Source organism: Benincasa hispida, chromosome 1, assembly GCF_027475165.1.
Source record: "Benincasa hispida cultivar pf3 chromosome 1, pf3_genome.v1.1, whole genome shotgun sequence".
NCBI lineage: Eukaryota > Viridiplantae > Streptophyta > Magnoliopsida > Cucurbitales > Cucurbitaceae > Benincasa > Benincasa hispida.
In genome coordinates, this window is record NC_143478.1 from 33,910,829 (window position 1) to 33,982,917 (window position 72,089).

Here is a 72,089-nt window from a genome sequence, read left to right on the forward strand (position 1 = left end):
AGCTATCTATCTACTTACCCATGCCTTGGGGAAGGAAAAAATTCCATCTTGTGTAGCTGAGTTCCTAGCTCCCAAATCAGACGAATCCCCAAAATGGTAGGTTTGAATTGGCGACCTGGCCACTACACCCATACAAATCAAAAGGTTGTCCTTGATGGCAGGAGTTCCCAACTCACTTAGGATTGAGGTCATGTTACCTTTGGTCATCCTAGTGAAGTGAAGTCTTTGTCATGAACGGTGTTATATAACGAGACATTAACACTTCGTGGTCAGGTCTTAATGCATAAGCAGGTAAAGAGTACATGTGTTGAGCTACCAAGGAAGTAATAACCCCTAAAGAGGCTAAAGCAAGGCCTAATTGAAAATGAAGCGAATTATTGATTGTGTCATAAAGACCTTTATGTCCACGCCCCAATCGTACCTCCGACGGAATATGTGCTTCTAAAAGATATTTTATACTGTGTCCAATCCCGAAGTTAGTTCTATACATATGACCAGCAACAAGAAAAATAAATGCAATAGCTAAATGTTGATGGAGAAGCCATTGAGCAAGGCAAGGAGTCGAGACAGTCTTAGCTACAATCCCTGCCCTTACCTGAGTATCTTCCTTATCGTTTGAAAACAGAATAGTCTTTTATCGAATCGTCTCTTTTCAAGGGAATAAGAGTGAAGAAGAATGCGCGTCATCCTCTTCTGAGGAGAGATCCTTTATGAATACATTTCTTTCGAGATACGAAAAATAGCTATCTTTTACAAGCATGATCACTCCATTTAAAGTATTGTATAGGACGCCCCCGCTCGCATGTCCCCAACACGAATGATCAAGATCAGACCGTCTGTGACAAGTCACAACACTTATGACCATTCCACAAAGCGAGCCGCGTCTGTAGTGTTACTAGGATAAGGTTTTCCTCCTATATTCATATACTACAGACCATTTTGGTTATCACTCAAGACATGATCCACTTTTATGTCACCACATACATGCTTGAGTCACATATAGATAATTAGGGATTTTATGTTTATTGATTTGTGGTAAAAAAAAATAAAACAAGCAACTGAGCAAAATACAAGATGTGAAGTAAATATCATATATTATACAACACAAGCGTTCATACAAACTACAGGACACGAGACTTTAGAGCATCAACCCCAACATGAATTCTATTTTGTGGATTGAGTTCCCATCTCTCAGATCAGAAAAGTCTCAAAAAACGTAGGCATGTTGAGACAGTCTTAGCTACAATCTTAGCTAAATGTTGATAGAGAAGCCATTAAGCAAGGCAAGGAGTCGAGACAGTCTTAGCTACAATCCCTGCCCTTACCTGAGTATCTTTCTTATCGTCTAAAAACAGAATAGTCTTTAATCGAATCGTCTCTTTTCAAGGGAATAAGAGTGAAGAAGAATGCACGCCATCCTCTTCTGAGGAGAGATCCTTTATGAATACATTTCTTTCGAGATACGAAAAATAGCTATCTTTTACAAGCATGATCACTCCATTTAAAGTATTGTATAGGACGCCCCCCCTCGCATGTCCCCAACACGAATGATCAAGATCAGATCATCTGTGACAAGTCACAACACTTTTGACCATTCCACAAAGCGAGCCGCGTCTGTAGCGTTACCAGGATAAGGTTCCCCTCTTATATTCATATAGTACAGACCATTTTGATTATCACTCAAGACATGATCCACTTTTATGTCACCACATACATGCTTGAGTCACATATAGATAACCAGGGATTTTATGTTTATTGATTTATGGTAAAAAAAATAAAACAAGCAACTGAGCAAAATACAAGATATGAAGTAAATATCATATATTATACAACACAAGCGTTCATACAAACTACAGGACACGAGACTTTAGAGCATCAACCCCAACATGAATTCTATTTTGTGGATTGAGTTCCCATCTCTCAGATCAGAAAAGTCTCCAAAAACGTAGGCATATTGAGTTGGCAATCTGGCCACTCTCACCCATACTAATCAAAGTATCACCCTCAAATGTAGGAGTTCCCAAAACACTTAGGACTGAGGTCGTGTCACCTATGGTCGTTTAGTGAGATGTAAATCTCTAGTATCAACGGCGTTATATACAGAGTTTAGTCATCTCGTGGTCCAGGTCTTATAAAAATGCTTTGTATAGGATACCCCGCTCGCACGTCTCTACATAAATGGTTAGGATCTACCATTTGTAGTAGTTTACAACATTTGCAAACATCTACAAAGCGGGTCGTATCCATAGTGTCACCAGGATCAGGTATCTCACCTAAATCCTTATACTACAGACCTATTTAGGTTATCACTTAAGGCATGATCTACTTGTATATCACATATACATGCTTAAGTTCACATAAGATAACCAAGGAACTTTGTTTATTGGATATGAGTAAATGCCAAAATTATATAACATTTATTTTATTCATTAAACCATGTGTATCTTTACAAAACAATGAGACTCCGGAAGAATTAGGACACCAATCCTAACAGCAATGACATTAAAGGAAAAGAAAGGACAGATTTTGGGGGGGGGGGGGGGGGTGGGTTCCGTTATATATACATATTTGAAAGATTCCTATCAATAGAAAAATCTAAAAAATATTTACACTTTATAGCAAAAAAAAATTTCAAGAGTGCTTGTACTTTTGGAACTTTTTACTATAAAATTTAAATATTTTTAAATATTTTTTTATATTTAAAAAGACCTTTATATATTTTTTCTTTTTCTTTTTCTTTTTTAACTAAATTAATTTCAACAATTTTTTTCTCTTTTTCTTTTCCCTTTTAACTAATTTATTTTTTTTTAAATTCTTTTTTTTTTTCTTTTTCTTTGTTGTCACATTTCTTTTCTTTTCTTTTTTAAAATTTCTTTTATGTTTTTTAAGATGGAGGAGCTTCGACGAAACCTTTGAACTTGAAGATGGAGGGGGATTGACGGAGCCGCTGTACTTGAAGATGAAGGAGCATCAACGAAACCTCTGAACTTGAAGATGGATGAGCATCGACGGAGCCTTTTAACTTGAAGATGGAGTAACATCGATGAAGCCTCTTAGCTTAAAGATGGAGGAGCATCGATGAAGCCTCTAAACTTAAAGATGGAGGAACATCGGTGAAGTCTCTGATCTTGAAGATGGTGGAGCATCGATGGAGCCTTTGAACTTGAAGATGGAGGAGCATTGACGGAGCCTCTTAACTTGAAGATGGAAGAGCATCGAAGAAGCCTCTGAACTTGAAGATGGAGAAGCATTGAAGAAGCCTCCAAACTTGAATTTAAAGAAACATCGGGAAAACTTGATATTGAAGAACATCTATAGCTAAAGATGAAGAGTAGAACTATAGACGAGTGATGCTTCGAACTTGAAGTAAGCAACGCCAACACTGCTTCTTTATTTAAGTGATTGAAAAGATGATTGAATTTTCTAGTGATAACTTTATTGTACACATCCAACCTATGTACCATCGTGTAGACAACATGTGTCTTCAACTTGTGCTGCTCCTAGTAGGGATGAACATCTTCAATTTATTATGTTGCCTTCAATAGAGATGAACATCTTCAATTTATTGTGTTGCCCCAATAGAGATGAACATCAACTTGTTTTTTGGTAGCACCACACATAAGGTGATTGTGCTACTTCTTTTTTATGAACTGAACTTAAATTTCTTGCCTACGTACCCTTGAAGAAAGGGATCAAATCATGACGTAGTTCATGAGGAATATTCTTTTTTTTTTTTTCTTTTTGTCTGGACTGAACTTAAAGTTTCCTTCAAGCTGTCTACATACCCTTTAGAATGACAGAGATCAAGTCATAACGTAGTTCAAAAGAATATTTTTTTTTTTTTTTTATCGTTCAACATTTAAGCCCATGCGGGCAAAAAGTAATGTGTAGTTTAGGCTCTTGCGATAAGGAGCTTTTTCTCTTTGATCATAAGATGCAGACGGTGTTGGAACACTTGAAATCGTCGCTACTGCAGCATGATTTGTTTGAGCTATTTCATCAAGCTCTAGCTCAATCTTCTTTTCATGAGCCAACTTCATAATCAGCTCTTTTAGCACGAAGCACTTTTCCACTAGGTGGTTAATGACCCGATGATACTTGCAATAGTTAGGATCGTCTACTTTTCCTAACTGCACAAGCAGCTTGCATTCTGGCAGTTGAATGAATTATTTCTCTAATAATTGCTCCAACATGTCTGCAATATCAGAGTCAGGGAATGGATAAAAATTTTTTTTTTCCCTTTCTTTAAGAGTTGGGTGAAGCTTCTCCCCCTCATTGTATATTCTTTCAAATTTTATTTGTTTTTCTTTAGAGGAAAATTTGGTTGGGATTGCATGAATGACTATAGATTATCTGGTGGCACTATTCACGATCTTTTCAGTATCCTTGGTTTCATTCTTGTCTTTTTTCCCTTCAGGGACTAGGAAATCTTTAGTTTCCCTATTGACGATGCTCAACTCCATGTCATGAGCGTGTGTCATTAAATCTTCAAATGTGTGAGGTTTTATCCTTTGTAGGATGTAGATATGCATGCCTTGGGGGCATATCTCCATTGCGGACAATTCAGTGAGTTTATGTTTGTAATTCTAACTTAGAGCTCTCCATCAGTTGATGTGGTCGATAACTAGCCTTTCCTTCCGCTGCTTGGTGTTTGACAGCTCCATCATACTGATGATACACCTAGTGTTATAAAAGTGATTAAGGAACTCTCTTTCCAACTGTTCCCAATTGTCAATCACTTTTGATTCTAGATCAATATATCAATCGAAAGCATTTCCTTTCAAGATACGAACAGACTTCTTGACTAGCAGGTCTTCTCTGGTTCCTGCATTTTCACAAGTTTCAATGAAGTGAGCAATATATGGTTTTGGATTCCCTTTTCCATCTAACTGATGGAACTTTGGAGGTTGGTACCTAGTTGGAAATTTCAGATTGTCGATCCTCTTGGTGTACGACTTATAATATATAAAATAAGTTTGCGACGATCTTCCTTACTAAGGCATTATGGAGTTTGTGATCATATCCTACAATTGTTGAACTGACAAGGAGGCGACAAAGGTAGATTGTTGCGGCTAACTTTCCTACAAGACAACCTTTCATTTGCCATTGGTTATGACAGCTGAAGTTTGACTCGTCTCAATAGTTTTTCGAGCCTGTATTTGATCTCTTAAGGCAATGATTTCATGGTCTCACTCTCAACAACTTTCATTAAAGGATTTATCTTTCTCTCAATCTCTACCATGGCCAACCCAGCCGTTATGTCAGCCATCATGACAAACACTACATCAAAATGTGATTCTTTCTCTAATCGATAAAAAACAGGAGTAGAATTGTCGAACAAGGGATTTTCTTTAATGACGATCCCGCCTTTAGGAATTTTCATCAGTTGTTCCTAGATTTTCTCCACGATGACAAATTCTTGTTCTTGCTTATGTAGGATCCCTTTCCTTTTGAGTGACTTCGGGTGACAGGTATCGTTTAGGAGCCGCTTGTAGTAGTTGCCTTGGATGTAACTTTCTTTGGTGCCATTTGTTGATTTGGATAATGAGAGAAAAATGAGAGGTAGAGATGTCCCATTGGGCGTGCCAATATATTTGCACGAGGTTCCCAGAGAAACTTTTTTAGTAGAATTTGAACTTTTATATTTGTATTAATTTTAGTATAGCATGTAAAATCTCTAATACATAATCCTTTGATACTTTCAAAATAAACTTTAATCTTTAATCTTTAGGCTAGCTGATTTTCTTGGATGCTCGGTCTTTAGACTTGTTGATCTTCTTGGATGATCGGCCTTTAGGTTTGTTGATCTTCTTGTTGATTGGTCTTTGGGCATTTGAGTTTTTTTTTTTTGCCATGGGCCTATGGAAGAACTCTAAAGTCTAGCTCCTTAGAATTCAAAGATATTTTGTTTGTGTAATTTAATCGAGGAAAAATAAAAGAAACATAATTGAAAACCCAGTTTGAACCAGAATCAAATTAAAATATTCTCTAAAAATAGAGGAGACATTTGTATGCAAGGTTGAAGTTAATCCACTATAAGATTAGGAAAAACATTAAAACATGAATCCATGAAACACATAAATAGCCACCTAATGTAAAAATCACTAATCAATATAGAAAAAGTACAAAAATATTATATATTCACACATAAATTAATTTTTTAATGTCAAAATTTATTGCTGCATCTATTATTAAAATGGAAAAAAAAACATTTTTGAGAAAGTGAAAAATCTATATATTTTCACTTTTTTTTTCCTGTATTAAATGAGCCTCTTTTGCCCCCCATTTTTAATAAAATGGAACTTTAAACTTTAATAAAAATTAAAATCAATATTACTATATTTTAATTACAATTTACCATTGTATTTTAATTGACTCTTTTGCCCCCATCCTTTAAAATGAGCATCTTCTTATAATGGGAAGATGCAATAATAATATTATTATTATTTTTTGGTTATTTTAGAGATTTTTTTAATAAAAATAATATATCTTTTTTTTTGTGTGAAATATAGAATAATATCTTGTATTTATTGGCTATTTGAAATTTATATATGTGATGATTTTAAGAATGGTATGGTTAATTTTAGAGCACTATAAAATTAAAAGAGAAAAAAAAAAAGGTAGGTGGTGCCCAAATAGCCAAATCAAAGGGTCCCAATGAAACAAAACAAATGACATTAAAATAATATTTCTAAAATCCAAAATGTGGTTTGGGGCTTTTAGAAAGAATGACCCAACAAAATATTTTGCCCTGCATAATTAATGGAGGAATCTTATGCCCATTCAATATTACCTTTATTTATTTATTTTTTTCCTCTCTTCTTTATAATGTTATTAGTGTTTATGGCCCTTTTGGGAGAATTTCTCAACATATGTACTTTAACCATGTATTGCCAAATTTAGCAACTCACCCTTCTTAGATCCCCTTCTAAAGGTCGAACATAAACAAAAGCTTTAAATTTTTTTAATGTAATATTAAGTTATATTTTAAAATGATGTAAAAATTTTCGTTATCTGACATTGTTTTCTCCGTTGTCCTATTTTATCATCATAAGTTATTGTTTTTAATTAGGTTTGTTTCTGTCTTTTTTTAGTACTAATTACGTTAAAAACTTATGTGGGTGGAAAATTTTCACTTTTTTTTACTATATGACACAATATATTTTATTATTTTATCTATTTTATTACTTAAATACGCTAACTCATTTCAGTTCCTACATATTCTTGTGAAGTCGGATACTACAGACACGATATCACTCCTTTCTAAACAGTCTACTAGAGATGTCTAATTTCCTCACGGGGATGGGCCCCACTCCAAACAGGGCGGGGATTTCCCGATTAGGCTGGGAATGAGGGAGGGAGCGGGGAACAAAAATCCCTGTGAGCTAATGGGGACGGGAACGGTGAATGCATTCCCCCCCGTTCTCCGTCCTGTCCCGATTAGCTTCTACATATTTATTTAGTATAATTATCTAATGATATGTTATTATTATTATTATTATTATTATATAAATATTACATTTAAATTTCAAATTTGATTATTTATTGGAAAATATAATGAATATGTTTAAATTTAGATTATATATGTGAATAATTTGATTTATATTTATTTCTTTCTACTAAAAAATTAATTAGTTTTTTTAGGTCAAAATTTGAGTAATTTATCTTTAACTTCAAATTGTCATATAAAACTAACAATAATAAACAATTTAGTGATAAAATTAATTATTTAATTAAAATTTGCTAATATTAGTGATTTAAGTTAATTGGTTTTTAACAAAAAAAAAATAATAGAGAAAAATTCTCCGTGGGGAACCCGATCCCCGTGAAGAATTTCACGGGGATTGGAAATGAAATAGGGAGCGGGGACGGGGATGGAGAATGGCATCCCCAGCCCCACCCCGCCCCCGTGGACATCTCTAAGGTCTAGAGACATCACCAAAGTTCGTAATGTGTTTGGCGAATGTAGAATCCATGACCTCTCATTTGGGTGGTGTTACCTTCTCCAAGTGTGCTAGATCTTGAAATTTTATTACAAACAACCTTGCTTGTTGTGCTTCTCATTTCTATGTTTATTGTTTACACTTTGCCTGCCGCTTCTATGTGGAGGAGAGTGGCTCTTGGACGGATGACTTTCTTGTTTAAGTATCCTCGATCATATGAAGACAACGATAAGTGTGGTTTGATCTAGTTGGTAATGTATTTTTCTTTTGAAAAAAAAAAATCTACCTAGTAAAATATATTTACTCAATTTACCCAAAATAATGAAAGACTAAATTACCACATGTATTAGTATAAATAATCAATACATTTGATGTTATAAATATGAATGGATTTTATATATATACTAACATCGATATATTGGGTTTGAAAGGTTAACAAATTGAAAAAGGGCAAAGATAGAAATCATAATTATCAAATAATTTTTTAATATAGGTTTCTTCCTATAAAATGCACTAAAATGAAAAATAAAATGTAGAATAATCAACCTGTATTAACAAAATCTTAGATTATTTTATATATAATAACATCAACAAGTGTTTTTTTTTTCCTTTTTCTCTTATATATAATTATAAATATCTTTATTATTATTATTTTTTAACTGCAGTAGTTACTCAGTCCTCATCAAAAAGATTGAAAATATTAGCTTTTTTGTTTGATTAGTATAAATTGCAAATTTCTTTAATTATTAAAGTGATGTGAAGGAAGTGGTCAATTAATCGTATCATATTGCTTTGTTTTTCTTAAAAAAAATTTACGGCTAATATAGGATATAGAAAGGGACAATATGATTTTATATATGCCACAATTTTTTTCCTAAATAATTTAATTGAATGATTAAACTGTCTAAATCTAATCTAAACTTTAAAAAGTATTAAAAGACAAAATTTTGATGTTAAAGTGCTTCCACTTATATTTTAAATCAAAGATGATATCAAACAATAATTCAGATTCTTTAAAAAAAGAAATTTGAAAAAAACAAAGTTGAACAAATTAATTTAAACGCATGAATTGTAAACAGAAGTGGATTTGCATCGAATACTTTTTTTAATTCATATATTTATTTTCAATGCATCAAAATGAGCTACTTTTTTAAGATTTAAATTTTAGACTATGTAAAAACAAAGAAGAAAAAATGATTATGATGATAAAGATGAAAATGGAGCCATATTAAAAAAAAAAAAAAAAAAATTAAATCATGGTTTGGTTTGAACCTTTTAAAATTAAGTAGGCCTTCTTGCTTCCAAAAGTGTAGCATATGATAAATAAATAAATAAATAAGAATAATAAAAAGAAAAGGAAAAAAGAATGAATAATCAAGAATAGGAGATTTTTTGTATGTTTGTTCTTTTTGAGGAATGCTAGGACAAAATGCAACATGCTAGTTGATAAGGAAGAAATATTCATCACATTAAATTTTTTATTGTCTACTTTTACAACTCCATAAGGATTCAAAATTTGTTTCCACATCATAAGATACGATTCGAGAAAGTTTAAATCTTTACCCTATATAAATGGTAATTAATCTTCTTATTGTTTAATATGATAAATTTGATAGTGTTGAATGAAAAATTTTGGACCAATCACAAGTTGCCACGTCATTTATTAAATTAATGACGAAATTTTAAATAATTAAATTTGAGTCCAATTAGAAATTGACATATGTCTCGAATTGAAGCTGAAGACAAATTTCGATGACGCCACGTGACTTTATCATCATTGTTGAATCAGATAAGATTAATTTGACCCAATTTGATATTATTATTTGGGTCAAAGTCCAACTAAGCCCAAAAATAGGTTGAATTCGACCCAAGTGTCAAATCAGGCCTAAATCCAATTAATTGGGTCCAAAGGCTATGCTCATGAACCAACCAAGTCCAAATTCATGGGCTAACCAGACTCAAGCCCATGAAGCACATCAGAGAGCCCTATAAATAGAGGCACTATTCTGGGCAGCATTTTCTGAGTCCAGAATTCATCAACAAACAGAGACTCAAATCAACACCAAGTTCAACCCACGAAACAAGTTTCTAAGCCTCGTGCGAACAGATAGAAAATATAAAAATTATTATTATTATTATTAGTCCAATAATTATGGAGATAAGAGATTGAGTCATTAACCTTTGATATTGTAGCTTTAAAAAAAACATACAAAATCTTTGGTATAGTAGTATTGACAAGTGTTTTACCTATTAAACTACGCTTTTATCAACCTAGATAAACTATTATTTCTAGCCCAAAAAAGAAATTTAAAATAAAAACCATTAGGAAGTTTTTTTTTTCCTTCTCTTTTTTGGTTTGACCACGACATTGCTTCTTTTTATTGTTTTTAAAATTGATGTGATATGAATACCATTTTTTTTCACTTGTAATTTTTTTTTTCAAAGTTAGTTTCAAAATCTAACTCTAAATTTAGGAATTAAAAAGAATTAATTTTCGATATTATTTATAATTGAGATCGAACCATACATCTCGTGATTTCTAATATACTTATATTTGAATGAGACTATATTCAATTTGACACTAATTTAGAGATTTAAGTTATAGGGTTTAAACATGTGAAGAAAAAGTTTTTTTTTTAAAAGAAGTCTTAATTCTACTTGCTAATGTTCTTGTTTTGTTTTATAACATTTTTCCTTTTATGATATAAGTGACCATAAAACATTGAAATATTATATTATATAAAAAGAATTTATAGCTGGATTGAATTTGATAGAAAATTTAAAAAAAAAAACGCATATAAAATGAAAAAAGGGGGGAAATTATGAAGAATAAAAATACCCCATAATGAAAATTACCCCACTTGAAAGTATTGGTGCAAAAATGTCTCACATTTTTAAGGAGCTAAGTGAAAATATTTTTGTCCATTTATATCTTAGTATATTTGATTATCTATAATCAAATCATCTTAATAGTATTATTATATTTTATTAAATAAAGAATTTTTCATTAAAGAAACGAAATTTCATTGCATATATATATATATAAAGAGATATTAGTTGGATTTGGATATGTGAAATTATTGTGTTCTATTTATAGCTTCGATATGTTTTGATATTTATGGTTGAATGATAAATTGATATCTATTTGGATCAAGAGAAAGATATATATATATATATATATATATATATATATATATATATATATAACTTTATATCTAGTTATCTTTAGCATTCAATGATATGTTTTTTAATTTAACAGGTTTTCTAATATTTTTTTAAATTTTAATTTGTCCTATATTTAATTTTAGCAAAATTTTAAAAAAACAATGTAACCATAAAATCTCTAATATTATTTCACGTTCTAAGCCAAGGATAAATAAAATCTTTAAAATTTTTCTATTTAAAGTGTATTTATTATCTATATTCTGGTTGATATATCGGCCATTTTGAATTTTCTAGCAATGGTCACACTCAAATGAAAATGTATGCCAGCGTGTCCTTTCTTCATACTATTTCATTTGATTTTCTATCGATTGCAACAAAAAACAAACCCATTGAGAGAAAAAAGGATGTTAATCTCGAAGGGACAGTTTGTTTTTTGGAAACGTAAATAATTAGAATCTTAGATGCCCAAAATTATATATATTAAAAATTATTGATGTCCAGTATCTTTAGATTACATATTTGTTTGGTAGTAATATATATATATATATATATTTGTAGATATCTGAAACTATTTTGATAACTACCTTTGTTTTGTAAGATTTCTATTTGACAATGTTTTAAATTTACATAAAGTTTCAAGAATGCTTTTACGACTATTTATTACTTTATAATTAATTTGATATAATTTGAACTTATATAACATATTTGTTTTATCAATTTTAATTTCTTTTAAAATTAATACAGTTTATATTATTTTTATATGTTATTTTTCTCAACAAAATAGTATATCGTAATTTAAGATTTTTTATAAAATAAATATTAATTTAAGGTTAAACTTGAATATATTGCTAAAAAATAATAAGAATTATGATATAACTAAAAATATATGATATAATGTTGATTTTAATTATATAATGCAAATGAAGATTAATATATGTGTAAAATACAATAAAAAGGAATGACAAAAAAAATTAAAACCAAATGCCCTCAACTCAGAAATCTAGAAAACTCATGTTTCAAGAGGGCATCCAAAACTCTCCAGAGGATGTCCAGGGACATCTCATAATATTGCAAAACAAACACGGTAATTCAAATGCCCACTCCATAAAAATTTAGGATATCCGTGAAACAAACTTGTTCCAAAATTTGTCTTATCGTGTTGTTTTCATCAGTAGGTGAAGATGGTAACTAGATGTGGATGTGGGTAAACCAAGCTAAATGATGTCAATGAAGGAGGATCAGATGAAAAGAGTTTGAGGGATTATTTTATGTTTTTTGGTTTCAAATAAATGCATATGGGAGATTTGTTTGGGGTTTTACAATGGATGGTTTTTCTCGAGATGAAATTTCAAAAAGATAGATTTTGCACTTGACGGATCTGTTGAAGATAGGTGTTACATCGACTATAAGTTTTACATGCAACATTATCATTATTAAAAATGTCGTTTTTAATTAAATTTGGGATTTGCTACACTTTTCCATATTTTAATTTTAAATGTTTAAGACATAAGCTAGGTTCCATGAGATCCCTGTGTATATTCTAACACTCCCTTTTTTTAATGTATTTATGTATATATACTCCATGAAATTCATTCATATACGAGTCCATGAGGTTGGCAATTGATGTCTGTTTTTTTTTTTTAGAGAAAAATTAGTGTCTAGACTGTTGGTATGACTATGTTACCTATATTTGTTTATATAATACACTTACCTACATTTATGTTATACACTTCTCCACATTTTACTTTTAGATGTTTAATGCAAGTTAGGTCCCATCAAATCCCTTTATATACCTAGGAAACACTCACATTATTGCATATCAGTATCATTTTACTTATGTCTAACCAAATACGACATGCTCTATGAATTTGAGATAGGTGGAAAATTAGTAATTACTACATTTTTATATATGTTTTTAGTTTTTTTTTTTTTTTATTGACATTGTTGAATGAGAAATTTGACGAATCACGAGTTGCCACATCATCATCAATAAAAATCCGAGCCTATTGGAAAAATTATAAGTTGGATTGGGTTGAGTAATTAAAGTCGCTTAAGCCCAACCCAATTCAAACCGTGAAATTTTGGGCTAAATTAAAGATTATGCTCAAGCCCAGTATTTCGACCCAACAACAAATAGACCCAAGTCCAACTTGAGCCCAAATCCAATTTGGCCCATAAAGTAATTAGGCCCCATCACATATAAGGTCCATGAAAAACTTATATAAATAGAGACTTTATCTCTTCATTTGGGAGGGGAGTTTGGAATAATTAAATGCCAAAGCTCTCTGAAGATTGAAGTTCTGAAGCTCAGTATCTGAAGAACACAACTCCTTCAAAGTTCTGAAGATTAGAAGACATACTAAAACTCTGAAGATCATAAAACATATCAAAGCTGTGAGTATCAGAAAACATATCAAAATCGTGAAGATCAGAAGACATATTAAAACTTTGAAAATCAGAAGACATATTAAAGCTCTGAAGATTTAAGCTCCCAAGATCCAAGTACTGAAGCTCTTAGTTCTTGAAAACCAACGCTCTCAACCTCTCAAGTGCTAAAGATTGAAACTTCTTAAAGTTTAAAATACTTAAACACTCAAATTCTAAAGAACTGAAGATCTAAACTATTTGAAGGTTTGAAGATTAGAAGACTTCAACAAACTGACTGTATCTTCACAACCTACAAGCTGAAGATTCAATCTCGATCAACAGGCCCAAAGACTACTCTAAGTAGGTCAGCAATTCTACATTCCAGAGAGTCTACAGAGAATTCACCAACAAGCAGAAGACTCCTAAAACTCCTTGAAGACATAAGATCTTTGAAGACACAATGACTCTTCCAAGACTTCTACTTCAAGAACGTTCGATGTTTTTCTTCTAAGACTTCTACTTCAAGAACGTTCGATGTTTTTCTTCTTCAAATCAAGCACATTCATTCAACCAAGAGAGAATCAAAGGATCACGTGTTAGAGATCGAATCACAACGTATCAAATCAACATCTTCAAGTTTGAGTCCACGAAACAAGTTTCTCTGGAAACCTTGTACGAACTCAAGCACATTCATTCAACCAAGTGAGAATCAGAGGATCAAGAGTTAAAGATCGAATCACAATGCATCAAATCAACGTCTACAACAACACAAATTCAAGTTCAAGTCCACGAAACAAGTTTCTCCGGAAACCTCGTGCAAACAAACATTATTATCATTTTACATGTATATATACGTGAGTTTGTGGATAGAATCTAAAATTTAACCATTTAGAAATTTTATTTTATATTTTATTTACATATGATAAATAAGATTATTTTATATTTGTTTAGATTTTGTTTATTACTTAGAGGGATTGGGTAGTTATAGAAACGGCAAAATATCAGAGGATAGTATTTTCCTTGCAAGAAATCTAACAAATTGTTCTGGAATATAGATCTAGGCATTTTTTGTAATGAAAATTTAGTCTAGATATTTTTAAAGCACAGCTATTTAAAAGAAGCCATTTTTGTTGGTAAAAAAAAATGTTTTAGCAAAAGAAAAGGAAAATTATATTAGAAACATTCGAGAATAGAGATGTCAAACATAATGGGCCTGGGCCAGGCCCACTCCCAAATACAGATGAGTTAAATATTTTTTCTTCACTTCCGTGTCCGGTGATGGGGGTGTAGCTCATATGGTAGAGCGCTCGCTTCGCATGCGAGAGGCACGGGGTTCGATTCCCCGCACCTCCAAAATCCCTTTTATATATATACATTTTTTAATTTTAGATTTCCCAGTTTCTTTTGCTGTAGAAGATAATGAACGCACCGTTTAAGCCTTTAAGGAAGACTTTTCTGCTGGACCGCCCGCAATGGTTTTCCACATTTTGGACCGGACCGAACTCTGATTCAGGCCCTTTTTTTTCCCTCTCTCTCTTAAAAACATTTTTTGCATCAATTTTCAAAACCCCAGAAACTTAAGGGTGTGTTATTTATTTGGTTGCGGTCTATTGAAAACTAATTTTGTTTATATTAATTTTTGCTGACACGGATATCTCGTCTAGGTCATTCTTACTCCTCCAACCCTTTCTTTTGTTACGAACGCATTGCTGGAAGAGAGAGATCATATTTATTTAGAGAGAAAATATCATAGTATAAATTTAGAGGCGCCAGATAACAGATCTGATGTATGTTAACATCTAAGTTAGTACACGAAGTGTTCAGTTCAACTACGCATAAGAGAATTGCGTACCTCTTAAAGTTGGCGGTATGGGGCTATTGGCTCGTTTTCGGATGTTCACTTGGATATATGCAATACCAACAATGTTAAGATTGGCATGACTCTTGAAGTTGCAGGGGGCTAGAGGTCGAACTCAGCTATGTTTCCTTTGATCAAACAAAACGAGCTCAGTTGGCCAACTTCTAGGACACGAGGGTTTAATTTTCTCCTTTGGGGATGTGCGGACTCCTAAACTAGCTCTTAAATGCCGTTGAGTTTGTTCCTTACCATGGCAACACTCAATAATCTTGTTGTTACATAAGGAGAAAAATTTGCGTAACCTAATCTCCAAAACAATAATTTTGAAAGTTATATATATATATATATATTCTATCTATAGATAAATATATAAATTTGAGGATAATTTATAATTTTAGCATTCTTTGAGTTTTGGAAATTTTTTAAAAAGCTGAAAAGTTGTTGATATTGCAAATGGTGGTTAGCCCTAGAGATTTTGAGTGTTGACAACATACAATATAGAAAGCCCATTTTGATTTGGTTGTACTCTTCAAGTTGGTGCTTGTGGATGAACAGCCTCTATCAGTCCCTTTAATCATCCCCATTTGTCACACCACTTCATTTTTCTTTCCAAAAATTAAATTTTAATTATCAATATAATTAGATAAGATACAGTATAATATTATATATATATATATATATATATATATATATATATATTGACCTTTAAAAAAAAAAACCATTTCAATTACCATTGAGGTAATCTCCCTTTGATATATATTTGTATTGATTTATATCATATTATTTGTATTAATTGATCATTCCTACATTACACCATTTAATTATTCAATGATTAAAATATATGACTTATTCTATAAACTTAAATAATGAAATAAAATATTTAAATTAAGGCCATTAATTCGTTGAAATAGAGTTCAATAATTATATCATCATTGTCATCATTTATTTCCATTTTTATATGATAATAAGATACCATTTTTTGACAATATGTGGGATGGAGGAATTGAACCTCCCATCTTGAAATTGATAGTACAAGAACTATATCAGTTGGACTATGTTCGTTTTCGTAAATGGACCACTTTTTAATTTCTCACTAAATTCACAAGGGAAAAATCATTGGAGAGGGAAAAAAAGAAAAGAAAAAACTACCCATTTTTTTTTATTTTAATAATTGGATAAATATAATATTTTCCATATATATATATATATGTGTGTCACAAGGAAAAAAACACGGATTTTGAAAAATAAAAATAAATCATTTTCAAACCAGCTTCAAAATAATAGCTCATTTATTACTAATGAGATTATTATGATAGAAAAAAAAGGTATTGAAGATTTTTATGATTGAAAATATATGGTTGGAACATGAATAAGCAAAAAGAGAACAATGTGTAACAAATTCATGTGGATGAAATTGCATTTGGTTGTTTGTCCCCCAAGACAAAGAAGCAAGCACATGCTCATTAATACCTAATTTAATTTGGAGCTCTATCTCCAATCCTAACATGGCCCTTACTATATATTTCTTTCTTTTTAAGTCAAAGTTATTTTTTCTTTTTGAGTATGTTTGACTTAGAGGCAATATAATGTATATCCTTATCTATGATTATTATCATTCAAAATCAAAATTTCAATTAAGTTATAGCTTTCACAACTTTGTTTTCAATAAAAGGTTATGATAACGTATAAGTGTGAAAATTAAACGTGTTACATTAGTGCTTTAAATAGTACCAAATTTTAATAGTAAGGGTTTGTATATTTTAAAAGGTTGGTTAGTAAAAATCAAAAGTCAAATAGTTATCAAATGGACGATGACCGAAACGAGTATGAGTGAAAAATAATTAATAAAATTCAAAGTCAAGTGCAAGTATACACTATTAACAAGTAGTAAAATGAAAGTATTCCAAGTATTGTTTTTTCACATGAGACTAGTTATACAATTCAATTATCTAAGAAAGAATTTTTCAATACAAACCAAGGGGTAACCGGTAAATAAGTGTTTTTGGGTGGTTGGCTGTAAATTATAAAGATAAACGATAATTTAAAAAAAACAAGGAATTCAAGTCAAGTTTCAACCCATGGATAAGCTACCCTAGGCTATGCGGCTGCATCAAGTCAACTATGAACGGAGAAATACTTCAATTCAACCTTGTTTCACAAGTACTCTTAGAATCCTAAAGTAATTAATCCTATATTTCTATTGCTAATTATATTTTAGATAGTTTCATGCAATCTTTTTGGTTCTACGGTATGTTTTATGTCTAAGATCACGTGGTATGCTATGTGTCACAATCGCACTTTTGGAAGCTTCATTTAGCAATTGTGCGACACTTGTTTCCACTCACAAACAAGTCAGCCAATTTGAATACAGAACGTCGATGGCACACCGGGTGCCTTTTACAACCTCTACCCCCATTTTAGAGAAAACGGTTATAGAAAACGGGTTTAGAGAAAATATTTTCGCAAACGTTTGAATGTGTGAATAGATAAGAGAAAGATTGTAGTAGGCTAGAAAGCAATAAGCAACAACAACGACTTTATAGTATACCCCTCTCCGGGTATGGGAAGTGATGGTTAGTCTTATCCTCATATAGTGCATTTTGAATAAAAAAAGTCAACTGACACCTTGCATATGCAAAAGAGCAAGCGATCACTTACAACAAAAAGTACAAGGAACTTAACTAATGAAATACATAACATGAAAGCATGAAAAAAAAGGGGTTGGAGTGGGCATGCAGTCATGGGTAATAGGCCCTGGACAAGCATGATCGTGACATTCTCCCCCACTTAATTGGTTGACGTCCCTGTCAACCGACTCTGCTCGAACTCAGTTATCACTGGAGTAGCATTCCAGGTCTTTTGCGCGTTCCCAACTGATTTCTTCGTCAGGAAGATCTTTCCATTTCACCAAGAACTCTGTTAGTTCTCGTCTTGGTCTTCCATTTCTTCACATCTTGTATTTTGCTCAGTTGCATGTTTTATTTGCTTTACCACAAACCAATAAACATAAAATCTCTGGTTATCTGTATGTAACTTAAGCATGTATGTGGTGACATACAAGTGAATCAAGTCTTGAGAGATAACTAAAATGGTCTGTAGTATATGGATATAGGAGAGAAACCTTATCCTTGTAATATTATGGATGCGGTCCGTTTTGTGGAATGGTCACAAGTGTTGTGACTTGTAACAGATGGTCTGATCTTGATCATTCATGTAGGGGACATGCGAGCGGGGGCATCCTATACAAAGAGTTTGTATAAGACCTGACTACGAAGTGCTAATGTTTTGTTATATAACACCGTTCATGACAGAGACTTCACTTCACTAGGATGATCATAGGTAACATGACCTCAATCCTGTGTGAGTTGGGAACTCCTGCCATTGAGGGCGGTCTTTTGATTTGTATGGGTACGAGTGGCCAGGTCGGCAATTCAAACCTAAAATTTTGGAGATTCATCTAATTTAGGAGCTGGGAACTCAACTACACAAGATGGAATTCACTCCTTCCCCGAAGTAGGGGTAAGTAGATAGATAGCTCCCTTAAGGGCTGATTCCAAGCCTTGAACGATGTGGCGCTATACACCTTCTCTTGGCCCGAGAGGTGTTCACACATAGTTAGACTATGTTGTATTGTTCATTAGAGGAATCAATGGTACTTAAGAAGTGAGATATAACTACATGGACAAAACGGTAAATAGGTCCAGCTGTACTTACGAGCATCTGTGAAGGGTCATGATTGGTTATATCCGATGCACACAGAAATATATCTGTGGTAAGAAGAGTTCAGTTGTTGGTCTTTGGTGGAATGTCTGACAATTAATGGATGGTGGATCTCATGGCTAAAGAGTTTAGTCAAATATTCACAGACCATTGGAGCTTCGAGCCACAGGTCCATTTTGTCCCCTGGGTAGCTTGGATAAAGTCGAGAATCAGTGTTTGGGTCAGTTTGAAATGTTCAAATTGACAAGTGGCAGTTTGATTATATGTGATATAATTGAACGGGTTAATTATATATGATATAATTGACTAAATGTATGAGATACATTATTTTGGAGGAATTTAGATATAAATATGATTTATATCACGTGGAGGAGAAATTACTGTAGTAGATATATGATATCAAACTATAGGGTAAAAATATAATATGATTATATTCATTAATTATTAAATTAGTTAATTATATGATAATTGGTCTAAAACTTCTCTCGATCATGCGTTAGTGGGAGCAGCCGTATTCAGTTATGGTAACCGATGAATAAAATGAAAATTTGTTTCATTTTGAAAAGGTTCGAAAAAATTGGCAATCAGTGTGAAAATGTAACGATCGAATAGTTTGAGAGCATATACGATAGTCGCTCATCGCCTAAACGATCGCACGCCTTGCGCCTAAACGATCTCACATTAGTTCCTAAACGATCGCTTAGCTTTCCTAAATGATTATACAGTGTGTCGTGTTATCTAAACGATCGTCTACTTTTTACTAAATGATCGCTTAGTAAAACCTATACGATCGCGTAGATTCTTCTAAACGATAAGCATTTAGCTATACGATAGCTCTTCTTCTCTCCCACTTGCTTATCATCTACACGATTTGTTCTTCCTCATACTCTACCAAATTCACCAAAGACCACTTTGGATTCTCACTCCGAGAATACCAAGGGTTCTATTTTGGTGGTGTCGTCCCCGCTACATTCACTTGTTTGTGACTGTTCGTGTTGTTGCCATTCGTGTAGACGATCATGCTACTACATCCAACGCGTTTTCTGAACGATAGAGTACGGATGGAGGTTTTATGCTGCATCTGAGTTCCTAAACTTGAAGAAGGTCTTTAACTGGTATGAGAACTATTTTCTTTATATTTTACAATTCAAGACATGCCTTTAATTAGTGTGAATTTACATAATTGTATGTTAGAATGTATGTGTTGTATTTCGGTCACGATGAAATCAGAATGATCCGAATGCGCTCATGGATGCTCTTCGTCAAGAGTTCCTTCAGTACAGTTGACCAGAATTCACACGACTTCCTTCTCAGTTGAATTTTTCATCGTGACGGGTGGACGCATCAACATGTTACGCTGCTCATCATCGGGGTCAGGGTGATAGGGCATCAGTATACTCACGTGGATGACATGATGGATCTTCATCCACGAGGGTAACGAAAACCTTATACGAGGTTTTCCTGACCTTTTCAATCACCTCTAATGGTCCTTCATATTTTCATACGAGGCGTTGATCTCTCTAGCCCCGAAAACAGAATTTTTTTTATCGCAACTTAATCAGAACTTTGTCTCCAACTTGGAACTCGAGAGGCCTATGCTTCTTATCAGCCCACTTCTTCATTCTCTTTGACGCTTTCTCTAGGTAGGTGTGTGCTATCTCGGAGGTTTGACTCCACTCTTTGGTGAAATTATACATCTGAGGGCTTTTACTCGCATAGGAATGATCCATCAGGTGTGGCAGGAGTGGCTGTCTTCCACATACTATCTCGAAGGGCGTCTTTCCGATTGAGGAGCTTTATTGACTGTGCGAGTAATAGGTAGGTACTCCTCAATGCGAGTAATAGGTAGGCTTTTACTCCCACGATCTAGAGGAATAGGTAGGCGCTCTAGTAACCCACTAATTTCACCCTTTCGACTTTATCTTGTTGACAGACAAGGCAAGTCTTGATAAATTGCATGATGTCATCTCGAAGGCTGGGCCAATAGTAACCTTGTTTAACAGCGCATAAGTTCTCTATCAACCATTATGTCTTACCCATGGCATGACGTGACACTCTTTCATTAGTGATCTTCGTAGCTCCTCAGATCGTGGAATGTAGAGGCGATTACTCTTGGTGTAGAGTAAGTCGTCTTCAACCCAAAACTGGCGTGTTTTCCCTTATTTGGCAAACTGCATAATGACTTGAGCCGATGTGTCATTTGCCAAGTATGCCTTGACAGTTTCACGCACTGTTCCACTTAATGTACTTGCTTTCAGATGTGCAAGCATGCACATGGCCACATGCTCGCTCTTTCGGCTAAGGGCGTCTGCCGTTTAGTTGCATTTTCCTGGTCTATACTCAAACTAGGAATCAAATTTTGCCAAACATTCTTGCCACCATGTCTGCTTTGATGACAATTTTTGCTAGTTAAAAAAGTGGCAAATGGAGCTATTGTCTGTCTTGACCACGAACTTGGCCCCTAAGAGATATTGTTTCCAGGCCCTCAGGCAATGAACTACTATCAACATTTCTTTTTCGGAGGCAGTATATCTCCGTTTTGCATCATTCAGTTTTCTACTTTCATACGTGATGGGTGTCCATCTTGAAGGAGAAGACCACCCAACGCGAAGTTAGAAGCATCTTCTCAACTTCAAAAGGTTTGGACACGTCAGCAATTTTGAGGATCGATCCTTCAATCATCACTTTCTTCAAGCCCTCGAAGGCGGCTTGAAATTCAGCCATCCAACTCCAATGATTATCCTTCTTCAACAGCTCAGTCAATGGTCCTGCTCTTTTGGAGAATCCTTCCATGAACCGCCTATAGTAATTGGCTAGTCCGAAGAAGGATCGTAATTCTATCATAGATGTCGACACATTCCAATCTTGGATAGCAAACACCTTACCCTCTTCCATACCTATTCGATCGCATTCAATCACGTGGCCAAGGAAATTTATGCGCTCTTGAGCAAAGAAACACTTCTCTCTCTTTACGTATAGTTGGTTCCTTCTCAACTTTTCAAAGACTAGTTGGAGATGGCATCGGTGGTCTTCCATTGAGGCACTTTAGACCATGATATCTTCTAGATATACTACGACCAATTTGTCGAGGTATTCATGAAACACTTGATTCATCAGAGTACAGAAAGTTGCCGGAGCATTGGTGAGACTAAAGGGCATCACGAGAAATTCAAAGGCCCTGTACCACATAACGCAGGCCGTCTTTGGTTCATCCCTTTTGGAAATTCGAACCTGATAGTACCTTGACTTTAGGTCTAATTTTATGAATATCTGGCACCGTGAAGCCGATCAAATAAGTTTGTGATGATAGGAAGGGGGTAATTGTTACGAATAGTGAACTTGTTCAAAGCTCGATAGTCGATGCATAGCCAAAGGCTTCTGTCTTTCTTCTTTGAAACAACACTGGGCCCCATAGGGGGATTTTGCTAGTCTAATAAACCCTGCATCCAACAACTCATCTAATTGCTTTCAGAGTTCAACCAACTCTGGTGGAGTCATACGATATGCATTCTGGGCAAGCGGCTTTGCCTCTGGTAGTAGTTCGATTTCATGGTTAATCTCCCTTCATGGAGGCAAGGATTTGGGCAAACTATTTGACATGACATCACGATACTTTTCTAGGACACACAGGATGTCTCGAGGGACTTTCTCTTCCACAGTCTCGACTGACTCAATCGAAATGACCATGAACGTGGGTTCATCGTGGGCAAGGCCTCTTTTCAGTTGGAGGGCTGAAATCATTCTTACCCCATTCGGTTGTTTGATGTTGGTTTGAACCACGACGGGCGTAGATCCAGTAGTTCAGACACTTGGCAAGAGTCATCAACATAACTTTGTTTTCGATTAAGAATTTCATCTCCAACACTACATCAAAATCGTCCATCTTAACAATTACGAAATCAGCAAGGCCTTTCCAATCCCCTAACTTCACTGGCATTCTCTTCACTATCTCCATAATAGGCAGGGACGCAGAGTTCACAACTTTCATTTTTCCAACATCTCTTTCCTAGGTTAAGTTCACACGATGGGCCTTTGTTTCAGTCATGAAGTTGTGAGTTGCCTCAGAGTCGACCATGGTGCTTCTAGCCAATCTCTGGTTGACCCAAGCATCAACATACATGAGTCCCCTTTCCAACGGTTCCTTCGTCTCTCCCATATTCTTTTGGAGCACAGACAAGAATTTCAAAATCCCATTATGGGATTGTCATTCTCTACGGCTAGCTCAATTTCGGGTTTGCCTTTTTTGGCTTTGTCTTTCGAGCTTCAGGTTAATATGGCTTGGAAGGAATTAAAGGCAGTTCGATCGGACATTCGCCCGCTCTATGTGGTCCTCTACATATGTAGCAGGACGATGGACAATTGTAGTTGTTATATCGTTGTGGCGGCCTTCGCCAATTGTTCCTTGACTTTTGTTGGAAGGGCTTACGGTCCCCACTGATGTTTTTATCTCCTCCCCCAGGTCTGGAAGGGCTTGAACGACAGTTTCCATTCCCTCCATTTGAAGAAGTTGGCTGCTTTCTCATGTCTTGAGAGTCTGTATTGAGATCATATAATCATTCTGCTATCGCCTAGGCAAAAGAGAGATCTTGCACTCTTTGTTCATACAACTTCGTCTTTGCCCACGGTTTCAACCCTTCGACAAAACAGAAAAATTTGTCTTTCTCGGATATGTCACGTATGTCTAACATAAGTCCCACAAATTGCTTCACATAATCTCAGATGTTACCCGTATGTTTTAATTCTCAGAGTTTTCGACAGGCTAAAATCTCGATGTTCTAAAGAATGAACTGTGAACAAAGTTCTTGTTTCAATTTTTTCCAGGTATCTATCATACAACGCCCTTCTTATATGTCCATAATTCATGATCTCTACCAAAATTTTGCATCTTCAGCCAGATGCATGGTTGCTAGCGTGACTTTCAATTCCTCTATCACGGTGTTCGTCGTCTTGAAGTATTGCTCAAGGTCGAAGATAAAATTCTCTAAGACCTTCATATCTCATACCCCACATAAGGATTTTGGTTTCGAGATCTTTATCTTGCTCACTTGGATTGCTCCCCCAGGTGGGGCTTGGTTTCCTACAGCTCGAATAGTGAGATTCACCCTCGCACTCACATCCGCAATCTTGGCTTTGATGACGTCAAGGGTCGATCGAATATCTTTTGACAGCTCAGTTACCATCTGAATTATTGCTTTCTGGGAGTTGTCTAACTCTTTAACGCGCTTCTCTATGTGAACAATAGATCCCGTTGAGCTATTCTTACACTCAAAATTGCTGGATCGTGCAGTTTTTGCCTCTAGGGTCTCTACCCTGATCATTAATTCTCTGACAGGTATCCCGTCTAGGCGGCCAACTACCGTATCAATTCCATCAGCTTTCTCGGCAACTTCTTGCAATCGAGTTTCTAAGAAACGAATACTATCAGGGACTTCCCTCAAGTAGAGCATTTGGTCCTCCATCTCTACCAGCCTGTCCACTTGGGACTTGTTTAAGTTCTTTGTTGCCGACATGATTACTGATTCTTCCCTTTGTGAGCCGACTTGGCTTTAATACTAACTGTCACAATTACACTTTTGGAAGCTTTACTTAGCGAGTGCGGCACTTGTTTCCACTCACAAACAAGTCAGCCAATTCGAATATGGAACCGATAGCACACCGGGTGTCTCGCAACCTCTACCCCCGTTTTAGAGAAAACAGTTTTAGAAAACGAGTTTAGAGAAAAGGTTTTCGCAAACATTTGAATGTATGAATAGAGAAGAGAAATATTGTAGTAGGCTAGAAAGCAATAAGCAACAACAACGACTTTATAGCATACCACTTCGAGTATGGGGAAGTGATGGTTAGTTTTATCCTCATATAGTATATTTTGAACAAAAAGTCAACTAGCACCCTTGCATATGCAAAAGGGCGAGCGGTCACTTACAAAAAAAAAAGTACAAGGAAAGCAAACTAACTTAACTAATGAAATACATAACATGAAAGCATGATAAAAAGGGGCTGGAGTGGGCATGCGACCATGGGCAATAGGTCCTGGATAAGCATGACCATGATACTATGTCTAAACTCTCAGTCCCATATTTTTTTTGTGATATTCGTTTATATTTCTTAACATTTTCGGCATTAGGACTCGACTAACATGACAATTTAAGTGGATTAACTCAAATTAATAAGATAACGTAAATTTCAACAAAAGAAATAGAAAGTGAGAGCAATGCAATTTGATGCGGTTGCATTGACTTAAGTTATGTTATCCTTTAAGGTATCCACAAAACCAAATCCCTTAAGAGAATCAGATCATAATAAAAGAAGAATAAGAATACTTCAATAAAGTAAAATGCCACAAGTTACAATGCAACAAAGTGATGGAACAACAATAAAATGATAAAAAAAAAAAGTTAAGTACTAAAAGGAGAAATATGAAAAAAAAAAATAGTAAATAGTACCTCTAGCAAGCCCACACAACTAAGGTGGCCTCTAAGATGGATTCGATCATTTCTCATGGAGAACCACACTCTACAACACGTTCTCGCAGGTAAGAATGACCTAAAATAGTCTACCATTCAGAGGAACTTTCATTTTTGAAGAGATTATGGATAATTTTGTGGGTTTTCTTCAAATATCGCATTCTTCTCATTTTTTGACACTTCTGGCACCTTACATAGAGTCTATATGGTTGGGTAATGACCGCAACCTATGCTCCATGAAACCTTAATTGATTTTAGGGTCAAAGAATAGCTTGAAAGCGAAAAAATTAGCAAAACACGAACGACGGCAAAAATCCTATTTTCTCTAGGTTAGGGCATAATGAGATTAGATTAAAAATAAAATCTCTTGCAATATTATAATATTACTCAAATCATCTCAAAATAGCCTAATTCACTCCAAATTAAACAACCTTAAATCACAAAAAAAAAAAAAATGATACTTTCAAATATCTAAGAACTTATTTGGATTAAATTGGCGCTTTTTAAGACTTGAATGCACACTTTATATCTAATTTTTACATGAATTAGTTATAGTTTAAAAGCAAAAAGTATGAAAATATCACACTCATCAACAAGGTTAGCAATTTACTTCTGAAAAAGAGTTTGGATTTTTTTTCTTATAAATCCTTTTAATACTATATTATTCTTTAAAAATATTGTTTATGTACTATTTTATTCTTTTTTTTTTTTTTAAAAAAAATATTTACCTTAAAAGAATTATTTACTTTTTTTAAATACTTTTTAGAAAGTAAATTTTTTTTGTTAAAGTTATTATTTAACTATTGAAAGGTTTAATAGGATTATCAAATAGCCTTTTCTAAACTATTGATTTTGTTATTTAGTTTGACTTTTCAATTAGGAAAAAAACAGAAGAATTTAAAATTTAAGGGAAAATTTCAGTTTATACCATTTTTTTTAATCAATTTAAACCTTAAACTTTCGTAGGTATATTAATTTACATCTTCTTGCAAATTTAAGTCAAAAAAAATATTATGCAAAATATATAATTATTGGATTTTTTTTAAATATAGTAAAATGAGCTAACTTAGTGACAAATATAGCAAAACGATGTCATTGTCTATTACTGAAAAATGTGCATCGGTGTCTATCAGTGAAAGATAATGACATTTTATTGTATTTAAAAGTATTTTCAGAGTTTTGTTAATTAAAACAGTTACCCATAACTATTTTAATTACACTTCTAAATTGTTATAATTGAATTAATTTAGATTATTTATTAATCTTTTAAAGTCATTCTTGCATTCAATTCTTAAATGTGGGTAAATTTCTTCAAATATCATACTAATAAAATAGACAATCAGAACTAATGTACGGACAATTTTCAAAGGAAATTATCCTAATTGAAAGCCTAATTTGATTTGCTTATGAAAAGTTTAGAAGTTTAATTGATAAAATTATAAATCTCACACGATGCGTATTCAAACATAATATGATAAAATATGTAAATTGATATACTTACAAAAGTTCATGGTTTAAATTAATACAATCTCAAAATTTAAATTTAGAAACGTAGATAGTTGTTTTCCTTAAGTTTAATTTTAAAAAGGAAAAAGTAGGGTTAAAAATTACTTTTTTTTAGTTGACTTTAATTTTGATTTAGTTTGTGCTTAAAAGTTTTATTATTATCTTTATTTAATAATAAAGATAACTCGAATATAATTAAATCGATTAAAACATATATTTTACCAAAAAAAAAATTAATGGTTCAAATATTTACCCACTTCAGTGTTGGATTTAAAGTATTGAGAATTAATAAATTCAATGCAATATGTTAATAATGGTTTCTAGTAAATAGGTCACAAGGATTATCAATTGAACTTTATTGTTGTAGTGACATGATAGTATTAAAGACATATCAATATTTCTATCCATAATTCCAAATTTTTATGGGTTTGATATCGAAATAAGAGATGAATCAATATTTTTATTATATCGTAGAAAAGTCTACAAAACATAATAATTAAGTAATAAAATATCATTAATGTAAATATAATATAAATAATAGACATGTTAACTTGTTTTAAAATGATTAAATATTTAGTTACTAGTTTAAATTTATTTTTTGAATTTTTTGTTTTTATAAATTTTGTAGAAATATATGTCAAAATCGAAATTTTTATCAAAATTTTCGTAAAATTAAGAACTTAATACTTTCGTCGATATTGACATTTTAAACCTTGAGTAACATTAAACTTTCTTTCTACTTTTCAGTAAAAAAATATATAGTAAAATTTTATCTAAATGCATATTTTTCAACTAACATCACTTTTCTCTCATTCCATTAAAATAAAGTATCATATTAGAAAATAAATACAAGGAAAAGCTATAAACTACTTTTTAAAGCATAGATTATACTAATTCAAAATTTAACTTGGACCATAAACACTCAACTCGTCACATCTTAAGCTTTAAAAATAAAAGGACAAATAACAATTTATATTCTTAAATTTTGAGAGTTGTATCAATTTAATCTCCAAACTCTAAACTAAGAATTGTATCAATTTGAATTCTAAACTTTAGGAATTGTATTAATTTTAACCCTAAACTTGGAAGATCAATTTCTAATAATTGTATCAATTTAGACTACTGAACTTTCATAATTGTATCAATTTAAATCTCAAACTAGTAATTGTATCAGTTTAGACCCTGGACTTTTACAGTTGTATCAATTTAAATCCTGAACTTACATAATTATATCAATTTAAACCCTAATTTTTCATAAGATTGATACAATAACTGAAGTTTAGGATTTAAATCTGTAAACCTATTAGTTTAGGGTTTAAATTGATACAACATCTAAAATTTAAGGATATAAACTGATATTTGTCTAAAATAAAATTATTATCAAACGAAGAGGATAGAGGTTAATTACTCAGGGTCCCTAACATATTCTTCATGGTCATAACCCTATAAAGCTAATTGTATCATTTAAGGAAAAGAAAAAGAAAAAAAAAAAAAAAGAAAAAAAAATCTTGGTCTTGGATCTTCAATAATGTTGCCATCTGTCATATTTTCCACATAAATATAATCTACAACAAATAGGTCCTACCTTCTCACCATTATGCAAGAATAAATATGTTTAGAATGAATATGTTACATCATCAAAACCCAAAGAGAAAAAAAAAAAACAATGTTATATTAAGATGGCCCAATTAACAAAGTTTATATGGCATGAAACCGCGTTATGTTTTAAAACTTTGTAAAATTAAAAAGAAAAAAAATCCTAAATTCAAATAAGTGAAAAATTAAAGCATTGTTCGATAATTATTTTAGATCTCGTTTGATAACTATTTGATTTTGAATTTTTGGTTTTTGAAAATCAAGATTTTACCTCTAAATTTCTCTATTATCTTCATTTTCTATCAATGTTTTTAAAACCTAGCCAAATTTTTAAAATCAAATAAAGTAGTTTTTTTTAAAACTTATTTTTGGTTTTATATTTTAACTAGGAATTTAAATGTTTCTCCTACGTGAAAACTTAAGTAAAAGATTTGAGAAAAACAAGCACAAAATTAAAAAAAAAAAAAAATGAAAGCTCCGTTGGGTAACTATTTAAGTTTTTGTTTTTTTTTAAAAAATTTAAGTCTATATATATTATTTCCACCTCCAATTTTTTTTTTTTTTTGTTATTTACTTTTTACCAATAGTTTTAAAAATCAAGTTATTTTGAAAATTAAAAAAGTAGTTTTTAAAAATTTTCTTTTGTTTTTGGAGTTTAGATAAAAATCCAAGCATTGTATCTAAAAAAGATACAAATCATTATAAGAAATGGAAAGAAAATAGACTTAATTTTAAAAATAAAAAACCAAAAATGAAATGGTTAGCGAGAATGATTATAAAATGAACCCCTTTTAAATTTTTGGTTATTTTTTATTTGTTATTTATTTTCAATTTCTTAATAACTGTTTTGTTTTTGTTTTTCTATTTTTGAAAATTAGCTAATTGATTTTTTTTTTTTTAAAAAAAAAAATTACAAGGATTAGAAGGATAGTAAAAAGTTACAAGCTTGTATTCTTCAAGTTCAGGCCACCTAGCCGAAAAGCTCAGCCTCCTAAACTTTTTATCTTTTTATCTTTTTATCTTTTTTTTATAAAGTTTTAAATATTATCTAAACTTGGACATTATTTTCTTTTCAATAACCTTTTAGCAATAATATTATACCTCCCCAAAATAAAAACAAAAAAATTAAATATATGTATACAGAAGTCAACTTTTTTGTATACAGTGAGGGAGTAAAAAATGGAAACACTAACCTTAAAATCATTAGTATAACTTGTATAATTTGTATGTCAGTTATGTTATGATCATATTGACACGTCAAAGAGTTAATATATATTGAAAAGACGTCTTAATTGATGAATTATATTAACAACCAACATTCAAAAGAATGAATATCTTCACATACTTTATTAAAGAAATTATAAGTATATATATACACATATATGAACTTTAACAAACTGGAGTATTTTAAGAACTTCTGATAATCACCATCGAGTATCATCTCATCAAGTACCAAGCATTCTAAATAACTTCTAATAAGTTAAACTATTATGATAAAATAAAGGGAGATTTTCAAAAATAGAAAAATAAGGGAAACTATTTACACAAAATAATAAAATTTTGATATTCTTTGATAGATATTGATAAAAATCTATCAGTATTTATCAATATATTTTTTTTGTTATTTTAGTAAATAGTTTAATTTTTTTTTATATGTGAGAATTTTCTTAAAATAAATTATAAAAAGACAATATTTACATTTTCTTCCATTTTTTTCTTTTGATAAAGTTATATTTTTCTTCTTTTTTAGTAATTAAATGTTATATTGTTAGTGGGAAAAAATAATAATTGTTTACAAAACCATTAGAGAGAGATAGGTATATATATAAATAATAATTATTAACATATTCCATTTGGATGAGAGTGTCGGTGGATTCCGTTTGAACCCAACTTTTCCTTTTTCTCCATGCATTTTTTTTCAAACTTTGCTGTGACGAATATATTTCATCATTCTTTAGTAATCAAACACTTAATTTAATGCAAAGACTAAGTTAAAAAAAAAAAAAAGGAACACTTGATAAAAGATTGTTAACATATTGATCCACTTATCAAAATTTAGATATTTAATTATTTAATTGATACAATCCTAAGTTTTAAACAAAAATTTTCAACCGAAACATAATAAAAAGTGTAAATTAATATACTCACGAAAATTTAAAAATTGATATACTTAAAAAAAAAAAAATTAGAGTAGAAATGGATATTTTTTAAATAAAGAAAAAGTAGCATATATTATTATGTTGATTCAATTTTAGTGTGTCAGACAATTTTAATTTCAATTTAGTGTGTGAGACATAATTTCAATCAACTCTAGTATGTCAGAAATATTTTCAATAAAAAAAATGGTTGTGCATTTTATTAAATGTACTTTCAAAATGTGCTAAATGTTAACAATGTTAATTATTTTAGACCGAGTCAAGCAAGCAATATATTAATGAAATTTCCCCATTTTTTTCATGGTTTTAATTTACCCTAAGAAGTTTAGACTTAGATATGAGAAATGGAGTTATGGTTCTTTCTTCTTTTACACCTGTACTTCAAATCAATGACATATATATATATATATTGGAAAAAATGCGTTTTTGTCCTAAATTTTTTATTTAGTTTCTATTTGATTCTAGTTTTGGGTCTAATTTCTAATTGGTCCTTAGGTTTCAAAATGTTACACATTTACTTCTTACATTTTGAGTTTAGTTTCAATTTAATCCTTAGATTTCAAAATGTTACAATTAAACCCTTGATATTTTAGTTTTGTTTCAATTTGGTCCCTATGTTTGAAGATTTACACTTTTAACTTCGATTTTTCACTCAATACTCATTTTTCATCTTTATTATTAACGTATCTTAAATCTAAAAGAATTATAATTAGTCAAGTTTCAGTATTTTTCATCACTTTTAAAGTTATATTTAAATTTTTGTTTCATAATTAAAAGATGTCGATGTAAATTATTGAAAATGAATATTTAATGAAAAAATTAAGATTAAAAATGTAAAATTTTGAAACATAGAGATAGAGACCAAATTGAAACAAAACTCAAATCTCAAAGATAAAATTGTAATACTTTAAAATCTAGAGGCTAAATTGAAACCAAATTCAAAATATAAGAATTAAATGTATAACATTTTGAAATTTAACAACAAAATAGAAATTAGACCCAAAATCTAACGATGAAAAAAATACTTCTCTCTGTTTAAGATATATAGAGACTATTCTTTACCTTATAGACTTTATTCTAAAGTAAAAGAATCTACATTTTTTAAAAAATGGAACAACATCCTTTGACGATAAAGAATGTCATTTTTCATAACTTTTATATTTAGTACAATCTCATGCTTCTTAATTATCTTTGGCCTTTTTCTTTAAAAATTAATTGTTTTGAAGTTTTTCATTTCTTAATTACTCTACTTTTAGATTAATGAACAAGATGTGGTAATTAATTAACTGACCTAATTTAGTAGGATTTATCCAAATTATTGTTTGTTTGGATAACTATCTCTAACCTCCTATTATTTGCATATTTTAGCCCAAAGGCAGTAACTTTAACTTGCAAGATTACTACATCATCACAAGGAAACTTTTAAATGATTGACCTATTGATAGACTTACGTTTTGGCAATAAAATAAACTTTCTATTCTATTTTGAAATTAAATTATCCAATTATAAATATTTTAATAAGTATTTTATATTAAAAAAAGAAAGAAGGAGAAGAAGAATAATCAAAGGTTCTGTCCCTTGAAAAACAACACCTAACTACAAATACATCAATAAACAAAATGTAAATACAAAGTTTATTGGAGTACGAATATATAATGTTGGATAAGTTAAAAGTACGAACATTCTCATTTTGAATTTTACTTAAATAAGTATTATATCAATAAAGATTCGTCTCTTTCAACCTAAGACTTTCTTAAATGAAATTCAATTAAATAAAATTATACGTACAAATGAACATTCTTGTTGTATTTCAATCTTTTGTTACGATCATCTCAATTTTTCAACAAGTTTCAATCAAAATTTATATATTTCAAATTTGAAAAGAGAAAATACCCACCTTTTAAGTGTTTAATATAAAAAAAAAGGTAAAAAGAAAAAAAAGAATGAGAAAGAAAGAGAAGAAAAGCAAGAATATATATAGTATTGTTGGTGTCTTTCAATTAAAAGGACATGATGAAATGGCATTGTATATCACAATATTTTGAGTTGGAATAGAATTTTCATTTTGGATGGTTTGAAAACAATAAGAAGTTTCTTTGTCATTAAGCTTCTCATATCAAAGTAGAATCCAAAGTTAATTTAAGACTTTTTGCACTCTGGCTCAAAAAAATTGGACATATATCAGTCTAGATGTAGGTGGAAATTTACAGAAAACATCCATTAAATTGACATAAATCCATGCCATATATTCTTAATAATTAAACTTTATAATATAAAGTCCACTTTCTTTGATACCCACTAATCAAAATCCTCCCTTTCTTCTTTCCAAAGCAAAACCATCATTTTGTGATGAGAATACCAAATAACTAACACCAAAGAAAAGTGATATGAAGTGGAATATAAAGTACTACAAAAGAGAGGGAATAAAAGGAGGGTGGAAGGTGCTTCAAAAGTACTACTTTTAAAACATAATTGGTAATTGTTGTTCATTAAATCAATCATATAAATATAATACTATCATCCTTTCATTTGAGTTGAGCTTTGTTGTGGGTGTCTAGTGGCGTTGACCTCTAACCCGCTTCCCTCTAGTGTATCTCGAGATTCTTCGAGCTAACCTGCGTAAGAGATCTTCGTACCAATGTGGTGTTGACCTCACTGCACTCCAATGGTTAAGTTAGCACTAGAAGTGGCTAATTCAGCTAAAAAAAATAAGGTCGGGTCTCTCCTTTGGAGATTACTTACTCCCTCATTTTGAGGTGGTTGAATGAGGCTATTTATAAGTTTGTCCTCTGACACATATCTACAGTTACATGTGACGATAATGGTGTTAGGGATGTTTGTGGTGCTCAAGGTTGTAAGGTGTCAGTTTGGACCCAACTTGGTTATTTCTCAATTGGTACATATTTCGACTTTGCTGGTTGACCTAAACCTCGAGGTATTGATATTTCACTTTTGAGAAGTGCGCTCTACTATGCCTTTTTCTAGTACACTTTGGGCTTGGACCTGCCTGTGGGCTTTAGGCATTGCCTTAGAAAATCCTCAACAACATACATAGAATTAAAAGATTACATCACGAGAAACTAATATAGAGAATCACTCAAGATAAGAGGAGAGAAGTGTGGAAAAAACTCACCATTTCAAAGCCTTTCTTGCAAGGTTATGAGCTAGAACATTGTGAGAACGATGAATGTGGAAAAAGATAATCATAATCTACATTATGACTTTAGCCTCATCATTAAAGAAAGAGACTTCAATTAAATTAACATTGTTGAGGGTTGCCCAAGATCAGGCCCAAAGCTCATGGGTGGCCCAAGCTACTGAAGTATGGGAGGAGGCATAGAGGAATGCACGTCTCGAATGGGGAAAGTCAATGCCTCAGGGTTTGGATCTACCAATTGAGCCGAAAAGAATATATACCAATCAGAAAATAATTGAACTGTGCATGGTCTAACACCTTGCAATCTCGAGTGTCAAAAATAACCCTAACATCGCCAACGTTACAGTAACCAGAGGCGAGTATCAGAGAAAGGGTCTTTAAATAGCCCCATTCGACGACTCCAAATAAGAAAAGCAAGTAATCTCCAAAGGAAAATCATGATCTTACTTTTTATGTACTTAGTTGAATTGTACACTCTTGTACTAACTTAGGCATTAAAGTTGGTAACCCCGCTAGCGCAATAGCACTTTCAAAAGATTCACGAAGCGATTATGTTACATTTGTTCTCATCCATGAAGAAGTCAACCAATTCGAATTTAGATAGCCGATGGCACAATGGGCTTATCTTGAATCTCCACCCCTGTTTCGGAGAAAATGGTTTTAGAAAATGGGGTTAAAGAAAAAGGTTTTCACAATACTTGAGAGCATGTTTGAGAAAATGCTTGTCGTAAGCTAAAAAGCAATAAGGGACAACAACAACTTAATAATATGTAACTCCGAGTATCAAGGTATGATAATTAGTCTTACTTGGGTACATTCTAAGCAATAAGGGCCCCCATAAAGTACATTCTAAACAAAATATTGATTGTCACCCTTGCATATGAAAATGGCAAGAAGTCACTTATAACAAAAAGTACAAGAAAAGTAAACTGACTTGCATAATGAAATACATAATATGAAAGCATGATAGAAAGGGGTTGGTTTGGACATGTAGCCTTGAGCAACATGGCTTGCCAAGCATGACCATGACACTCCACACTACACTGATACGAATATCTCTTACGCAAGTTAGCTTGGAAAGCGAGACCAGACCTGTAGAAGTGGTTTAAAGGTCAAGCCCACGAGGGGCCTGCAACCAACGACAACGAACATGGACGATCCGAATACCAACAAACATCATGTCCATTTAGTAGCTTAACTACCTCCAAACAATCATATTCAACCATAATATGATGTAAGTTGATAGACAATGTCTCATCAAGACCATTACATATCTTTTGTACCTCAAGGATTTTGACTTCTCTACAACTAAAAATGTAGCATATACCAACTATACAAACACGCCTTAGATGATCCCAAACCACCCAACCTGAATTTCAAAATGAGTAGCAGAATTTCAAACGACATTATCACAACCGTCCTCTTATAACAGAGTAAGTTATTGTTTATTTAATTTACGTTTTCTCTGTACATTTTTTTCTTAAAGAAATATATTAATATCTTCGAATGAGTTAGGTGATAAGCCTTCTAATTGAGATGCATGTATTAACATTTGGAATTAAAATATTTTAAAACTAAAATATTAAAAATCAACCAAAGATATATTTAGCTATCTTCTACATCATTAATGAAAACGTGCTTTCATAAATTATTCTTAACCAATTGCAATTGCCTTTGATTGAAAACCTTAATGATTGTTGATTAAGCAATGGTAAATATAAGACACATTTATTTGATATTCCCAATAATTTTGCATTCATGTGAGTCATTATATCATTTTATCTTATTGTAATTATAACAAGGTAAGTTATAATTATTCAAATTAGGGGGCTATTTTTCTAAAAGTATGGATTAAATTAAAAAGTTCCTTTCTTTTCTTTCTGAAAAAAATAAACACAAAAAAATAAAAATAAAAATGGTAAAATTAGGATGGGTCTTTAGACAGTCATCTTTATTTGGAATAAACAATAAAGGAAGAACTTGTTAAAAAAAAAGGATCAGCTTTCATTTAAACTAATAATGAATGCTTACAAGTTAGTTGGAACAAATTGAAAGCATTGTTTAGCTTTCCAAATATTTTATTAGATACTAAGAACAAAGTGTGCTTAGCTTTGTTAAAGGTTTCACTTTCTTCCAAATATGGTCCAGTATCATAAAGACACCTAAATTTAACCTAGGTTAATTATTCAAATGATGAGAACTAGTCTTTTATCATTTTTACTAACCTCGTATTTATACATGAGAACAAATTTGTTTTGTGTCAAACTGAGTTTCGCTTAATAATAATGTACATACTTTTCTTTCTTCCAAGTTGGATATTCGATCATATTCTTATCATAGTTGTACTAAAAGAAATTACATTTGTTAATTTAATGTATTGAAATAATTCTTTAATATTAGGCCAAAGCAAAAATTAGGTGCTTAATCCACTAAGTTTGCCCTTTAACAAGATCGTCTAAGAGCACTAGTAAAAGGAAATTAAAGGTCTCTATCAATTATGCCTTTCAAATTTGGAATAGGGCGTTCATTATTTGAAGAGGAATTGAAGACTCATAAATAGCAAAATGTTATCCATAGCAAAAAAAAAAAAAAACAAAACAAAAAAAACAAAAAAAACAAAAAAACAAAAACAAAAACAAAGAAAAAAAAAGTGATATGGTATAGTGTGGATCATAACTTTATTCATAAATTTGATCATATCGTGTTTCCGTAATTCATAGGATATCAATAATTTGATATCTGACCAATATGAGTATAGTTCAATGAATTTGTATTATCGATTTCGAAGTTAGAGGTTTATTCTTCCACTACACATATTATATTGTCTACAAATATAATCACAATAATAACTTGACATCTACTTGCACGCACCAATTCAAGCCCATTAGCTTAGTAATTAAAGCATCCATTACTATTCTATGCATTTCTATTTTCCATTCTTGTAATTATTGAAGTAATAAAAAAGAAAAATATACCTATTCATAAGTCACAATTTTTAGGTTAAATTATATTTTAGTCCATGAACTTTCAAGCCAGTGCTTGAATTTTTAAAAGCATACCTAATAGGTTTATAAACTTTCACTTATATGAATTTAGGATAACGATCACGAGTTGACTTAATAGTAAATAGGGAGTATGATATTGATAAACGACGAAAAATTCATGATTTTGAATCAGGATGCTACAAATCCTAAGTTAAACAAGAAATAGATAATTGAATTTTACAAAATTCCTAAAACGAGGTTAATTAAAAACCAATTATTATGCACATTAATTATTTATAAGAAATAGATAATTCATTTTTACAAAAGTCATGAAATGAGGTCTTCATACTTAACCATTCAAACTATATATATGCTTATTAAGTTTAACATCAATATGAACTTTAAATCTACATTTGAAAGAAATATTACATTGGAGAAGAAATTTGAATTTATGAGATGAATGTTTTAGCCTTGAAAGGTGTATATAAATTCCCTTGTTGTATAATAATATCACATATTCTAAAAAAAAAAAAAATATATATGGATCTTTCTTTCTTTCTTTTTTTAAAAGGAATACCCCATATTATTTAGAACATATAGATTTCAAAACAAAACGATCATGTTAAAAGGGATAGTTGTTTGAAGATTATGATATTTGATGGCGAGCTAATAAATTTTGTGATGTTTGAAACCTTTTTTTGAAAAAAATTATAATAAACATTGTTGGCAAATGGATCTTGCACGAGTTCGTCATTGTTGCAGCCTCTCATTGAACTTGACCTTTGGTCTACCGAGCCTACCACACTTCGATTCATAATTTAGCAGTTTAGCTAAGCTCACAAAAGTATTTATGGTCATTTGGTTTATGGTTTTAAAGATGTCCAAGAAGGGAATAAGGTTGCTGGGAATCAAAAGATTACTGTGTTTGGTTGTACATGAAAATGTTATTAAAATTTTATGGTAATAAAATTAACTTTGTATTTTATTTATAAAATTAATCATGGACACTTCTATAAAATTTTGATAGATTAATTTATAAACAATAAATTCAATTCAAAGTTTTGAGCAAAATTAATTATTTAACTATTAAATAATAATACTAATTAAATTATTAATTATAGATATTTGTAAAATGAGTAATTTATGACTAAAGTTATTTGATTACATAATTTGATGGATCAATTTGATGAATTTATATAAATATAATGTATTATTTCATAAAACAATTAAAATCAGTTAAAAAAAAATAAATATACAATTTGTGATTAAAAAATAATACATTATAATTAATCAACGGTAAACTAACTATAATTATTAAAAAATAATCTCATAAAATATTAATCATAATAATAATTAATTAACTATATAAATAATTTATTAATGAATTTATAGTATTAATGCATTTGTTCTTTACGGTTTATCATATAATTAATTAATTTATTCATGAATCTGAAGTAATTAAAATAAAATATTATAATTTAAAATTTAATATAATTTTTAAATTACAAATTTAATATTCATATATTAATTAATTTTAATAATATAAAATAAAAAACAAATTCATGTATTAAAAGGAAAAAGAGAGTGGATATCAAGAAGACCCACACTTTTGGTTCAGTATCATCTATGGTATAAGGAATGCTTATTGCCATGCCTAAAGTTTCAAAACTTTACCAAACAAGAGGATTTGTATCATTTACTCATTCTCACCCTTATTTCCATCCCAATTCCCTCACTCCAATCGCCTCATTAGAGATTACTAACTCTTCTCATTTAGACTCATCAGATGAGACTATTCTTACAATCTTAGAGATAGTTTGTAGGGCTTGAGGTTGCAAGCATCAGACTAAGCACGATTAAATTATATTTGCCGATAGGTATATATTTAACAGCTCGACTAATCGACCTAAAACTAAGACTATGATTTTTGTCCATACTTCCAAGTTTTCCTTGGACTTCAACTTTGCTCGGGGTAACCTTCGACTAATATAAATATTAATTTTATATCTAAGAAAACTTAAAAACTTTAAATCTTTAGTCGTAAAATTCGATTAGGTGAAAGAGGGGTGAATACAAAATTAAAATAGAGTTAATATATTAATTGACATAAAGTATGAGAGAGGAGTTAGAATATAAGGTAGCATTCCCAAATTTATTAAATCCTAATGTATGTGGTTTTGTTTAATTAAAGTGATTAACATAAAGTAAGCAATAACTTAGTTAGTAAGAGAAGAGAAATAAATCATCTTGTGTGTGTTTGTGAAGAGAGTGGGCAGAGTTTGATGAAGTAGCAGCCAGCTATTTGTTTCTTCATCCCTTCCAATTTCACCTCTCACTCTCACTCCCACAACCCACCACTCTCTCTCATTCCCATTTATATTTACTCAAATCAACCTAAAAATCCCCCACCCCCTTTCTCTTCCATTTCCATTATGGGCTACGGCAGGCTCAACGAATCCGACCCCGGCGGCACTTCCTCCGCCGCCTTCCAACTCTCCGACCACCCCATTTCATTTCCCACCCCTAGTCGAAGCAGAGCACAACTTTTCCTTATTTCCCTTCTCTCCCTCCTTCTCATCGTCGCCGCCGCCGTCTCCGCCACGTTTCTCATCGGCATCCGAACCGCCTCCCCGGCTCGATCCGACCGAAATCTCCCTCGCAAACCGACTCAGGCTATTTCCAAAGCTTGTAGCCGAACTCGCTTCCCGAGTCTCTGTGTCAACTCCCTCCTCGATTTCCCTGGTTCTCTCAACGCCAACGAACAAGATCTCGTCCACATTTCCTTCAATATCACTCTTCAGCATCTCAACAAAGCTCTCTATTTGTCCTCTGAGATTTCCTCTCTTCAAATGGATCTTCGTGTTCGTTCCGCTTACGATGCTTGTCTTGAACTCCTTGACGATTCCGTCGACGCTCTTACGCGTTCCTTACAGTCCGTCGCGCCATCTTCCTCATCCGGTACACCACAGCGCCTTGGCTCATCCGAAGACGTCATTACCTGGCTTAGCGCTGCCCTTACTAATCAAGACACATGTACGGACGGATTCTCTGAGCTCTCCGGTACTGTCAAAAACCAAATGGCTGATAAACTTCACAATTTGTCCGAACTCGTTAGCAATTGCTTGGCGCTGTTTTCCGGTAGTGAAACGAGCGATTTCTCCGGAGTGCCGATTCAGAACAAACGACGGTTGATGAACGCCGGAGACAACGAGGATACTTCCGGTAACTTCCCCGGGTGGATGAGTCGGAGAGAGAGGAGGTTACTGACGTTGCCGGTGGGAGCGTTACAAGCCGATATTGTGGTTTCTCAGAACGGTAACGGAACGGTGAAGACGATCGCCGAAGCGATCAAAAAGGCGCCGCAGTACAGTAGTAGAAGGACGATCATATACGTGATGGCAGGAAGGTAATTTTGAATTTGAATTTGATTTTTTTTTTTTTTTAATTTGCAACTGTAGCGCGTTCTGGTTTGACTTACGTGTCACGATCGTGAACTGTTTTCACGTGGTTTGAAAAGCACGCGCCATACGAATGTGGCTCTCCGATGGATTTACGGAAACACCCTTCTTCGTCTTTTCTGCAGGTACGAAGAGAAGAATCTGAAAGTGGGGAGAAAGAAAACGAACCTCATGTTTGTTGGAGATGGCAAGGGTAAAACTGTCATTTCGGGTGCTAAAAGTATCTTTGATAATGTGACAACTTTTCACACGGCGTCGTTTGGTAATAATTCTTATCTATTTTATCTTACTTTCAATTATTTTTTTAGTTTTTTGACCAGAATAATTTAGGAGGTGCGAATAATTCTTTGTTATAAAGTAAAAATGACTTTTCTGTTCTTCAAAGAAAAATAAAAAAATTAAAACAACCCACGTGTTAATGCAGCCTTGAATGTACTGGCACGTGCCGTCTCAAATCTCGCTCTTCCTCTTGTCGGATTTTCCTAATTAGACCAAATTACCCTTCTATTATTGCCTATACAAAATAGAACAATGATTACACGCAACTATTCATATATTTTCCACCTCTTTATCCCACATAAAAGAAATTTGAAAAAAATTAATTTTTTAAAAAAATAAAACTGCTACCAAAACATGTATCTTGGTGCATCAAGGAAAGACCCAAGTTTTTCTCATAAAAAATATGTCGTCAATCAAAATTTTAAATTACTTTGTTTATTTTTTTTTTTACTATTTGTATAAAAATAAAATGTATGACAGTTTAAGTCGCACCTAATCAATTTTTCTTTTAAAAATATTATCTAAATATATTAACAATATAATAATTCCCACTTAACTCCTCCATTAGTCAATTGCATAAAGATTGCCAATAATTCATTCTCATCATATTTTGCTTCTCCCGTTCACAGCGGCTACCGGCGCCGGTATAATCTTGAGGGACATGACATTTGAGAATTGGGCTGGACCGGGGCGACACCAGGCGGTTGCGCTTCGAGTCGGCGCCGACCATGCAGTGGTGTACCGCTGCAACATAATCGGGTATCAAGACACTCTCTACGTTCATTCGAACCGTCAATTTTACAGAGAGTGCGACATTTACGGGACGGTGGATTTCATCTTCGGGAATGCGGCGGTGGTGTTTCAGAACTGCAGCATTTACGCTCGAAAGGCAATGGCGCTTCAAAAGAACACAATCACGGCCCAAAACCGGAAAGATCCGAATCAGAACACCGGAATTTCAATCCACGCCTGCCGGATTTTGGCCACCTCCGATCTAGCATCGTCCAACAGCTCTAACCCGACGTATCTGGGCCGTCCGTGGAAATTATACTCTAGAGTCGTGTATATGTTATCGTACATAGGGAGCCACGTGCATCCACGCGGTTGGTTGGAGTGGAACGCCACGTTTGCATTGGACACGTTGTATTACGGTGAGTATATGAATTATGGGCCGGGTGGGGCGGTGGGCCAGAGGGTGACGTGGCCTGGGTATCGTGTCATAACGTCCACGGTGGAGGCGAGTAAGTTCACGGTGGCTCAGTTCATTTACGGCTCCTCGTGGTTGCCGTCCACCGGAGTTGCATTCCTCGGAGGGCTAAATGTGTAATTTCGCTAATTGTATTATATATAAGGTGGTAATAAAGAAAGGAGGAGGAAAAGAAAAAAAAAAAACGTTGGTAAATCCACGATAAGGTAAAAAAGGTGGGTAAAAAGTGTCGGCATAAAACACCATATAATTTAATTGTGAACATTTTTTTTAAATTATTCGTGAATGTATGGATAGTAATTTATGTTCTATTCTTTTTTCCTCTTAATTGTATTGTAACTGAATATTATCTGATTTTTTATAATATTATTAATAACGCATTAGAATGTCGATATATTTTCTAAATTTTCTATTTTCCTATTATTAATCATTACTGTTGGTTGGATATATTATATATATAATTAGAAAATAAATAATAGATAATGTCAACAGACAACTTGTTCAATAAGAAAAACTTTTTTTTTTTTTTGGGTGTCTTTCCTTTGTCTTTAGTGATTTCGATTTTATTAGTTAAATATAATGGTTATTCCAAATTTCCAATCATGATATGGTGTTGTTGAAACTGATTAAAAGAAAAAATGAAAATCCATTCTTTTGAGATAAAATTAAAACATTTACCGTTAATTTTAATTTTAAATAAAATATTATTATATATAGGTCAGATCTTTTAATCTCCACTAACACATTATTATATGTTTCAAAAGGAGAGAAAAAAAAAAGAATGATTTTTAGATTAAAGTCTCACTTTTCTGAAATTTAATTTATTATTTTTAAGAGTTAAAACTAATAAAGTAATGATAGTTTTTAGTGATTCATGTTCCATATATATGTTTATGTCCATATATTTCTTTTCTCTAACTTTTTTTTAATATTTCTCTCGATTTACACCATGGTAAAATTATAAGAATTGAGATGAAAGAAAAAAAAAAAAAAAAAAGAAGAGAAGAGAAATCATTTGAAAAAAATACTTGATGCATTCTAGATTCTAAAATAAGTTTATATTCGTTGGACTATCTAAATGTCTAATCACAAAATTTCACTTGACAAATTTTATGAAATGATTATTTTTAGAAAAGATGGAAGAAGATGCATGAAAATGAGTGTAGCTTAAAATATACTTAAATATTCTTTTAATACAACAATTTGAGATGTAGAATCGAATCATCGACTAAAAAATTCAGATCAACTATCGTTAAGTTGGTTATACTGAAGTATCGCTGAATCACGAGAAACGACGTGCATGAGAGGAAAATAATATTAAGAATAATAAAAATGAGAAATGAAAGAGAGAGAGAGAGAAAGAGTGAATACGGTGAGAGAGTGACGGTGGGATGTGTTTGGTTGAAGTAATTATGAATAAAATGAAATGGAGAGGCAAAGAGGAAAGGCAAAGGGTGTCGGTGGCCAATCCCTAAATTAAATGTCCCATTGAAAAAACAACACAAACCCTAATTTGCATTTACTCTTTTATTTATTTACCCCAACCTAAGCCGCTACCCATCACATCAATATTTAACCTTTTTTTTTAAAAAAAAAAAAAAAGGAAATGTTCATTTTCTTTCCTTATTCTATTTTTCCTTACTCATACAACATTAAACTAAGAAAAATACATTTTTATCTTGAGTTTAATTTAAAGTCAATAAATTTCAAAATATTATAATTTTAGTATTTGAATTTTCTATTTGATTTTAATTTAATTCTTAGGTTTCAAAAAGTTACAACCTTATCTTTAAATTTAAATTTTGTTTCAATTTCATTTTAGATTTTAAGATTCATGAATTTCACCTCGATTTTATAATAAATATTTTAATGTTAATATTTATTAATTAATTTAAAATAATTAAAAGAATTATAATTAATTAAACTTCCCTATTTTTCCATTAGAACTAAAATTATTTTTAAAAAGTTACTTCATTATTATTTTAGATTAATAAACAGACATCTATGTCAAAATTAAAAGTGAGTATTTAATGAAAAATCAAAGTTAAATGTATAAACATAAAATCTAGGGATCGAATTGAAATTAAGAGATAGATTGATTGTGAATACTTTTGTAGAGTTAGCTCTAATTCAATATGGAGAGATATTTTTATTGTCATTAATTTTTTGTACATAATTTTTGTATTCACATTATTCTCCATATATATTCACTTATTTCCATGTTATTTTTACATTCACATTACACATATAGGTTTTTAAAATTAATTTCATAGTTCAAGTTAGAGGGTTATTTGTTATCACTCATTTGGATATACAAACTTGACAAGTAAGTTTTAAAATCTTCTTAGGCTTCAAGTTTTTATGCTTTTAAATCTATATGATAGAATGTAATATTCTTATTGTTAATACTTTTATAGAGTTAATTCAAAATTAATATGGAGAGATATTATAGAAGGAAAACAACAATAGAGATAATTGGGGCATCATCTTCAAAGAAGAAAAACGTTTTGGGTTCTGATCAATCTTATATAGAATTCAATATAGAAGAACTACTTGTAGATCCTAGTCTAAGAACCAAAATTTATGTTTATAGTTATAATATTTGAGATCAAGTTTTGTAGAGCATATTTGCGAAAAGATCATTATCAGCCTTGAAATCATACTTTTCTACTTAAGAAATTTGGTACAAAGTTACAAAGTCAAGACGATTTAACCCATCTTGATTTCGTGAATATTTTAATTGGCTATAATATAACATTTCAAAGGATGACACATTTTGTTTATGTTGCTATCTATTCAAACCAGAAGTAAGTGAAGAGTCAGGATGTAACTCTTTTGTTAGTGAAAGATTTTCTAATTGGAAGAAAAACAAGAAATTGCATATTTATGTTGGTGGTCCTAATAGTGCACACAATTAGGCTTTGGGTAAATGTGAGGTTCTTTTGAAACAAAAACAACATATTGAGACTTTTTTAAATAGGATGTTGACCAAGCACGAGTTGAGTATCGAGCTCGATTAGGTGCATCGATTGATTGTGTTCAATTTTTATTACGACGAGGACTTACATTTCGTGGATATGATGAGCCAGATGATTTGAAGAATTAAGGTAATTTTCTTGAACTTTTACAATGGTTATGCAACCATAATAAGGATATTGAAGTCGTGACTTTGAAAAATGTCCCAAATAATTTGAAATTGACTTCACCTGATATCCAAAAAGATGTAATACATTTCATTGCAGTAGAAGTTGTTAATATGGTTATAAAAAATATGAGTGGTAGATAGTTTTTTTATCTTGATAGACGAATCAAAAGATGTATCTTCAAAAGATTAGATGTCAATTGTATTGCGATATGTGGATATATAAAGGTCATATGATTGAAGGATTTGTTGGAATCATAGATGTCAATGATACAAGTTCTCTATCATTTAAGAAAGATATAGATGATTTTCTTCCTCAACATGGATTAAGCATCGCAAGTTTATAAGGACAAAGATATGATAGAGCAAAGTAATATGCAAGGTTAGTTCAATGGATTGAAAGCAAGAAAATGAATGTGTTTTTTTACGTTTAGTGTTTTTCTTACCCGCTTCAATTAGCTCTTATAACTAATAATAAAAATAATGTGGAAATTACTGGTATGCTTTTTATTGTTACAAATATGGTGAATGTAATTGGGGTGTCAACAAAACGTTGAGATATTTTATGAGAGAAACATAAAATGGAAATTTTTTAAGCTTTAAATAATGGTGAAATATTAAGTGGCCAATGATTAAATCAGAAGACAATGGTTAAACGATCAACTCGATGGGGATCACATTACTACACTTTAATGGGATTTATTACAATGTTCTCTTTAGTAGTAGATGTACTTAAGACAATTGTGCAAGGTGAATCAAATTCAGAACAAAAATATGAAGCAAAGACTCTAATTATAAGTTCAATTCTATCTTTTGACTTTGTTTTTCATATACATTTTATGAAAATTATCTTGGGAATCATAAATGACTTGTCTCAAATATTACAAAGAAAGGATTAAGATATCGTGAATGCAATGAATTTAGTCAAAAATTGTAAAGAAAGACTGTAGAAAACAAGAGAGTCTGATTGGGATCCGTTGTTGAGTATGACTTCTGATATCTATCATAATCATGATATTGAAGCCGTTAAAATGAATGACCTATTTCTAATTCAAGGACAACAAAGACAAAAATCTCAACTAGTTACAAATTTACATCATTATCATGTTGAAATTTTCTATGTCGTCATTAATATGCAACTTCAAGAGCTGAATAATCGTTTTACTGAAACAAATACTGAATTGCTTCTTTGTGTGACATGTCTAAATTCGAGTAATTCATTCGTTTCTTTTGATAGAAAAAAGCTTAGTCAACTTGCTTAATTTTACCCAAGAGACTTTTTCAGCTATTAAACTCTCTATGCTTGAGGATCAACTTCAAAATTACATTATTGATATGTGTTCAAATATTGAGTTTGTTGAGCTAAAAAGCATGTGTGATCTTGCAGTAAAAATGGTCCTGGTGAATAAAGACAGGGTCTATTAATTAGTTTATGGATTACTCACCTTGGTGTTCATTTTACCTATCACCACAGCTATTATAGAGAGAACATTTCTGCTATGCCTATTGTGAAGACTTGATTGCATAGTCGAATGGGAGATCCATAGATGAATGATTGTCTTATAGCCTATATTGTAAATGATTTATTTGTTAAGTTAAATACTTAAGTTGTCATGGATCGATTTCAAAATATGAAAACTCGTAGGAGACAATTGTAATGTACTAAATTAGTTAATTTATGAAGTTATGAATATTTTTTTACATTCATTTATAGATTTTATTTATTTTGCCTATAATACCCTCCATATAAAATTTCTACCCCTGTCACTAGACATGACCTCATATAATAATTAAGGAAGTAAACATATTTGTCCTTTATGGCTTCCTAGCATTAAATTGTTTGTATCATTGTATGTGTTATTATAAGGTTGCTTTATCTTTTTAACAAGGCCAGTGAGCTTTTAATCCCCTCGAATATCAAGATTTATCCTCTTAAAAGGTGGCTTGGTTTAAGTTTTTATAAATGTATGAGAATAAAGGATATCTAGGAATAAGATGTCTTGAGACTCAAAGATTAATTGTGTTTAGTTGTGCATGAGAATGCGATCGGAATTTTATGAACAAAAATTATGTTTGTATTTAATTTATGAAATTAAGCATGATTTTTTTGTTATCATTCTATTACATTAATAAATTAACCTATAAATGACATTCAATATATTGATAAAAATCACAATTAATTATAAATCAATAATAATTTTAATTATAAATATTTTAAAATTAAGTAATTTATAATTAAAATCAACCAATTAATATATTTAATGAACGTCATACTAATTATAATCTGATACTTAATCATTTTTATAATTAATTAAGTACAACACTAGTAATTTTAATTTTAATTAAATAATATAAGAGAATATATTTAAATAAACAAATATAAAAAGTAAAAAAATGAGATAAAAAATGATATATTAATCAAGAACATATATATATATATATATGATAGGTTAATAATGAATGAAGTAATAAAAATTTATCACAATAAATTATTAACTTATTATAAATAAACAATAATGATTATATGCTCATAATGAATAATCAAACTAAAATTAATCACAATAAATAGTTACTTGATTATTAAAAAACAATAAGGTAATAAATTATTATTATTGAAAACAATAGTCCTAGTTTACTAATTAAATATATTTAAGATATTGTTAGCTAATAAATTAATAATTTATATAAAAAGATAATTCCATACATCCTCTCTCATTTTTTTTAATACGTGGGTGAGGGAATTGAATCTCTAATCTTGAGGTCAATACTACAAACATTATGTCAGTTGAACTATGTTCATTTTGACCCAAGAAATGGTGATTTGAATTTTCACCCCCTCTCATTTCTCAACCAAATCACATAAAATTTTAACAATTTTTTTATAAAAAAAAATGTACTTCCAAATTGGAAAATTGCATTGAATTTATTTGATGTGGAAGAAGAGGAAGTCTCATCTCTCTACAAACTCATGGTAACGCCGTATTTCTCTTCGGCTGTGTTTAGAATGCATTGTTAAGTGGTTAATTAAAAAAAAATCATTTTGAAAAAAATGAGTATTTGACAACCATTCAAACTAGCGTTTGTAGTGTATTTTTAATAATTTTTGTATAAAATATTTAAATAAAAATGAGTTTTTTGAAACGTATTTTTTTTTTTCAAGTCAATCCAAATGGACCATTTATTTTACCGATATTTTTGTATTTTTATTTTTAGTAAAGTTGTAATTACATAAAAAAAATTTGGAAATTTAACTGAAATGACTTAACACTCATAATCTCATATGATTGCATCATGTAAAAATTGATGTCGTTCACTGTATTTAGACAGTGTTTGTATATAAATCCAATTGATTGATCCCTCATCCGAAAATCAAACCTTGTCTATAAAAGGATAGATTATAGAATTGCATCAATATCTAAATCCAGACAAGTGAGGGAGACTGTTAGATGATATAATTAAATTTATCTAAACTTTTAGATTTATCGGTTATTTGAATCTAATTAATTGATTTGCTGCGTAGGTTTTTGGATATTATATATGCAGATTACTTTGATACTTTATGTAAACTAGAATTTATTTGGTAACGAAGATTTGGAAACTATATATCTGTACAAATGTACAAATGTACAAATGGACGGGGAAAGAGAGAAAATAAGAGACGAGGGATAAAGAAGAGATATTAAAAGTATATATTCTTTTCAAGTCATCTTTATCGTATCAATTTCAATTTTCTTAAATAAATTTAATGCTATTATTAGTAGAGAGACTTTTTAAACCTATTCTTAAAAAATCATAAACTAAAAATAACTAATTTAAAAAATAAAAAACTAAATGACCAGACAAAAAATATTTTTTCCCCCTAGAGTCCACATTATTCCTTCATTTTAAATGAAAAATTGTGCAATAAGTGATAGTGGTGTTACAAACTTTAACGCCATTAAATTGTCCAGCTAATTGTCCAGCTGTCTCTCAACTTCATCACTTTGACTCATCTTCATATACACATCAAAACTTTGAACTTTAAATTGATGGCTTTCTGGATCATCACACAGTTTTTTCACAATTATTTTGTAAACATTATGTTTCAGCAACAAATATATATGGGTGCATCCCGAACCTTATTTATCTTTGTACATTTCATCAAATTCTTTAATCATAACTTGTTATGTGGTAATTTTTTTAATTAATTTTTTTTATGTGAGTGATGAAAGTGAGATGCATAAAAATATATGTAACAATATTCTTTTCAAGAAATTGAAGTTTAAACTTAGGAGTAACGTCTTCTTTTGGGTATAAAATTGATATTCATTAAGAAAGAACACCATTTATTTTGAGGATGATTTGTAGTAGATGTGTTCAACCTTCTTTTTATAGTGTATACAAATATTTAGTTTTTTTGTTGTGAATTATGAAAATTAGATCTTTTATGTATATTTTGGATAGAATTTGTGGCTCTCCCTTTTTCATATATATATTGAAAGATATGGTGGGCTTTCTTTCTTTCATTATCTCTTAAATTATAAAGTTATATTTAGATGGTTTATCCGATTTGGCATATTTGTGGTGCCTTCCGTTATTAGAGAAAAGTGAATGTTTTTTTTTTTTTTTTTTTAAAAAAAATACAATTGGGATAAGAGATTAAAACCACAAATCTTTTGGTTACTAATATACTCTTACGCTGATTGAACTATATCAGTTTCCCTCAAAATCAAGAATATAAACTAAATTAGTTTATATTCTTGATTTTGAGGTAATTATATTTCATCATGATTTGATTTGAATAAATTGATTTAATATTCATCGAGTGAAACGAAGTGAAAAGACTATGGTAAGATTGATTTTAACTTTACACTCTAAGCATTTTGAGATATTAAAATTCTCTGATAATCATAGTTTAAGGGTTGATAAAATTGTTCATTTTTCCCATGAGGATTTTCTCCTAACGGGGTTAAGATTCCTGTTTAGGGGGAAAATGGGTAAGATAATGGGAAAAAATTCTCTAAAAGCTAAACGTTTATTAGGACCGTCCTTACCACATTGCCTTTACCCTTTCAACTTTTTAAAAATTTATTGTCGTTATATTGTATAAATTTTATATTTAAATTTCAAGTTTTATTATTTAACAATCAAGATAATGGATATCTTTGTATTGAATATTTAAATTTAAATTAAATGTATAAATAATTGGATAAGCAATTATTCAAAATTGAGTAGTTTCTTTGGAATTAATCATAGAAACAAATATTAAAAATTTTAACTATTTAATTTTAAACTTTTTCGATTATTGTTAATTGTTTTTTCTTATATAAAAAAATGTAAAAAATTCTCTGCAAGAAACTCGATCTTCACAAAATTACTTGGAAAATTTGGTGAGTATATGAAATAAAATGGTAAGCGGGGATGGAAAACCAGCCCAAAAGAAATTTCATTGCATTTTACCTTTAGGGAGAAAGGAATAAAAAAAAAAAAAAAATTAATTTGATGATTATCAATAAACGTCAGAATTTCAATATATTATGTGGTCACAAACAAACTCAAAAACAAGAAAATGTAGTATATTTCTATTAAACCGTTGACCAACACCTACTTGAACAAAATAGGATTTTTTGTAGTAGTTCTAGTTTCAATGACTCGATTATTACTGTTATCTCATAACATGCCTAAAGAAATAAATCATTTCTCAACGTAAGAGTTCAAAGTATCATGTTATTGTATACTCCCAACATGAATATATATATATACTCTTGCTAGTTCACACCTCTATTAAAAGTTTCAACATTTTTATGCACATAATGAAACTCTAGAGATTATCTACAATGGTTAATTCAGATCTTCCTAAACGTGGAATTGGACTTGCCAACTTACATTTCACAGAATACCTGAGATACTTTTCCTGAAAAATCATACCATTTGGATCGAGCCCACATGACCTACACAAGAATCTGTATGCAATTGGCTTCAGGAAAATGGATGGGACTATTGGAGTGAAATGACTGCAGAGTTCACCAATTGGCGCTTCTTTAGAGTGAGCAACCTCCGTATCTTTTGATTATCGTCGGAGGCATTCTTGTTGAACTGGGAAAACTTATCGGATTGATAATGGTCTACTAAACATCTGAATCTTCAACTTCTGTACTTGCAACAAAACTTGGGAATGCCATGGTTATATCCCTGAATCCATGAAAGTAGAATTATTAAAGCATGCAAGAGAGCATAATGGCTAAACAAGCATACTCAACTAATGATCTACATTCTAAGATAACATTAGACATTGCAAGCCCGACAATGTTCTCATCATTACGTACTTTAGATATGGTAATGTCATGTTCTTGATCAATGATGGATACTTCATCACAAACTCCCTCCACTCTTCTTGATCAATCTTTCCATCACCGTTCATGTCTGCTTCATTAAATGTCTGCAGTAAAAGACCAGAATCAGATGATTTTTTACTCCAAACAAATCAGTAAAAGTACGAGGTATATAGCATAGGGCGATGAAGACCTTTTCCACAATTGTTTCAATGACATCATCCGAAAGGATCAACTCTGATTCATGAAGAAGAGCCAAAACCATTTCCTTCAACTGCGAGAACAAAATTGAGATCATAAGTTGGAGGAAAGTCTTCAATATGTATAGTGTTATATATATCCAGTTAGAAGTTGAAATTTACTCCAAATTTCATAGTTGGCCATGCAGAATGTCTCAAATCATCAATTGATTCAAAAGCTTAAGCTAATTAATGAACAAAAATTTAATATTACATCATCTAATACTCCCCGTCACTTGTGGGTTTGAAATATGTAGACAAACCAACAAGTGTAAATCAATATTAATTGGAGTTTGAACATAGGACTTCTTGAACCACCTAAGCATATACCATCTTAAATCACCAATTGACCAAAAAAACTTAAACGGATGGGTGAAGGAAAATTTAATATTATGTCATCTAATAGAATGAAATGATAGCTAAGACAAAAACATCGTTGAAAAAGATCCAGACAGAAAATATTGCAAAAAATGGTTAACAGAAATTATTGCTTTCAACAGAAGGATTCTGCATACATAAACTCGAAAGAAATAACAAGATTCACCTCTTCTTGCTCTATAAACCCAGTCTGCCTCAAATCATATAGCCTAAAAGCAACTGCAAATTAAAACATAATTATCAGCAAGTCATTGTTTGAAGAACATAAATTTACTTTTGTATTTAATTAATGAAAATAGGTGATGTACAGTACCAAATATCAGGAATAGTTCTCACATGTAATTTTATCTTTGATAGATGCATTAGGATGAAAGATGCCCAATGATCTGACGAACTCCCCAAATTCAATAACCCCATTGCGCTTCACATCAAATAAATCGAAAATCTACATTAAGAAGAAAAAAGATCCACAGTTTTTCAGCAATTAAGGAAAAAAGCAGAGGTACATGAAGATTTGCAGCATAAAGGGTGTTATAGAAGCCAGCTACATACTCTATCTGCAAATAGATTTTTCATATTTCTATTTCTGAACAATGCAAGCTGAAATTCTTCCTGGGTATTCGATGCAGATGTTAGTATAGAATATCGATTATAAATCTTTTGGAATTAATGTAATAGAAAAAATTACTCACAAATAATTAGCTAATACAACGTACCCTATGGATTAGCCCATCATTAATAATTGAACTGCTCAGTTTCTTGAAAAGCTCATATAATGCCTCTACCTCGCTCACTGTAACTGCATCCAAAATACACAAAAATTTGAAGATGCCCACCATAGTTTATAAAGTAGCTTTTGGGAAGCCTTAAAATTGTATTTGAAATCAGTAGCCGACGAGGATTCAAGTTGAAATGTGGGATGTTTAAACTGAGATACAAAACCTCCTGGCAGAATCGTCGTAATACACTTTCTATCTTATCTACCTTCAAATAAAACACACTTTAATATATAAAGGGACGTTTGGAGTACTAAGTTGGTTATTATATTTAGTGGTTATTATAGTTTATGGGTTATAAGGGGTTGTTTGTTTTGCTGGAATGAGATGAGTTTGGAATGGAATGTAATCCAAATCTCATGTTTGGATTGAGCATTTTGGGCCTAATTTGTAATACTAAACTCATTTTGTTCTCACAAGTTTTTAACCTAGCCATCTTTCCCACCATTTTCACGCTTCACGATCCCATTTCTATTTCTCACGTATCTCAACACTCCTCTGATTCCTAATAATCTGATTACATTCCAATCTCCCAAACAACCCCAATAGTCTATGTTTGGGGTTGAGACTATTAGCCTGTGTTATAATAGTCTGTGTTTGGGATACAAACTATTTTAGTCTACGTAGGAAATAGTAAACATTGTAATAGAGAGGGAGAGAAAGGATGACTGGAAAATAGTAAACACTGTAACAAAGAAGGATTTGAAATAGTTGTAGATTATCTAAAACAGAAGGGTAGTCCTTAAAGAAAACACTCAAAAGGCAAACATAACTAAAAAAAATTCCTTGTGGCACTATTTTGACAGAAATGAAATCGACACGCAAAGAAAGTGCACAGTAAAGAACGACATAGAGATTTGCATGGTTCACTAACAATGTGTTAACTACGTCTACGAGCTGAGAGAGAGATTTCATTATTTGAGAAAAATATCAGAAAATACAAATACAGATGCATCAGCGAGGTTAGAGGGTTTATATGACATCCCTCTAAACCCTAGGCCCAAAATCATAAATTACATATAATCTGTAAACAATTTTAATTTACGAGACGTTTAGAGCACCAAATAACAGATTCAAAGCATAACATCATGCACAAATACTTATTTCATTTTCCCATTGAAGCAAGCCCAGTGAAAAATGAAGATTGTGGCAGAGGCAGAGAAGTTCCATTCATTAGATAAAAGTTGAAAAGAAATTAAGAGGCTTCTTTTGCTACTTACAAGGTGTTTCTGCAGCAAGGACAATGGGATCCTCATATCCTTGAGATTTCGGTTTCTTGGAATGATAGCATCCCATGACAAACTAGTACAGCATAAAGCAATCGGAAACTTCTAGTCAGCAAGCAAAAGAAATCTTCCACGTACCAATCAATAGAAAGCAGCTCGTTTTCATGCCTATAGTTGAGCAAGATTTGAGCACATGAACTTGGTCAAGTGAGAAAAACAAAAGTGATTAAAAACATGCAGCAATGTGCACACCAATAAGACCCCAAATTTTAAAATTCAAACCATTATTGACAAAGGAACAGTGAAAGAGAAGTCCATCTGCAAAAGTAGGTTTAATTTCCCTTCCCCATAAAAGTCCACCCATTAAGGCCGTCTCCAAGCATGTTGAAAGAGAAAGAAATGAAAGGACACAACTTCTAAATAAACAATCTACAACTTCATGTTTTTTTATTTCTGCGGAAAGTGTTAAACTAATCATGGTTGATTCTGGATCGCATCCTATGACCAAACCCTTCATTTTTTATTTAGTTTTTTAAATGTTCAACCTTTTCCTTTTCACTTTGTCAGGTTGCTCAATTGAATGAAATCCACTTCTAAATCTTAAGACACGGTTTGGTAACTATTTGATTTTAAGTTTCTTATTTTTTAAAATCTAGCATATACACACTCATTCCACCTCTAAATTTCATGTCTGTCTACTTTTCACAAATGTTTTAAAAAATCAAATTGGAAAAGTAAACAGAAGAAGTTGTTAACAACTTGTTTTTGCTTTTGAAATTGGGCTATAATTCAATGATGAAATGGAGAAACAACTCTTGCATTATTGGAAAATGCCTCTTTTTTTTTTTTTTTTTCTCCTCACAATCTCACAGAAGAATACAAATGTTGATTTTACAAGGGGAGGAAAACCCAAAAGAGATAATATACTTTTATATCCGGGGACCATTGGAGCTTGATGTAAGCTAAGATTGTCAAGGAAACAAGACAAAAACAAAATTATTATAAACTTTTTTTCGGGGGGGTGGGGGGTGGGGGGGAGGGAAGATAAAAACAGACGTATGAAGTTATCCCTAAGCAATTCATAAGAAATTCCATAAATGTAGAAAAATAGAAAGGAAAATAAGGCAATCACAGTTTTGTTCTTCGCTTAGACCAGGCAGAAGGGAAATTATCACAATTCAAACAAAGAAAACTTGCATTTCAATGGAGAATAGCAGAAGAAAACAAGAATCAAGTTGGATATTGAAGAAAAATAGAAGAAAACGAAAGAAGCATAGTTAAAAACTGAAAAATGGGTGGAGTTAAGAGTAGTGAAGGACCTATTACAGAGATTATGGGAAGGCTCCGGCGACCATTTTGAAGCTTGATTTGTGTTAATAATGGCTTCAAAGTTTTGCAGGGTCCCGTCTTATCCTTTATACCGTCCATTTGATCTGCTCCCCCATCTTCATCAATCGCTTTACCTTTATCTCAAAAGTCAAAATTATTAAATTACTCCTTTTATTTTTATTTTTTTACAATAATAATATATATTTGATTAAAATATATTTTCGTCATCTTTGTTCAATTTTAGTTTTCATACTTTCAATAAATCTTAAATTTAGTCCCTCAATTTTATCCAAACTTATTAAATAATAATAATAATTTTTATAGAAAAAAATAAAATATGTAATTATATTTTTGAAATTTATAGTAATTATATTATAGATAAACAAAACAAAAAACTTGTTAAAAAATCAACAATAAACTATCATTAAGGACTAATATTAAGATTTATTAAAAGTATTGAGGCTAAAAAATTGTAGACTAAAATTGAACAAACTTTAAAGTATATGGACCAATGATATTTTAACCTATATATTTAATATTATTAATTAATGATATGTGTGAAAAATCCTCTCTTTAAATTACTATTTTAACCCCGTCCTTGTCAATAAGTTCAATTTTAGTTCACATGATTTCTATCATGATTTGCTTGGTTGCCATTTCCAACCAAATGGACAAAGTATACCAATACTCGAAATTATATTAATATTATTAAAGTATAATTTTGTTAATAAAGATATGAAGATTAGAATCAATGTTAACACATCTTAAACTCAGTCAATCTACTCTCACATTTAAAATTAATAATTAAACTTGTAAATATCAAATTATTGAAAAAATGTAAACATCATAAATTTTGTGAAGAAAAAAACTTGCAAATATCTAAAGAAAAGAGATCTGGTTTGAGAAAAATTGAAAGTATATTTTGTTAAGTTTGAAATCCTGCCAAATCCAGCTGCGTAGGAAAGATTTAAAAGAAATTTTAAAAAAATCTTCAATTTTTAATAACAAAATAATTTTAGATAATTGCTTTAAATAATAAAATTATTGTAAATATTTACAAAGATATCAAAATGTCATTATCTTTTAATAATAGACACTAATAGATACTATTTATCAATGTCTATCATTATCTATGAACTATGGACAATGACATTTTATTATATTTGTAAATAATTTAACTTATTTTCACATATTTGAAAATAGTCCAATAATTTTTAAGTTCCTTATTTTTATTTTTTTTTCATTTTTTATTCAAATATGTATTAGAATTTAGTTTCTAATTTGACAAGGGGTTAGAATAGTAGGAGGGGTATTAAACTTCTATGAATGCGTAGATATTTTCCAAATCTTCAGTGTCTTGCTAGTCAAAACGATCGGCTGACTTTGAGAAATTGTGAATTGATAACAATTATATCATAGAAAATATGTAAAACGTAATAAAGATAACAGCAAGATATTACTAGTGTGATGTAATATTAATAATATGAAATTTTAACCTAATTAAAAAGAGAGATATTTTATTTGTGATTTAAATTTTATATGAAAAAAATTTCATTGAAAATTTCATCCACTGTGGATTGTTCAAAAAGCCATTTTTTCGAATTCTAAAAGCATGTATAAATATAGTTGGAATAATCACATTAATAGTTGCATTGACACTCGGGCTCAAATCAAGAGGTCTTCTAAACTTTTGGTATAGGTTCAAATCATATTGGATGCAATTTTTTTCCATATATTTTTTTTTGTTTGAAATTTCTATATCATGTCAAGAAATGTAACGACCTGACTTCCTAGGAATCAAGCTAGGCCATTACTAAATGAATGCATGCATGAAAGTTAAAACGACATCTTTTTTTAGTGAAATAAATACTAAATAAATAAGGTAACTTAAAAGATTTTCATTAAATTCAAATATTAAAACCAAATGATAAAGTACCCAATAAGTCATAAATGGAAATAAATAAGTCTGAAAACAAATCTCAAACGATAAGTTTCAAATGTCAAGGCTGAAAGTTAAAAATATAAAAAAACTCTTAAAACATGAGTGGAAGCATTAAAAATGGTCCCCAGTGGCTCGTTCATGGATTCCTCCTGTCATTCACCGGTGCGTCTTCTACCCTTACCTGAAACATAAACATGAAAAAGGGTGACTATAAAATACTTAGTAAGTAACCCCACTACTGGGGTCAGGCTAGGCATCTATGTCCTCTAGATGGCTACCTTTGGTGAATACATATAAACTTCTCTGGTCCTCATGGGACACTTACATACATGAAAAACTGATTTTTATCCTACGTAGCTAGGTATGCCCACTATCTCTAGTAAGTCCCGTAGGACCCACAATCTCTAGTGAATCCCGAAGGAAAGCACCACCTCTAGTGAATCCCGAGGGAAACACAACCTCTGATGGAGGAAAGCACCACCTCTAGTGAATCCCGAGGGAAACACAACCTCTGATGGATCTCGAAGGAAACCACCACCTCTAGTGAATTTTGAAGGAAACACAACCTCTGGTGAATCCCGAAGGAAACAACCTCTAATGGGCATCTAAGTAACAGTGAGGATACTATCACGATTATAGGATCACAAGTATCATAACATGGTTATATAACATACATATATACCTCATAATCATAGTTCTATATCATACATATACATCTCGTCATCATAGTCCCATAACATACATATACATCTCATCATCCTCAGATCAAATAGAATCTCATCGAGTAATAATATACCCAACTTATGATAGCATTCGAATATCTCTATGCGCATCTAGTCTTTTAAATCCTCATATTAGCAGACATTCTTAAACATAAAACCATCATCAAATCCTTAGTGAATCTATATTGCCTGATACGTGGGTAGTTCCAGTAGTAAGATTACTTACCTCGATACTAGATTCAGATATCGATCCAAACGAAAATCTTCAATAATAAATATTTGAATTCAATTCCCCAACGAAGCCTGAGCAACAACCACCCTTAAGATTCCAATTTCCAAAATCTTCCTTCAATTAGACCCTATTTCCAACTTTTAATCCATTTCTCCCTTAAAATTTTCAATTCACAAAGAATTTAACTAACCCCCTTCCACATTGAAATTAATTTTTACATTAATTTTAAACTAAATTTGTGTGATATAACCCCCTTCCAAAACGAAATTAATTCTTGACATTAATTTCAAATTAAATCTATGTGACATAAAAACTCCAATTTCCATAACTTCCCTCCAATTAAACTATTAAATTGAAACACCCCTTTCTTCCAAAACTTTCCTCCAGTTAAACCATTAAATTGAAACACCCCTTTCCTTCTAAAATGAAATTAGTTTTGACATTAGAAGTCCAATTTCTATAACTTCCTTCCAATTAAACCATTAAATTGAAACATCCCTTTCTTAGCAATTAAATCACAATAATTACATTTTGAATTTCCAAAATTCAAAAAAGGCCCTCTAATACTTGAAAATATTGAAACTACATTAAGAACAAAATTTAGGGTGTTACAAGATAGGTCACCCTTCAATTCGAATTAGCAAAAGCATTGTCTCCTTGCATAATATGGATTCCAAACATTCATGATTTGGATGTGAATGAGTCAAATTACTTACCTCTTGGTCTATTAGTGAACTATCTCTCCAGGGATTGTGAAAGATGTTTCAATAGAAATATTCTTGTTATTGCTTCGACCCATGTGATTGCTCGAGAATTGAGACAGTTAAATTTCGCTAAAATAATTACATTAGTACTTACGGATTCTGTCATCTCAGCAAGTCTGACTAAATAACGAGCTAATGAATCTCCTTCTTTTTGCTACTGAACTTCCTAATCAAATTCATCATAACACTCACAACATCTTGTTGTCATAGAAATGTTGACTAATCTGATGAAGCTTCTCAATTTTTTCTTACATTGAATCAATCATTTATTTTATATATGCTTGGATATGGAAGTAACTATATGATTTTCCAAGGTAAAAAAGCCCCTAACAATTTGAAACAAAAATAAATAGAACATAGTTCCAATAAAGGGAACCCATGGACCATATTCTTCACCAATCTGAGTTTTATTGATCTAGATTTTGTTTTCTCACATCATTTGACAAAGTTGAAGCTCCGCTATGCCAAAAACGAGAGAAATACCATCCCTCTCTTTCTTTTTTTCACCCCCATGTCGTCACACGAGTGGGACACGGGGACGTAAAAAAGGGGATCCTGATAGAAAAGGATCCCATGATCTTGAACCGATCTTATCTGGGATCACAAATCTCAAGTTTGTCTATGAATAGCAGATCCACAAACTTGTTCAGAAATACTGTAATGAAAGGAAGATAGGAGTTTGTCGCTAGGTATTTGACCAAATAGGATCATCCAATTCCTAGAGAGGAAAGGTTCCTTTTTTTAGGGTATCGATGAAAGCACTCTGCTGGGACAACACTGACACTGAGAAACGAAAGTTAGGGGAGTGAATGGATTAGATAAAAATTCCAATGGCTTTTACTACTATAATAACCTTCCCGACCACGATTTCTTTTTTTTTTTTTCCTTTTGTTCTAGTCACCCCGAAACTAATGAGCACATTGAACTATCCATGTGGCTGAGAGCCCTCACAACTTAGGCACAACGACGCAATTATCAGGGGTGCGCTCTAGCACTGAGCTAATAGCCCATTTTGCAGCGAGAGAAACCTCATCCCTTTCTTTCCTTTTTTCGCTCCCATGTCGCCACACGGGGACTGAAAATCATCGTGTCACCAATTCAAATCTGGTTCTTGGCACATCATGAATTTGGCAAGGTTCATCTATAGAGGGTGAGTTAGGGCCTAAGACCAGGTCGAAAGGCGTAGTCGATAGACAACAGGTGAATATTCCTTTTCCCATGGATAAAGAAAAACCGTTTCAACCCTCGTCATGCCTACTATCACTACTTATTTCGGTTTTCATATTTTATCATACTAATTTCTACTCTACCTTCTCGGAGTTCATTCTTCAGAGAACTCCATTTTAAGCATTTTGCTAGATTCTTTCCAATCTTCTTATTTTATGATCTGACCCACACCCAAGTTCCATAGCTTTGGGTCCACTATCCCGATCATGATCTTCCTACCTCCAGAGGGAAATGCATTTTCATACTATTAAGTAAGTGAAATAGATAAAATATAATCTGTATTATGCCCCAAGGTTTGGGTTGTTCGCCCATTAAAGCGGTATGTGAGCTGGGTTTAGAACGTCGTGAGACAGTTTATCCGGTATGGGCGTTAGAGCATTTCATAATATTTATAGCCTCTTTCATCTATAAGCCCGCTTTGTGGGATCATTTTCTCACTAGAGGTAATTAAAAGAAAAACTATGTCAACACTATGTCTAGTCATCAATATATCCAACCTTTACTAATGTTATATACTGACGCTGATGTTGTATATGCTAACGTTAGTGGAGACTGAATATACAAACAACTAACTAAACATAATGTCGATGTAGCATGAAATTAAACTCTAAGTCGTTTCCCTACATTATTGTATTTTTCATTTTTAATGTGACATTTATTCTAAGGTTTTTTGTACTGAAATCATACGACTAATGATATAAATTTAATTATATATGTTAAACCAAATTTGTTCTTAAAATTTGTGGGTAGAAAGGATATATGAGTTCAAAATCAAAACAAAATTACAACATAAATTACTAAAAGATAATATGCATAAATAATAACGAAGGAAGGAAGGAAATATTAATTCTCGTTATTCATATCATCATAATCTTAAAAAATATATCGACCACAAAGCATTTAAGAAAAAAACAAAATCAATATATTTATGAAAACGATTTCAAAATTAATGAACTTGACATAAGAATATGAACACGAGAACTAAATTTAACTAAAACTTTCCAAAACTAATGGACTTTACCTCAAAACATGAACATATGTGTATAACAACGTATCCTAAACAAATTTGTCCATAAAATGTGAATAAGCCTAACAACTAATAATTGTATTGTTACAGATTTTTTTTTTTTTTTTTTAAATGGCTATTTATTAACATTTTCACTAAAATTTAAAAAAACATATATACATGTGCATTAAAATGATTATTATTTAGTCAATTACAATAAAAATGAACTTTAATAGACTAGAATTTAAAATTAAACATCTAAAAATACAGAGATTAAAATTAAATTTGGTTATGGAATTGATAAATTTAGCAGTACTTTGTTAAATGAGAAATGAAATTAAGAAAATTAAAAAAGAAAAAAATGATGATATTATGATTAGGTAGTAATGTGCAAGGTCATTGGACTCCAGACAAAATCTAGCATGGAATTTAATTTCAGAAAACGATTTTTCTTTTCCTTACAATTATTATTAATAAAGCTGGCAGAACTGACTTATTTATTCGATGTCCAATCACTTTATTTATTCGTTTTGCAAAATTACCACGTTCTGAAAATATCCTACACTACACTACTACTCTTATTAGTCAGTTATTAGTCACATTATATGACATTCAAACGGTATTAAATATATATATATAGATAATTAGGTCTTCATGAGTTATTTATTGACTTATTCCTCCAGTCTAGTTTTGTCCTTCCGAGTTATGCTTATGTGAGAGTACCCGCACCAATGAGATGTTAAATTGGCCATACTTTGATACCTAACTTAATATAGAGAGCATGTAGTTTAGCTATAAACATAAAGGGTAACGTTGGAGTTCTCAATTGGGGTTCACTTACTTTTTATCATTTGGGGTTGTTGCATAGCACTGTTTGTAGTGCTTTCCCTCAATCACTTGTCCATGGTTATGTGTAACGTCGATGATGTCAAGATGATTACATTCCTCGAGGTTGCAAAGCGCCAGAGCCGAGCTCAACTATGTTATCTTCCAATTAGTATAATTCGTCCGACTAGATCAGTTGGTTAGCCTGGAACGAGGGTCTAAACTTTCTTTTTTGGAATACGCATTTTCTCTTGCTTCCTCCCAAGTTCCTTAGGCTTTGGACCCTACCTAAGGCAACTCTCAACTAAGTTTATTATTGTTATTAAGATTTCCTTCAATAACATTTTTTACTTTTTACCTTTTCAAAATAATAATAGTAGTAGTAGTAATAATAAGAAAAAGAAGAATGTTGTTTAACGTACACAGACTAAATTGTTACAAATTGTAAAGTATATGAACTAAATCATTATTTATTAATTATAGGAACTAAAGCATCACGACTTAAAATTTAGGAGCTAAATTGTTACTTTGATAAAAGTTTAGGAACTATTTTTTTTTATTTAATTTTTTATTTTTAAAGAACAATTCTATAGCTATGTATAATATGATGAAAGAATGAAAGAAATTAAAAGAGATTGAGAGGGAAAAGAAAATGAAGGTATAAATTATGGGGAATAAGAAAGGACCAAATAGTAGACTGCAAATTCTCCAATATTGTCAATCAAAGTTCCACAGGTTCAATCATAGTCTCTCTTTGAGGGCATAAATTAGAGAAAAGACTTGGGACACATCCCTTTAATTCCTCACCCAGGAAAACTTCATCACTTTTAGTGATCCATTTCTACTCTGTGTTGAGAATTATTAGATGCTAATTTTCTCAAAAATCTAATGAAATAATTCGTAGAATTAGAAAACATAAGAATTTACATGAAAAAAATTACAGAAAATTAAAAAAAAAAAAACGGTAATCAATATGAAAAACTTTAAATTTAGAGAAAAAGTACTACCAACAAAAAAGAAGTCCATTGTGTGAAAATCTATTACAATCACATAGATAGAATAATTATCTTCCTAATCCCAGTTATAAGAGTACTCTCTCAAAGGTTTTGTATTATTCACACCTTTTTTTTTACTATCAAACTAGAGAATAGATAAAGGAAATTTAAGTAGAGTTAGGTCACCCAAATTTAGAGTGTTTCTAATTGACAACTTGAAACCAAAATTATGGACTTCTTTTTATAGTGTTTAGAGTTTATCACTTTCTTGAACCCTTCCGATGTGGCACAATCACTCTCAAAATCCAACATTTATCTATGGAGATTTTTATAATTTTTAGATTAAAATACAATTTTGGTTTATATATTTTGAAGTTTGTTCAATTTTAGTCCTTAAACTTTTAATTGTCCAATTTTAATATTTGTACTACTTTTAATGATCAATTTCTAATTCAATCTTTAGCTATTGAAATTTATTTGAATGCTAATTCTCCTCCCACTACTATCACATGAATGAATAGAAAATTTATAGAGATTTTTGTGATAGTAAGGAAGTAAAGAATAAGGAATAAGTAGGAAACACAACTTATTTTCAAACCAAATCTAACTTTTTAATTAATTTTCTTTACAAGTGTTGTCTGTTTATCCAAGATTAATAATAAAAAAAGAAGAAATCAAATTCAATCTAGTTTCAGACAAGAAATTAAATGCACTTAATTATCACATTCATAGTCTCCTCTCTTCTTTATAACCTTTTTGGTTTTTCCCCTTTCATTTCTTTTATAAAGGTTCAAAAGGAAACCTCCATTATAAAAAAGATAATACCTTTAGAGCTATCAAATCAGTCATTACATACTTGAGTTTCTTTTGACTGTTGTTACAAGGGATTTTGGATCAAATGTTATATTTCCATCGCGAGAAAACAGAAACAATTAAGGTCACGCAAAATAAAAAATGGTATAACTTGGGTTGATTCCAATTGGACTATCACTCGAAATGAGCTTCAATTATAAACCAATGTGATTGTGATTGTTGGTGTTTATTCATCTAATTTTTCAAAAGCAATATGATTGTGATTGAGCCTGTTTATTTCAAAACATTAATTCAAGGGTGGAAAAAAAATGATAAGTCATTCCTGATTGACAACATAGAATACGACTATTTACCCCCATTTCAAACAATTTTTCGACCGTTTTAACCCATTATTCCTTACTTCCTTATGTTCATCTTCCGATTTCCATTTTCTAGTTTTCATCGATCATTTGTTCCCTCGTCCTCATATAAGTGTAACATATTCAACCTTTTACTTCAATTTTTTACTTCGTATCAATCGATAATCGTCTTTGATTAACTGTTCATAACACATACAACTAGGGCTTCGAGGAATATATACATCCAAATTCCCAAAGTTGTTCGAAACTGGAACTTGCATGTTTGGTGTTGTTACTTTTCAAGAAGTACGAAGTCACTATTAATCTGGTTACATTGTTTTATTTAGTATTACATTCTTTCATCGGTGGCCATATATATATATATATTTGCTTGGTTTGGTGAATGGCGAAACCCGACCCCATTAACTCTCTTTTGTATGATCATCTTCTCCATTGTATTTAACTCTATTTTGTATATTTTTTTCCCTACAAATGAATGAATATTTTTTTACTTTCATCGTCTGCTATTTTTTGTTTTTTTTGTTAATCAATATTGGGTTTGTGAGATTGCATGTGTATGAATGAACTTGTAAATCCATATGCATGAGCCTTAATCGGACAACCATGTTATACAATAAACGTTCCTATCAACGGAACATTATAGCGGTGGATCGATAACCATAGCATGAATGTGGTTATAATAAAAAAAAAAAAATCAATGTTCAAACCGATAAAACAAAATAGGATCAATAAAAGTATCAGTATCTTAATCACTATCGACTTTACCATAGTAGCCGGTAGATCGATAAGACGAAGAAAAGGTGTTATAAAATGTTAAAACGATCGAAATTGATATTGATAATTCCATTTGTAAATCGGTATCTTCTTATTTCAAAGGGAAAATGACGAAAATTGAGAACACAAATATTTGTACCAAATATGTGGGTCCCATTGCATATTTAAACACAATTGAATTGAGGACCTTCCCAAGCTCAATCAGGTTACAAAATTTCATTACGGATGGTACGGTAGACTTCACTTTTAATTACGATTACGGATAGACATGTAAATAAAAACTAAAGTAATCCTATGGGACCCACAAACCGAATTGAGATTGATCTATACCCATTTCCCTAATGTAAACATGGCATGAGTCAAGAAGATGATAATATTTGAGCTAAAAGTGGTAACCGAGGATAAAATAGGCCTAGAAGAGGGGTTGCTTGGCCCAAACCAACATGCATGCTCACTCATTATTATGAGGCTTGCCTCGTGCATGCTTCGATCTAAAGAATCAACTTTGGCCCAAAATATGACTAAGATAAAGTGTTTGACTTCGGTCTCGATCAGGGTCGACCCTAGCAAAAGCCTAGTGCAATTCCGAAACCTATGAAGAAGAACCTAAGTCAACTACACCTATAAATACATCATGATAACTACAATGAGAAAATTCATTCCAATACTCAACCTTTCTACTTACTACATAGATACACTTTCTTATTTAAGCATTAGAGTCCATATGGCAAATATCATATCGATGTGCAGATCCTTCCATCTTTGAGGTCACGTTCTTCCTCAAACTACGAATTTACCATTGTTACATGAAGGTCATGTGTGTTTTCCTTTATTCGAATTTTGGCATCAACAATTATTATTATTATTTTGAATATTGAAAATAGGTAGATACAACCTTAAAATAATTAGACCATGTTTAATAATCATTTGGTTTTTACTTTTTGTTTTTTAAAACTTAAATCTATTTATTCTCTCAATGATTACCATATTTTTTAAGTTAAAGAGTTGAATTTTTAGCTAAATTTCAAAAACAAAAACAAATTTTTAAAAACTATTCTTCTTAACTTCAAAATTTGACTTGATTTTTTAAAACATTGGTAGAAAATAGAAACAAAATCAAGAGATTCAAAGGTGGGAGGGGTACTTGTACGCTTATTTTTCAAAAACTAGAAAATAAAAGCCAAATTGTTACAAAATCGAGCCTGACGATCAATTGAAGGACTGAATGTACATTTTTTTTTATTTTTTTTTTAGTAAAAGTGAGTTTAGATCAGTGATAATTCACATGTATTTTCTCTTTTGAAATTGAAAGTTTGATTTTCAATCCCCTTAATTATTATGCTAAATATATATACAATCCTTTCAAAAAGTTAAAAAGACCATTTTCTTACTTTCTATAGTTTCGTGCATGTTAAAAGGAGTACCATCAAATTATATAGCCGTACAAATTTTTGTGAAACAAAGAATTAGTGATAAGTTGAGAAGACTCTTATAAATTGACAGTCTTCAATCATCTATTCTTTAGTTGTTGTAAAAAAAAAAAATAATAACAAAATACAGTTATATTTCTACATACAAAAATGTGCAATTAAATAATTGGAAAATGCATATCACCCATTTTTATAGAAAAAAATATGTATTATAATATAGTCAACCATATAGAAAAAGTATATATGTATACATAAGAATAATCTGTTTTTATATAATATAGTTGATTCTCTTTCACCCACTTATTGTATTGCAACGATGATGAATCGAAATGAGACCAAATGAGATTATTAAATTGTTACATATTTAAATCAAAATCATATATTAATTATTGTTAATTTCAACGAAAATGGATAAGAACAGAGGGGTGGTAATGCAAGTTGACATTTTTTTTTTTACCAACTTGAATATATCTCAATTGATTAAAACATATATTTTCCACCAAGAGGTTAAAAGTTCAATTCTCTCCTACCCAAAATATTGTGTTAAAGGGGAACGGGAGCAAGTAACGGAAGCGAGGTAAATGAGCGAGTAATGGGGACGAGGTAAATGAGCGAGAAAATGACAAAATTGAATTGATTTTAATGGTCTGTTTTTTGTATTATTTTGAAAGATGGATGAGAAGCAGTTATTCATTCGACACAGTGGAAAATGGAATGACAGTAAACAATGCTATGAAAGAGGGTGTTTGAATGGCATCATGGTGTCAAGGGCATTGAGATACGCTGAATTGAGGGATCAAGTTTATGAAATTGCAAGAGTTACTTCTTTAGAGTTCAACATTGTAATGAGAGTTCAGTATAAGTTAGACTCAGATGGTCTTGTAGTATGTCTAATTGACGACGACGATGTTAAGTGTCTACTTTTTTGGCTAAATTGTAATAGACCTCAAATATTTGTTGGTGCTGAGAAGATATGCAAAGACAGAAACACATATGAGATTGAGGCAGAACATGAACTTTTGTTTTGAGTGTGAAATATTTTCATCTATTGTATCTATGGAAAATGACGACATCAATCCATGCGATTCACAAACGACATACCAGTAGGCTGGCCAAAAGTGGGTTTGTAATGATGCGTTTGTCGTAGTAGTGAAAAATGATTATCATGACACTGATGGAGATTTTGGAAATGCCATTAGGACAAAAAATGTTGTTAATCAGTGTGGGAACGATGTGGCAAGTGCACCGCATCGAACTCCGAGCCAGCCTACTAATTTGGATACACTGTAAGAAATTCCAATCCTTCGTAATGATTTTTGTCATTGTGTTGGTAAGATGCCGGGAAGGTCTGATACAGTAGCTAAGTGTGACTCTCCAAGAGGTGGACCATCTAAGAGTAATGTTAGGAGTGACCTGGTCATGCAGCCACAGTCTTCGTCTGGTATGAATGTAGAGGTAGAGCAATTATTCTTCTCCAAGAATGATGTGAATGTTGGGATTGGTATCCTGAATCTCTTATATTCTTATAGTTTGTAAACTTGTATAAACAAATTGTTATTATTAAAATAAATGTTATTTTATATTTGTATTAACTCAATCCAATAAAATAAGATCATAGGTTATTTATATAGCTCAAACATATATATGGTGACATACAAGTGGATCATGTTTAAGTAATAACCTAAATAGAATGTAGTATATGGATAAGGTCGAGTGTCTTATCCTAAGGACACTATGAATAAAACCCATTTTATAATTGTTAAAATGATTGTAAAGTGTTGCAAATGATCTAATCCTGATCATTCGTGTGGAAACATGTGGGCGGGAGCATCTTATACAAAGAGTTTGTATAAGACCAGACCACAAAATGATTAGTCTTTCTTCATAACGTCATTACTTGAAGAACTTACATTTCACTAGGATGATCATAGATGATTTGACCTTAATCCTGAGTGAGTTGTAAACTCTTATCTACGAGAGCGGTCCTTTGATCTGCATGGGTGAGAGTGATCAAATTCGCCGATTCCATATGCCTACCATTTTAAGGATTCGTCTGAGTGGGGAGTTGGGAACTCAATTACACAAGATGAAATTCACCAATTTCTATTGTTAGGGTAAGTAGATGAATTGTTCCCTTAAGGGCTGATTCCGAGTCTTGAAAAATGAGGGCCTTCACCCTCTCATTGGCCAGAGAGGGGTCTAGTTATAGTGGAAATGTGACTAATTATTCATTAGAGAGGCAATGGTACTTAAGAAGTTAGATGTAACTATAGAGATAAAACGATGATTTTGACCTAGTTGTACTCACGAGCAATTTGTGAAGGGTCAATGCACCGTTGATTGGTTATATCTAATAGGCACATGAATATATCTATAGTGTAAAGAGTGGCGTTGTTGGTCTTTAGTGGAATGATCGACAATTAATGAATGCCGGTTAATTTAATTAAAGAGTTTAATTAATTAATCCCATATCATTGCAGTTTCTCATCTGTATGTCCATAAAGTCCCTTTGCTAGTTCAATAAGGGTTTAATGAAAATCAATTAATTTTTTATTCTTAAGTTGAGTTATTTAAATTAATTAAAGAGAATTAATTTTTTGAGATACAATTAAGGAAAATTCTTATAAACAAAAAAATTTCAAAAATATTTACACTTTATAGCAAAAAGTTCCAAAAATGCTTGGTACTTTTGGAACTTTTTGCTATAAAGTGTAAATATTTGTAAATGTTTTTTTATATTTAAAAAGTCCCCTACAATTAATATAATATATGTGGATATATTATATTATAAAGCTTAACTAGAGAGATAAACATTTATTATATGAATGAGATTCATATAAAAATTATATGTTACAATTAATATGAATATGATTCATATTAAAACTATAGGTTATATAAGAATATAAACTATAAGTTATATTATATGTAGGCTATATATTGTATATGATATAATATATAGTTGGTTTTAATGATATTAATTATCATATAAGGCATGCCTATCACTCTTCCTAGATTCTCACCTTAAGGATAGTAGGAAGACTTCATTGGTGGTGTCCAAGAAGTATTGTATTGCTATGTTCATGGGTTTTTAGAAAATTGGTTGTTCGTGATCTTGCCGAATAGGAAAACGAGAAGAAAAGTTCTTTGAGGGTAAGTCCATCTCATTTCCCTTTCCTTTCTGTGCATTACGTAGAAAAGCATGCTTAAGGGTGTGTTGTTTATCCTCGTAGTTTTCTATATTCCTCTATTCTAACAAGTTCTTAAATGAATTCATTGACAGAAGTGATCACGCACTTCCACTATAAGGATCCGATTCCCTTCAATGAAGATGTGGTTGTCAATACTAGCCATTATGGAAAATTTTTAGATGCATGTTCGAAAACCAAATAAAAAACTATATCTTGTGCAGTGTATCCACGATACATATAATTGGGTAGTTCGTGCAGTGAAGATGGAGGGAGTGTGACATATTCAAGATTATGAAAGTTTCACTTGTGCACACATTTCCATTGATGTTTTGAATCATGATCACAACCAGACTAGTGCATTTGTTGTAGGCCAATTAATTAAGGAAAAGTTTGGGGTTGGTCGTGCCGAGAAATCGTGCAATATAATTGAGGATATACGATAAGAGTACAGGTTAAGTATAAACTACGATAAAGCGTTGTGTGCGAGGAAAATTACTTTCTGTCTTGTGATAGGGACTCCTGAGGAATTGTACACTTTGTTGCATGCTTATGGGGAAGTGTTAAAGATAGAATATTTTGGGACCGTTTTCGAAAATGAGCTTACGATGATTTAAGTATTTTTATCAAGTGATAGTTGTAGATGACACGCATTTGAAGGGTAAGTACAAAGGTATGATGTTGGTTAATGTTGCTATGGACGACAATAATCAATTGTACCCTCTGGCTTATGCAGTTATAGATAATGAGATTAACCAATCGTGAAAGTGGTTTATGAAGAACTTGAAAATTCACTTGGAGACTGTCCCAATTTGGTATTCGTTTTAGATTGTCACCCTACTATAACCCATATTGTTGATGTTGTATTCCCAAACACATTTGATGGTTGTATACTTTCCATTAGAGGAATGCCGATACAAATTTCAAAGATGCAGAGGTGAGTAACTTGTTTGATAAAGTGGCTAGCACTTCGAAAGTCTAAATTTAAAAGATATTAAGACCAAATAATGGACCGCAAAGATGGTAGCCTTAACTGATATCTGGAAGAAGCTGGCATTGAACGATAGAGTTGGTGTTATCAATATGAGAGCCTATACAATAACATGACTAGCAATGCTGTCGAATGTTTCAATTCACTTACTGTAGAAGGAAGGAAGTTGTCGATTGTTTTTTTGCTTGAATTAATTAGAGGGTTTATCCAATATTGGTTCTACGACAACGGAAATATTGGTCAGTTAGTACATCAACACACTCAAATTATGTGGAGACGATAATGTCATTTGAGTGTGCAAAAACAAGACGGTCAAAAGTCAGTCCAATTGATTGTTATCGATTCTATGTGAAGGACGATGGGTTAGATGGTATTGTTGAAGGGCTATGAGGTCCAATGCAAAAGCGAAATCGTTCCCAAATTTTCAATTTCACATAATTAAAATATAGAGAACATAAATTATGCATAATCACATTTTTTTATAGCATGCTTTTGAAAGGAAGAAGAAGAGTTTAGATTTATGCTTACCCTTGAAGAACAAATTAATCTTCACGAAAAACCCTTCTTGATCTGATCATGAACACTCCGACCTCCAAAAATCCACAACAACCCAAATGGCTACCACCACAAGAGAACCTCCTATATTCTTTTAAGGGATAAGAATAAGTAAGAGTGTGAGCCCTGTTATTTTTTGGGAGGGGGAGAAAATTTTGAGAGGAAAGGATTTTTACGAAGAAAATTGTGTTGGGAGAAGACACTCTATAATCTTCGGTGAAGAAGATGAATATATATATATATTTTAAAAAAATCCCATTTTCATGTTTTTTTAGCAAGGAAAGAAACAACTCCCTCCTAAATTAAATTTTTTAAAAATTAAGTTAATAAAAGTTTAATATATATATATATATATATATATATATATATATATATGTATGATAACCAACTCATTATATAATATATATTAAACTATTTGTTATATCAAATATAACACGTAACCTATAGTTTTTATATTATATCAAATACAATATAACCTATAGTTTGAATTTCTCTTAATAATACGTGGTATTTAATATAAATCAAAATTATATTAAATTTAGTTATATGAATCCAATTCACATAATTAATATTTGAATCATATTCAAATATTTAATTCCTCTCAAAATAAACTTTATTTTATAATGTATCAAATACATTATATTAATTTGAACAATTCAATTCAATCCAAAACTAATTCTCAATAATCCTTGTTGAGCTATAGATGGGATCTTATGGACCTATAGATTGAAACTCCTATAGTACTTGAATAATTATTTAAATTTCTTTAATTAAATTATCTAAACTATCCAACATCCATTTGAAGGAACACTATTAAAGGTTCTTGAGCGGAAGTGGGGATCGTCCTAATTTTCCAATTTTTACAGAATTTAGATTTTACAGAAAAACATAGAGAAGATCATGCATTTAGTTCAGAAAACTTATAGCATGCTCATAAAAGAAAAAACACAGAAAAACAAAATTAGGGTTCAGAACCTATTCCTTTGAAGAATAATTCTTCAATTGAAT

The 72,089-nt window shown here is 31.3% G+C and overlaps 2 protein-coding genes and 1 non-coding gene across 4 annotated transcripts; 2 read left to right on the forward strand and 1 right to left on the reverse strand.

Annotated features, from left to right (window-relative positions):
- The first annotated feature begins 14,755 nt into the window (after positions 1 to 14,755).
- On the forward strand, positions 14,756 to 14,828 carry TRNAA-CGC (transfer RNA alanine (anticodon CGC)). The gene has a single exon. It is a non-coding gene; the product is annotated as a tRNA-Ala (tRNA).
- A 24,128-nt stretch (positions 14,829 to 38,956) lies between these two features.
- On the forward strand, positions 38,957 to 42,252 carry LOC120072825 (putative pectinesterase/pectinesterase inhibitor 34). Its single transcript, XM_039025339.2, has 3 exons — positions 38,957 to 40,322; positions 40,500 to 40,636; positions 41,283 to 42,252. The coding sequence occupies exons 1-3, from the start codon at positions 39,349 to 39,351 to the stop codon at positions 41,978 to 41,980; spliced, it is 1,809 nt and encodes a 602-aa protein (XP_038881267.1). The 5' UTR covers positions 38,957 to 39,348; the 3' UTR covers positions 41,981 to 42,252.
- Positions 42,253 to 50,688: 8,436 nt separating this feature from the next.
- SOS3 (Calcium-binding EF-hand family protein) lies at positions 50,689 to 55,390 on the reverse strand. 2 transcript variants are annotated; one of them, XM_039025352.2, is made up of 9 exons: positions 55,252 to 55,390; positions 53,927 to 54,100; positions 52,647 to 52,729; positions 52,483 to 52,542; positions 52,267 to 52,375; positions 52,097 to 52,149; positions 51,507 to 51,587; positions 51,308 to 51,420; positions 50,689 to 51,173 (listed from the first exon to the last, which is right to left on the reverse strand). In XM_039025352.2, the coding sequence occupies exons 2-9, from the start codon at positions 54,000 to 54,002 to the stop codon at positions 51,110 to 51,112; spliced, it is 639 nt and encodes a 212-aa protein (XP_038881280.1). In that variant the 5' UTR covers positions 54,003 to 54,100; positions 55,252 to 55,390; the 3' UTR covers positions 50,689 to 51,109. The 2 variants fall into 2 exon arrangements, with proteins under 2 accessions (XP_038881280.1, XP_038881288.1); XM_039025360.2 differs by lacking the exon at positions 55,252 to 55,390 and adding an exon at positions 54,215 to 54,420.
- Between the last annotated feature and the right edge of the window lie 16,699 nt (positions 55,391 to 72,089).

What these genes read in the sequence shown, in the direction of transcription:
- LOC120072825 (XM_039025339.2), top strand. Translation starts at nt 39,349, where the DNA reads ATGGGCTACGGCAGGCTCAACGAATCCGACCCCGGCGGCACTTCCTCC. An exon ending in ATATACGTGATGGCAGGAAG is followed by an intron (nt 40,323 to 40,499) that starts GTAATTTTGAAT and finishes TCTTTTCTGCAG; the next exon opens with GTACGAAGAGAAGAATCTGA. An exon ending in TTTTCACACGGCGTCGTTTG is followed by an intron (nt 40,637 to 41,282) that starts GTAATAATTCTT and finishes TCCCGTTCACAG; the next exon opens with CGGCTACCGGCGCCGGTATA.
- SOS3 (XM_039025352.2), bottom strand. Translation starts at nt 54,002, where the DNA reads ATGGGATGCTATCATTCCAAGAAACCGAAATCTCAAGGATATGAGGAT. An exon ending in AAAATCTATTTGCAGATAGA is followed by an intron (nt 52,376 to 52,482) that starts GTATGTAGCTGG and finishes TTCTTAATGTAG; the next exon opens with ATTTTCGATTTATTTGATGT. An exon ending in TATCAAAGATAAAATTACAT is followed by an intron (nt 52,150 to 52,266) that starts GTGAGAACTATT and finishes TTTAATTTGCAG; the next exon opens with TTGCTTTTAGGCTATATGAT.